General features: G+C 46.1%; 1 protein-coding gene across 2 annotated transcripts; it reads right to left on the reverse strand.

The window, feature by feature from the left end:
• Positions 1 to 1,926: 1,926 nt before the first annotated feature.
• Positions 1,927 to 55,972, reverse strand: eif2ak3 (eukaryotic translation initiation factor 2-alpha kinase 3). Of its 2 annotated transcripts, XM_045723806.1 has the most exons (17): positions 54,708 to 55,972; positions 39,049 to 39,178; positions 27,155 to 27,349; positions 23,703 to 23,833; positions 21,658 to 21,946; positions 19,476 to 19,650; positions 18,642 to 18,770; positions 18,262 to 18,384; positions 16,957 to 17,186; positions 16,642 to 16,754; positions 15,279 to 15,401; positions 15,043 to 15,189; positions 12,296 to 13,106; positions 11,752 to 11,925; positions 6,509 to 6,610; positions 6,083 to 6,145; positions 1,927 to 4,687 (listed from the first exon to the last, which is right to left on the reverse strand). In XM_045723806.1, exons 1-17 carry the CDS (start codon positions 55,025 to 55,027, stop codon positions 4,502 to 4,504), a joined length of 3,441 nt encoding a protein of 1,146 aa, XP_045579762.1. In that variant the 5' UTR covers positions 55,028 to 55,972; the 3' UTR covers positions 1,927 to 4,501. The 2 variants fall into 2 exon arrangements, with proteins under 2 accessions (XP_045579762.1, XP_045579763.1); XM_045723807.1 differs by lacking the exon at positions 27,155 to 27,349.
• Between the last annotated feature and the right edge of the window lie 10,035 nt (positions 55,973 to 66,007).

The raw sequence follows: 66,007 nt of genomic DNA on the forward strand, positions 1-66,007 counted from the left end.
TAACAAATAAAAGGTCAATGAAATTTCACCAATTTAATAAATGGCCCGTTTATTTATTTTTTACAAATAGTTACATAGCCTATATGGTTATAACACAAATGAGTCAAGAATGTTATTGGACCTCTATGATTAATTCTGATTTTGTCAGTTGTACCACCTCAACATTGCCCAGTTTAAACAGGGTTAATATGAATATTACAGTTCAGCTCGAGTCCACCGGGGGCCACTGTGTCACTGTCAGAAGACATGTTTCAGACCAGAAAAACTCTTGTCTCAGCTAGCTAGCCAGCCAGTAGCTATCGGAAGTAGCTAGCCAGCCAGCCAGCCAGAAACGAAACTAATCAAATGCACTCGCTCGAAATAAACACTTTACGACTTATATCAATATCCTTAGCTTGCACATTCACTAAATAATACTAATAAATAACTGACACCCAATAGCTTAAGGATGTTGAGTGCTAACATTAGCTTATTAGCATTAGCCAACCCTTATACTGAGGCAGAATAGCTGGTTAGCAAAGGAGCTAAATAGCTGAATGATGACGTCCACATCAAACTGTCCAATAGGGTTGGAGGGGAGGGGTCAAGGGACATGGTTGGTCCAGTGCAGTGCGTTGTGAAATCTTGACCAATCACAGCAGCTTCCGCATCCGTCCAGGGGTTTCCTGCAGTACCTTGTACTGGCTTTCCACTAGATAACACAGCCGTAAAGTCAAAATTTAAAAATGGAGAAAACATGCTTTTTGGTCTTAATTCAAGGTTAGGCATGAGGCTAGCAGTGGGGTTATGTTTAAAATCAGATTTTAAGAAGAGAAATTGTAGAAATGGGCAGAGTTTAACCATAATTATGACTGTGGTTGTGTTAACGAGTGACAACCCCACTAGCGCCTAGTGCAGTATACAGTATTGTATTTTAAATACTGCATAGCAAATTATGTTATGGAAACTCATATTAGACTGAAATAACACACATCAAAACGGTTCGGGGCCGGACCATCAAACGGTTCGGGGCCGGACCATCAAACGGTTCGGTGCTGGACCAAAAACAGCCTAATGACACCTGAACTGGACCACTTGCTTATGGCGCCACAATGTGCTGGACAACATCAGTCCATAGCTCTCTGTTGTTCATGACAGCTGGTAGGTCCTCTGTTCTGAGGCCAGGGTCTCAGCAGATGTCCACGAAGGTTACATCTGGTCTTCCAGGTCTTCGCCTATGAGAGGGTAGCAAGTACCCACAGCGTGAGACCGATGTCTGGCCGCCGGCTCAGGGTGTCTGAAACACTAACCAACACACACAGCAACAAAAACACACCAAAGCACACTAAACTTTACAAATGTAATAGAAGTGTTTATTAAATGTAAGACTTGGAAGAAGTCACCATATTTCAATGCACTTCATGGGACGAAGTGTATTCATCATATATTTATATATATGTACCACCAACCCAAAACTGATTGATTTCGGCATTAAACATAAATAAAACAAAATAAACATATTTACATCATCACCAGATCAGATGGACAGATAGATTTAACTACAGGTCAAAGGTTAGGGGTCAGAGGTGCAGAACTGGAACTGAACCAGACATCCAGGGAAAGAAGAGAGGAGAGAAGAAGAGAGGAGAGAAGAAGAGAGGAGAGAAGAAGAGAGGAGAGAAGAAGAGAGGAGAGAAGAAGAGAGGAGAGAAGAAGAGAGGAGAGAAGAGAAGAAGAGAGAAGAGAAGAAGAGAGGAGAGAAGAAGAGGAGAGAAGAGAAGAAGAGAGGAGAGAAGAAGAGGAGAGAAGAGAAGAAGAGAGGAGAGAAGAGAAGAAGAGAGGAGAGAAGAAGAGGAGAGAAGAAGAGAGGAGAGAAGAAGAGAGGAGAGAAGAAGAGGAGAGAAGAAGAGGAGAGAAGAAGAGGAGAGACGAAGAGGAGAGACGAAGAGAGGAGAGAAGAGAGGAGAGAAGAAGAGAGGAGAGAAGAAGAGGAGAGAAGAAGAGAGGAGAGAAGAAGGGAGGAGAGAAGAGAGGAGAGAAGAAGAGAGGAGAGAAGAAGAGAGGAGAGAAGAAGAAAGGAGAGGAGGGTGGAAGAGACAGAAAAACTTAATATCCGTTAGATAACTATCTTATAAACTAATTCAACTATAGTTGTCATTTATAACACTACCTCTAGAACTAAAAGCAGAGATGACAGTATTATCTAAAGGTCTTGGATACTCTCGATTGCAGACAGACAGAAATACAATTTAGGTACTTGCGCAGATGTTCTCAGAGTTTGAAGGTAAAGTCAGAGAACGGTAATTCCTTCATATAGTCCATAAAACATGAATACAAATAAAACAACCCCCTTTGCTGGGACTCGGATACAGTAGGTCAAAGGAAAAAAGGTTATAAACTGTAAGAACTTGATCTAGTCTAGAACATTCTAGAACATCTAGAACATTTAAACCAGGGGTGTATTCCTTAGTGCACACCGTAACAAAACGTTTTGCAATGGAAAACCAGAGTTTTATTGGACAAGTTCAGCTAGGTCCCTCCCTGTTGTTTCAGCCTTATTGGTTCCATTTGGTTCAACCCAGTTTGGGTTATAAAAAAAATCAAAAATAAGTGATTTTATTTTGACCAAACCTCAGCAGACTCTCTGTCATCTCTACTCAACATCTCCACTCAACAGAACCAGATCTACCTCAGCAGACTCTCTGTCATCTCTACTCAACAGAACCAGATCTACCTCAGCAGACTCTGTCATCTCTACTCAACAGAACCAGATCTACCTCAGCAGACTCTCAGTCATCTCCACTCAACAGAACCAGATCTACCTCAGCAGACTCTCTGTCATCTCTACTCAACATCTCCACACAACAGAACCAGATCTCTGCTGTTGTAAATTTATCAGCTTCTTCAGTCAAAGACAAAATTTACAGTAATCAAAAAAGCTTGCAGGATTATATATATAAAAAAAGCCTGTCAAAAAATCATTAGAAAAAGCACAATTGATAAAACAATAATTATAGTACATTACAATTATCAGTGATAAGAGTAACAAGGACTTCATAAGACTTTTCTAAAGCACTGCTCTCCTGTCCAGAGGAGAAAACATGGTGTTTATCACATAATGAAAGCTGTCAGGTCCAACATGTTGTTGGGAGGTCCTCCTTAACTTAGAATCAGTTCATTCTTGTTCAGGGCCTAAATGAAATACAGACTGCGGAGAGATCCGCATTATAGAGCAATTGACATTTAAAGGCAAGTTCTAATCAAGCCAACATGAGATGACAACATGTAAATGAGAACTTGTTCTCAACTGGCCTACCTGGTTAAATAAAGGTGAAAAAAAATATTAAAAAAATAAAATAAATAAACATACGGAGCGTTTTCCGTGAATGTGGCCTACGCAAACATGGGAATATTGCCTTTAAAACGTGCAGAGCGGACCGAATGTGATCGGATTGAATCTGGCACTAGGTGACAGTTATCTTAGAAATACAAAATGACTCTCCATTCTATTTCTTAGATAGAAAGAACAATGTCTATGACACAGTATCCTCCGGGCTTAAGAGATCAGATCACATTGAAGCTAGCAATAAAGTGCAGCTGTCATCTCTCTACCATCATCGGACATCATAGTGCTTCATTCTGTCAGTGCCATTCACAAAGCAATGGAACCGTATTACAGTCTCAGTCAGTATATACACAGGTGTGACCACACCTTCTCTTTTTAACAACATACAATCATTTGCATTTTTTTTTTTTTTACTTATTTACAAAACATTGGCAGGGAGAACATTTTGGAAAATTATTGTCCTGCTCTGGCTAGCAACTTAAACAGATTTGACTTTCTACATTTACAACAACAACAACAACAACAAAAAAGAAAAGCGTGAGGATTTGTTAGTCCCGGACAGCCCTGTGATCCCCATCGTAACCATGCTATAGAAACATGACCCAGCACCATTCATTCATTCATTCTAGTAGAGGAGTTCAGAGCAGGTCTCCTGGTCCAAGGCAGTTAACACCTCACAAACCTCCTAAGGCCTAAGCAATGCATTTAAATCACCTTTAACAGAACAAACAGGAAAAGGGTTTTTCTCCCAAATCAGGCATCTCAGTCTCCAGTTCTCAGTACTAGTTGTCAGTACTAGTTACCAGTACTAGTTACCAGTTGTTAAGGACAGTTCATGTTAGAACAAGGTGTCATCTAGATATGGTTGATATGGTTACAGGATTCAACAGGATTCAACAGGGTTCAACACGAGGGAGAGATTGAATGAACAAACAGTGTGAGAGAAGGGTTACTGTAGAAGGGTTACTGTAGAAGGGTTACCGATGGGAACGATGTGAGAGAGATGTCCTACAGGGTCTCTTTGGTGGTGTGTAAGAGGGAGAAGGTGGTTCTGTCTGGCATTAGACTGGGAATGGGGGAACAGGGGGTGACTGGCGTGTGTGTGTGTGTGTGTGTGTGTGTGTGTGTGTGTGTGTGTGTGTGTGTGTGTGTGTGTGTGTGTGTTTGCGTGTGTGTTCAGGAAGAGGCAATAGAGGTGCGCGCAGGCCATCCGGCTGACGAGGCGCTGTATGTCCGGGATCGTTGTCGGACCGCCAGGCGACACGGGACTTCCAGTTCCTGAAACAGAGGCTCCTCCGTGATGTCAGCAGCCTCAGGACGCTCCGCCGGGTTCAGGGACAACATGCTGCGGACCATGCCCAGCTAGAGTACGCAGGAGAGACACATCAGGGTACATGACACCACACACTATGATCTGATCACTACAATCTGATCACTACGATCTGATCAATATCAAAACATACACAACTCATCAGATAAAATACTCATTCATTTCTTAAGAGTAGTACATTTTATGCCATGATTGTATTTTATTCCATCTATGATATTATTGTATCAAGCCAGTGAGCCAGCACAGACAGTAGGAGGTGCCAGAGAGCCAGCACAGACAGTAGGAGTTGCCAGAGAGCCAGCACAGACAGTAGGAGGCGCCAGAGAGCCAGCACAGACAGTAGGAGGCGCCAGAGAGCCAGCAGAGGCAGTAGGAGGCGCCAGAGCGCCAGCAGAGACAGTAGGAGGCGCCAGAGCGCCAGCAGAGACAGTAGGAGGCGCCAGAGCGCCAGCAGAGACAGTAGGAGGCGTCAGAGAGTCAGCACAGACAGTAGGAGGCGCCAGAGAGACAGCAGAGACAGTAGGGGGCATCAGAGCGCCAGCAGAGACAGTAGGAGGCGCCAGAGAGACAGCAGAGACAGTAGGAGGCGTCAGAGAGTCAGCACAGACAGTAGGAGGCGCCAGAGAGACAGCACAGACAGTAGGTGGCGTCAGAGAGCCAGCAGAGACAGTAGGTGGCGTCAGAGAGCCAGCAGAGACAGTAGGAGGCGCCAGACAGACAGTAGGAGGCGCCAGAGAGAGAGCAGAGACAGTAGGAGGCGCCAGAGAGACAGCAGAGACAGTAGGAGGCGCCAGAGAGACAGTAAGAGGCGTCAGACAGACAGTAGGAGGCACCAGACAGACAGCAGAGACAGTAGGTGCCAGACAGACAGCAGAGACAGTAGGAGGCACCAGACAGACAGCAGAGACAGTAGGAGGCGTCAGACAGACAGTAGGAGGCGTCAGAGAGCCAGCAGAGACAGTAGGAGGCACCAGACAGACAGCAGAGACAGTAGGAGGCGCCAGAGAGACAGTAGGAGGCGCCAGAGAGACAGCAGAGACAGTAGGAGGCGCCAGACAGACAGCAGAGACAGTAGGAGGCGCCAGACAGACAGCAGAGACAGTAGGAGGGGTCAGACAGACAGCAGAGACAGTAGGAGGGGCCAGACAGACAGCAGAGACAGTAGGAGGCGTCAGACAGACAGCAGAGACAGTAGGAGGGGCCAGACAGACAGCAGAGACAGTAGGAGGCGTCAGACAGACAGTAGGAGGTGTCAGAGAGACAGCAGGAGGCGCCAGACAGACGAGACAGTAGGAGGCGCCAGAGAGCCAGCAGAGACAGTAGGAGGGGCCAGACAGACAGCAGAGACAGTAGGAGGCGTCAGACAGACAGTAGGAAGCATCAGACAGTAGGAGGCGTCAGACAGACAGCAGACATACACTACTTACCTCCTGGACGTTGTTCTTGGCGAAGACAGCAGGAAACTGTAGCCCTCGGACTTCAGTCAGAGTCTGGAGATAAACATGATACCATAGACAACATATAACTTCAGTCAGTCTGGATGAGATAGTACTGTAGTACTACTCACCCTGGTGAGTTTTTATATAGTACTACCCACCCGGGTGAGTTTTTATATAGTACTACCCACCCGGGTGAGTTTTTATATAGTACGATTCACCCTGGTGAGTTTTTATATAGTACTACTCACCCGGGTGTGTTTTTATATAGTACTACTCACCCTGGTGAGTTTTTATATAGTACTACTCACCCGGGTGTGTTTTTATATAGTACTACTCACCCGGGTGTGTTTTTATATAGTACTACTCACCCGGGTGAGTTTTATATAGTACTACTCAGCATTGTGTGGTACTCACTCTGACTCTCTCCATCTGTGTCCTGAAGGGACAGAGCAGTTCAAACAGGATCAGACCCAGAGAGTAGATATCCACTTTGTGAGAGTACAAGTCACCAGACAACTGGAGAGGAGAGAGAACAAGGTTATGGTTACAGTTAGATAGACATCTCTAATCTAGAAGACTACACAGTTCAGGGTAACAGAGTAGATTATCCACTCTGTGAGAGTAACGGTTAAGACACAGACATCTTGGTTACATCTCTATTAGACAGCTCTATGAGTCTAAACAGGAGGAGTTACCAGACAGACAATTTACCAGTCTAAACCAGGATGAACCAGGACAGAGTGAGCCAGACCATGATGAACCACACCAGGGTGAACCAGGACAGGGTGAACCAGGACAGGGTGAGCTAGGATGAACCAGACCAGGGTGAACCAGGACAGAGTGAGCTAGGATGAACCAGACCAGGGTGAACCAGGACAGAGTGAGCTAGGATGAACCAGACCAGGGTGAACCAGGACAGAGTGAGCTAGGATGAACCACACCAGGGTGAACCAGGACAGGGTGAGCTAGGATGAACCACACCAGGGTGAACCAGGACAGGGTGAGCTAGGATGAACCAGACCAGGGTGAACCAGGACAGAGTGAGCCAAGTTTAACCAGACCAGGGTGAACCAGGACAGGGTGAGCCAGACCATGATGAACCAGACCAGGGTGAACCAGGACAGGGTGAGCTAGGATGAACCAGACCAGGGCGAACCAGGACAGGGTGAGCTAGGATGAACCACACCAGGGTGAACCAGGACAGGATGAAACAAGAAGAACCAGGGAATCCTGGGAATGTGATTAAAGACGTACACGATACAGTGCATTTGGAAAGTATTCAGAACCCTTGACTTTTTCCACATTCTTATCTCTTACTTTTTTGGGGTATTTTCTTAAAACGGCATTGTTGGTTAAGGGCTTGTAAGTTAGCATTTCACTGTAAGGTCTATACCTTTGGATTCGGCACATGTGACAAATACATTTTGATTTCATTTGATTTGAAACATGTCCCAAACCCACTCCTGCGTTGTCTTTGCTGTGTGCTTAGGGTCATTGTCCTGCTGGAAGGTGAACCTTCGCTCCAGTCTGAGGTCCTGAGCGCTCTGGAGCAGGTTTTCATCAAGGATCTCTCTGTACTTTGCTCCATTCATCTTTCCCTCGATCCTGACTAGTCTTCCAGTCCCTGCCGCTGAAAAACATTCCCACTGCATGATGCTGCCACCACCAAGCTTCACCGTAGGGATGGTGCGTGGTTTCCTCCAGACGCGACGCTTGGTATTCAGGCCAAGAAGTTCAATCTTGGTTTCATCAGACCAGAGAATCTTGTTTCTCATGGTCTGAGAGTCTTTAGGTGCCTTTTGACAAACTCCAAGTGGGCTGTCATGTGCCTTCCACTGAGGAGTGGCTTCCGTCTGGCCACTCTACCATAATGACCTGATTGGTGGAGTTCTGCAGAGATGGGAGAACCTTCCAGAAGGACAACCATCTCCACAGAGGAACTCTAGAGCTCTGTCAGAGTGACCATTGGGTTCTTGGTCACCTCACTGACCAAAGCCCTTCTCCCCCGATTGCTCAGTTTGGCCGAGCGGCCAGCTCTAGGGAGAGTTTTGGTGGTTCCAAACTTCTTCCATTTAAGAATGATGGAGGCCACTGTGTTCTTGGGGACCGTCAATGCTGCAGACATTTTTTGGTACACTTCCCCAGATCTGTGCCTCGACACAATCCTACCTCGGAGCTCTACGGAGAATTCCTTTGACTTCATGGCTTGGTTTTTGTTCTGACAGTGGGACCATATATAAACTCAGCAAAAAAAAGAAACGTCCCGTTTTCAGGACCCTGTATTTCACAGATAAATTATAAAAATCCAAATAACTTCACAGATCTTCATTGTAAAGGGTTTAAACACTCTTTCCCATGCTTGTTCAATGAACCATAAACAATTAATGAACATGCACCTGTTGAACGGTCGTTAAGACACTAACAGCTTACAGACGGTAGGCAATTAAGGTCACAGTTATGAAAACTTAGGACACTAAAGATGCCTTTCTACTGACTCTGAAAAACACCAATAGAAAGATGCCCAGGGTCCCTGCTCATCTGCGTGAACGTGCCTTAGGCATGCTGCAAGGAGGCATGAGGACTGCAGATGTGGCCAGGGCAATAAATTGCAATGTCCGTACTGTGAGACGCCTAAGACAGCACTACAGGGAGACAGGACGGACAGCTGATCGTCCTCGCAGTGGAAGATCACGTGTAACAACACCTGCACAGGATTGGTACATCCAAACATCACACCTGTCGGACAGGTACAGGATGGCAACAACAACTGCCCGAGTTACACCAGGAACGCACAATCCCTCCATTAGTGCTCAGACTGTCCACAATAGGCTGAGAGAGGCTGGACTGAGGGCTTGTAGGCCTGTTGTAAGGCAGGTCCTCACCAGACATCACCGGCAACAACAACTCTATGGGCACAAACCCACCGTCGCCAGACCAGACAGGACTGGCAAAAAGTGCTCTTCACTGACGAGTCGCGGTTTTGTCTCACCAGGGGTGATGGTCGGATTCATGTTTATCGTCGAAGGAATGTGCGTTACACCGAGGCCTGTACTCTGGAGTGGGATCGATTTGGAGGTGGAGGGTCCGTCATGGTCTGGGGAGGTGTCACAGCATCATCGGACTGAGCTTGTTGTCATTGCAGGCAATCTCAACGCTGTGCGTTACAAGGAAGACATCCTCCTCCCTCATGTGGTACCCTTCCTGCAGGCTCATCCTGACATGACCCTCCAGCATGTCAATGCCACCAGCCATACTGCTCGTTCTGTGCGTGATTTCCTGCAAGACAGGAATGTCAGTGTTCTGCCATGGCCAGCGAAGAGCCCGGATCTCAATCCCATTGAGTACGTCTGGGACCTGTTGGATCGGAGGGTGAGGGCTAGGGCCATTCCCCCCATAAATGTCCGTGAACTTGCAGGTGCCTTGGTGGAAGAGTGGGGTAACATCTCACAGCAAGAACTGGCAAATCTGGTGCAGTCCATGAGGTGGAGATGCACTGCAGTCCTTAATGCAGCTGGTGGCCACACCAGATACTGACTGTTACTTTTGATTTTGACCCCCCCTTTTGTTCAGGGACACATTATTTAATTTCTGTTAGTCACATGTCTGTGGAACTTGTTCAGTTTATGTCTCAGTAGTTGAATCTTGTTGTGTTCATACAAATATTTACACATGTTAAGTTTGCTGAAAATAAACGCAGTTGACAGTGAGGATGTTTCTTCTTTCACTGAGTTTAGATAGGTGTGTGCCTTTCCAAATCATGTCCAATCAATTGAATTTACCACAGGTGGACTCCAGACAATTTGTTGAAACATCAAGGATGATCAATGGAAACAGGATGAGCTCAATTTCGAGTGTCATAGCAAAGGGTCTGAATACTTATGTAAATAAGGTATTTATGTAAAATAAATATATATACATTTTCAAAAAGTTCTAAAAACCTGTTTTCGCTTTGTCATTTGGGGTATTGTGTGTGGATTGATGATGATTTTTATTTTATTTCATCAATTTTAGAATAAGGCTACATCGTAACAAAATGTGGAAAAAGTCAAGGGGTCTGAATACTTTCCAAAGGCACTGGATATGCAAAAATATGTGGACACCCCTTAAAAATAGTGGATTCGGCTATTTCAGTCACATCTGTTCGTGACAGGTGTATAAAATCGAGCACACAGCCATGCAACCTCCATAGACAAATATTGGCAGTAGAATGTCCTTACTGAAGAGCTCAGTGACTTTCAACGTGGCACCGTCATAGGATGCCACCTTTCCAACAAGTCAGTTTGTCAAATTTCTGCCCTGCTAGAGCTGCCCCGGTCAACTGTAAGGGCTGTTATTGTGAAATGGAAACATCTAGGAGGAACAACGGCTCAGCCGCGAAGTGGTAGGCCACACAAGCTCACAGAACAGGACCACTCCAGAGAACGCGTTTCCACTGCTCCAGAGTCCAATGGCGGTGAGCTTTACACCACTCCAGCCGACTCTTGGCATTGCGCATGGTGATCTTAGGCTTGTGTGCGGCTGCTCGGCCACGGAAACCCATTTCATGAAGCTCCAGACGAACAGTAATTGTGCTGACATTGCTTCCAGAGTGCTGAAGCACGTAGCACGTCTGTCCTCGGCTGCAACACTCACTACCGAGTTCCTAACTGCCTCTGGAAGCAACGTCAACACAAGAACTGTTCGTCGGGAGTTTCATGAAATGGGTTTCCATGGCCGAGCAGCCGCACACAAGCCTAAGATCACCATGCGCAATGCCAAGCGTTGGCTGGAGTGGTGTAAAGCTCGCCGCCATTGGACTCTGGAGCAGTGGAAACGCGTTCTCTGGAGTGATGAATCACGCTCCACATCTGGCAGTCCGACAAATCTGGGTTTGGCGGATGCCAGGAGAACGTTACCTGCCCCAATGCATAGTGCCAATTGTAAAGTTTGGTGGAGGAGGAATAATGGTCTGGGGATGTTTTTCATGGTTCAGTCTTGGCCCCTTAGTTCCAATGAAGGGAAATCATAACGCTACAGCATACAATGACATTCTAGAATATTCTGTGCTCCTAACTTTGTGGCAACAATTTGGAGAAGGACCTTTCCTTCTTTCAGCATGACAATGCCCCTGTGCACAAAGCGAGGTCCATACAGAAATGGTTTGTCGAGATCGGTGTGGAAGAACAAGACTGGCCTTCACAGAGCTCTGACTTCAACCCCATCGAACGCCCAACCTCACTAATGCTCTTGTGGCTGAATGGAAACAAGTCCCCTCAGCAATGTACCTACATGTAGTGGAAAGCCTTCTCAGAAGAGTGGAGGCTGTTATTGCAGCAAAGAGGGGACCAACTCCATATTAATGACTTCCCAGAAGAGTGGAGGCTGTTATAGCAGCAAAGGGAGACCAACTCCATATTAATGACTTCCCAGAAGAGTGGAGGCTGTTATAGCAGCAAACGGGGGGGACCAACTCCATATGAATGCCTTCCCAGAAGAGTGGGGGCTATTATAGCAGCAAAGGGGGACCAACTCCATATTAATGACTTCCCAGAGGAGTGGAGGCTGTTATAGCATCAAAGGGGGACCAACTCCATATTAATGCCCATGATTTTGGAATGAGATGTTTGACGAGCAGGTGTCCACATACTGTTGGTCATGTAGTGTCTGTTCAGTCTTACCTGCTCTGGGCTCATGTATAGTTTGGTGCCGACTTGTCCAGTGTGACGCGCGTAGCTGGGCATGGGAGTTAGGGGTCCTGAATCATCCTCATCCTCTTCCTGGTCCATGGCTGTCACCAGACCAAAGTCTCCAACCTTCACCACATCATCCACTGTGAAGAAGATATTGGAGGGCTGGAGGAGAGAGGAGGGGGAGAAAGGAGAGAGGAGGAGAAGAGAGGAGAGGAGGGGGAGAGAGGAGGTGAGAGGTGAGAGGAGATAGGAGAGAAAGAAGGATGAAAGGGAGAGGAGAGAGGGAAGGAGGAGAAAGAGGAGCGAGGGAAGGAGGAGAGAGAAGAGTAGGAAGGAGGAGAGAGAAGAGAGGGAGAGAAGAGAGGAGAGAGAAGAGAGAAGGAGGAGAGAGGAGAGAGAAGGAGGAGAGAGAAGGAGGAGAGAGAAGGAGGAGGAGAGAGGGAATTTTTAGATACTGGTGAAGGTAGGGCTGGGGATTGTGTGTCCGTCTGTGTGTGTGCATCTTCATTCCTACGTGTGTGTACGTCCTCACCTTGAGGTCTCTGTGCATCAGGCCCTTGCTGTGGAGGAAGTGAACGGCCTCAGAGATCTGCAGAAATATGCCCAGACACTGAGAACGTTCCCTGTGTTCAGGCAGACATCTCTGAGACATCCAATCCTTTAAGGTGTCTTTACGACACAGCTGCATCTGAATGTACAGGTACACCTTAGGAGAAGGCTGGGGCCTCAGGGTTGGGGGGGTCCGGGAGGGGCTTGGGGCCAGGCAGAGGGAGGTGGGGCGTGGAGGAGAGGAGGAGGAGGGAGGGATGGAGGGGGAGGAGGGTGGGACGGGTACGGGGAAAGGGTCGGTTCTTCTGGTGTGGGAGGAGGAGGAGCTAGCCTTCTCAGTGAGTGGGGTATTGGCCAATACGGAGGCTTCTGAGGGGGTCATGACCTCAGGGTCAGGGTCGGCGTCACGGTCGCAGCCCGAGTCCTCGAACACGATGTCAAAGGAGGATGAGGTGCAGTCGCTTGGGCCGCGGGGGGGGCATAGCTCAAAGGAGTGGGGCGTGTCAGAAGTCGAGGCCTCCGGGTCTGGTTGGCTATCCAGCTCTGACATCATACTGTCCTGACCAATTGGCAGGGGGAAGGGGAGATCAGTCCCGACTCTGAAGTCCATAGCCCCGCAGCCAAATCCCATGGCCCCGCCTGCAGATCTGGAGAGCATGGATTGGTCGTGGTCAGTCATGAAGGCCCCGTCCAAGCCAGACGCAGAACTCACAGGGCTGGAGACGGAAGAGATGGGCACTTTGACAGACAGCACCTCCATGTGGTCGGGGGAGCTCAGTGGCCAGTCGGTAGTGCTGAGAGAGAGGAGAGGAAATATGATCGACATCATCCTACTTCATACATTTTAGGAATTGGAAACGGCTTCAACCATCATTAAACAAGATGGAGACAAGAATCAATGAGTTCTAGAAACATACAGTTGAAGTCGGATGTTTACATACAACTCAGCCAAATAACATTTAAACTCAGTTTTTCACAATTCCTGACATTTAATCCTAGTAAAAATTCCCTGTCTTAGGTCAGTTAGGATCACCACTTTATTTTAAGAATGTGAAATGTCAGAATAATAGTAGAGAGAATGATTTCTTTCAGCTTTTATTTATTTCATCACATTGCCAGTGGGTCAGAAGTTTACATACACTCAATTAGTATTTGGTAGCATTGCCTTTAAATTGTTTAATTTGGGTCAAACATTTCGGGTATCCTTCCACAAACTTCCCACAATAAATTGGGTGAATTTTGGCCCATTCCTCCTGACAGAACTGGTGTAACTGAGTCAGGTTTGTAGGACTCCTTGCTCGCACACGCTTTTTCAGTTCTGCCCACACATTTTCTATAGGACTGAGGTCAGGGCTTTGTGATTGCCACTCCAATACCTTGACTTTGTTGTCCTTAAGCCATTTTGCCACAACTTTGGAAGTATGCTTGGGGTCATTGTACATTTGGAAGACCCATTTGTGACCAAGCTTTAACTTCCTATCCTCATGATGCCATATATTTTGTGAAGTGCACCAGTCCCTCCTGCAGCAAAGCACCCCCACAACATGATGCTGCACCCCCCGTGCTTCACATTCGGGATGGGGTTCTTCGGCTTGCAAGCCTCCCACTTTTTCCTCCAAACATAACGATGGTCATTATGGCCAAACAGTTCCATTTCATCAGACCAGAGGACATTTCTCCAAAAAGTACGATCTTTGTCCCCATGTGCAGTTGCAAACCGTAGTCTGGCTTTTTTATGGCGGTTTTGGAGCAGTGGCTTCTTCCTTGCTGAGCGGCCTTTCAGGTTATGTCGATATTGGACTCGTTTTACTGTGGATATAGATACTTTTGTACCTGTTCCCTCCAGCATCTTCTCAAGGTCCTTTGCTGTTGTTCTGGGATTGATTCGCACTTTTCGCACCAAAGTACATTCATCTCTAGGAGACAGAACACGTATCCTTCCTGAGCGGTATGACGGCTGCGTGGTCCCATGGTGTTTATACTTGCGTACTATTGTTTGTACAGATGAACGTGGTACCTTCAGGTGTTTGGAAACTGCTCCCAAGGATGAACCAGACTTGTGGAGGTCTACAATTGTTTTTCTGAAGTCTTGGCTGATTTCTTTTGATTTCCCCATGTCAAGCAAAGAGGCACTGAGTTTGAAGGTAGGCCTTGAAATACATCCACAGGTACACCTCCAATTGACTCAAATGATGTCAATTAGCCTATCAGAAGCTTCTAAAGCCATGAAATCATTTTCTGGAATTGTCCAAGCTGTTTAAAAGGCACAGTCAACTTAGTGTATGTAAACTTCTGACCCACTGGAATTGTGATACAGTGAATTATAAGTGAAATAATCTGTCTGTAAACAATTGTTGGAAAAATTACTTGTGTCATGCACAAAGTAGATGTCCTAACCGACTTGCCAGAACTATAGTTTGTTAACAAGAAATTTGTGGAGTGGTTGAAAAACGAGTTTTAATGACTCCAACCTAAGTGTATGTAAACTTCCCACTACAACTGTATGTTTGACTCTCACTCAATTAACAGCTGTCCATTTCTGACAAAAAAAAAATCCCCCAGCCAGGCCTTAGGGGGGGGCTCTCCTGCCTGGTGTTACACTGTAATAGTTCCTACCTGGTGTAACATCATTATGGTTCCTACCTCTCCTCCAGCCAGCGCTGGTCCTGTCCCTCCTGCCAGCCCTCTGGAGGGCTCTCCTGCCTGGTGTTACACTGTAATAGTTCCTACCTCTCCTCCAGCCAGCGCTGGTCCTGTCCCTCCTGCCAGCCCTCTGGAGGGCTCTCCTGCCAGGCGTTGAAGTACCGGATGATCCCTGGATGTTCCAGCTTGGCCAGAGCCTTCACCTCTCTCATCACCTTCTCCCTGGCTAGCTCTCTGTTGGGTAAGAGCTGGTCAATACACAGGCTAGTGGGTTTAGTAAAAACACAGGTACCTCGGGTTCGTGACAACGCTGAAGCCGTTACCTGTTGGGAAGTCGTATCCTCTTGATGGCATAGTTACAGTCGTCCACCTGGTTCCGAGCCTCGAACACGACACCAAACCCTCCTCGACCCAAACACTGAACGGGCTCAAAGTCTGTCAGGTACCTGGGAGACGGACAGAAGACAGGATGACTCTAATGTCGAATGGACACAGAGATTTGACCCTTGTTCTTACGGACAAACAGAAGACAGGATGACTATATTCATACTATACAGTATGAATACTGGGGGTGGGCTATCAGCTACTATACAGTATGAATACTGGGGGTGGGCTATCAGCTACTATACAGTATGAATACTGGGGGTGGGCTATCAGCTACTATACAGTATGAATACTGGGGGGGTCTATCAGCTACTATACAGTATGAATACTGGGGGGGTCTATCAGCTACTATACAGTATGAATACTGGGGGGGTCTATCAGCTACTATACAGTATGAATACTGGGGGGGTCTATCAGCTACTATACAGTATGAATACTGGGGGGTCTATCAGCTACTATACAGTATGAATACTGGGGGGTCTATCAGCTACTATACAGTATGAATACTGGGGGGGGGTCTATCAGCTACTATACAGTATGAATACTGGGGGTGGGCTATCAACTACTATACAGTATGAATACTGTGGGTGGGCTATCAGCTACTATACAGTATGAATACTGGGGGGGGCATCAGCTACTATACAGTATGAATACTGGGGGGGCCATCAGCTACTATACAGTATGAATACTGGGGGGGTCTATCAGCTACTATACAGTATGAATACTGGGGGGGGCATCAGCTACTATACAGTATGAATACTGGGGGGCCATCAGCTACTATACAGTATGAATACTGGGGGGGCCATCAGCTACTATACAGTATGAATACTGGGGGGTCTATCAGCTACTATACAGTATGAATACTGGGGGGCCATCAGCTACTATACAGTATGAATACTGGGGGGGTCTATCAGCTACTATACAGTATGAATACTGGGGGGCCATCAGCTACTATACAGTATGAATACTGGGGGGGTCTATCAGCTACTATACAGTATGAATACTGGGGGGGGCCATCAGCTACTATACAGTATGAATACTGGGGGGGGGTCTATCAGCTACTATACAGTATGAATACTGGGGGGGGTCTATCAGCTACTATACAGTATGAATACTGGGGGTGGGCTATCAACTACTATACAGTATGAATACTGTGGGTGGCTATCAGCTACTATACAGTATGAATACTGGGGGGGGTCTATCAGCTACTATACAGTATGAATACTGGGTCGGGTTCCATTTTGGACGTAGCCTTAGTGAATCAGTCGTCAGGTCTGTTTTAATGTTAACACCGTACGATACCTGGATACGTATTCACTGGGGCGGATCTCCATGACAACAGTCTCTTTGGGTTCGGCCACCTCAAGGTCATACTTGCTGTCGGTCTGACACTGAGTCTCCGACTCCTTGCGTTGCTACGGAGATCAGGATAGAGACGGGATTATTAATAAACATTGATCCAGAAACAACAATAAACAACAACAGAAACACACTTCTGAAGCCCATTCCCCACACCTCTATGTACACAGGGTCGTATTCACTAGATACCAAACAGACGAAGAAAACCAAACTGAGACGTGTAATTTCCTGTATGTGGCTGACATGATGTGGTCGTACCCGTACGTATTCGACCGGGGCAGTGGGGTGGAAGAACTTCCTGACTATATAGGTGGTAGCAGCGATACAGAACACCATGGTCCCTAGGATCTCTTTCCACCAAGGCAGTAACAGGACCGGATCCTTCCTCCTCCTCTCTACCGCCGCACCGCCATCCTTCAGCAGAGACACCTCCGCCACGCCGCGTCGCCCACGGTAACGCTTACTGTACGGGAAGTAGTACCCGTTGTCTGGGGAACAGAGAGAGGAACCAGTCAATGAATAAATCAACAACTCAATAACTTGTACTATTATAAATCAACAAAACAACAATGCATTTCCATGTCATTTTTAACAACATGGTAAAACAAGAACAGGTGGTTAGGATTTTATACTGGTTAAATAATGACAAAAAAGCTAGTCTAACAGACAGTATAATAGGAGGTTATAACATGTTATAACAGTAGGTTCTTACCATACAGGTACTGCAGGACAGACAGTATAATAGGAGGTTATAACATGTTATAACGATAGGTTCTTACCATACGGGTACTGCAGGACAGACAGTATAATAGGAGGTTATAACAGTAGGTTCTTACCATACAGGTACTGCAGGACAGACAGTATAATAGGAGGTTATAACATGTTATAACGATAGGTTCTTACCATACGGGTACTGCAGGACAGACAGTATAATAGGAGGTTATAACAGTAGGTTCTTACCATACGGGTACTGCAGGACAGACAGTATAATAGGAGGTTATAACATGTTATAACAGTAGGTTCTAACCATACGGGTACTGCAGGACAGACAGTATAATAGGAGGTTATAACATGTTATAACAGTAGGTTCTAACCATACGGGTACTGCAGGACAGACAGTATAATAGGAGATTATAACATGTTATAACAGTAGGTTCTAACCATACGGGTTCTGCAGGACAGACATTATAATAGGAGGTTATAACATGTTATAACAGTAGGTTCTTACCATACGGGTACTGCAGGACAGACAGTATAATAGGAGGTTATAACATGTTATAACAGTAGGTTCTAACCATACGGGTACTGCAGGACAGACAGTATAATAGGAGGTTATAACATGTTATAACAGTAGGTTCTAACCATACGGGTACTGCAGGACAGACAGTATAATAGGAGGTTATAACATGTTATAACAGTAGGTTCTAACCATACGGGTACTGCAGGACAGACAGTATAATAGGAGGTTATAACATGTTATAACAGTAGGTTCTAACCATACGGGTACTGCAGGACAGACAGTATAATAGGAGGTTATAACATGTTATAACAGTAGGTTCTTACCATACGGGTACTGCAGGACTGACAGAGCGCCGTTGCTGTATTCTTCATGAGAGAACTTGTCGTTGTTCAGACACTTATCAAACTCATCAGAACCAACCAGCACAGGAGTCCGAGATGGAGAATCTGCATGAAAGAGATACTGCATTAAAACCCATTACAGACAGCAGGCTGGACATCACTCCAGACAGCAGGCTGGACATCACTCCAGACAGCAGGCTGGACATCACTCCAGACAGCAGGCTGGACATCACTCCAGACAGCAGGCTGGACATCACTCCAGATAGATAACAGTCTATTTATCTATTTAAGGGAACATGGATGGAGTGTGGATCTCTCAGTCATTAAAGTTACGGTAATGATGGACTCATAGAAGTACGTACGTATGAGGGGTTTCCATCTGATGGTTGGGATGTTGTCCGGGTCTGGTCCGGGCCCGTTTAGGGCTTTAGATGGGAACTTTTCTGAGATCTTGACGGACGACTGCAGGTACAGCTGGCCCTGATACATACCTGGGAAGGGAAAAGGTTAGCACTGACAACCAATCACAGGACTTGGGGGAGAGGCTTAGCACTGACAACCAATCACAGGACCTGGGGGAGAGGCTTAGCACTGACAACCAATCACAGGACCTGGGGGGAGAGGCTTAGCACTGAGAACCAATCACAGGACCTGGGGGGAGAGGCTTAGCACTGACAACCAATCACAGGACCTGGGGGGAGAGGCTTAGCACTGACAACCAATCACAGGACCTGGGGGGAGAGGCTTAGCACTGACAACCAATCACAGGACCTGGGGGAGAGGCTTAGCACTGACAACCAATCACAGGACCTGGGGGGAGAGGCTTAGCACTGACAACCAATCACAGGTAACAGTGAGACACAGCAATACACACCATCTTCCTTATTTAAAAACATCTCCAGCTTTGTGAGAAAGTCAATCCCCCTGAGAACCATCTGGTGAGTCTGCTAGCAGCTGATAACATGATGTCTACCTTGAGAGTGTATTCTGATCTACTGCAGGAACAGATCAATTAAAATCGCTCCCCCATCCCATAGTGACTGGCGGTACAGTGTCTGTGACAGACATCAGACTGTTACCTATCGTGTTTGGTTACCCAGGTATACGCTGGACTCCGTAGCTCCACGTGCCTCCCCGTAGTGACTGTGTAAGCCTATGGTGTCTGGTTTAGGGGTCATAGGTTAGGGTTTACATACCCAGGTATACGCTGGACTCCATAGCTCCACGTGCCGCCTCCATAATGTCCTCGTCCTCCTCCTCCTGCTGCTCCTCCGCATCAGGACGACTGCTGTAAGGCGTGTCATCAAACAGGCTGATGGCCGTTACCTTCCCTCCGCCAACCAACCAGGCAGAGGCTATGGGCGTGCAGAACTACATGGAGGAAAACGAGCGTTAACGCTAGGCTGAACACTGAAAAGAGAGCTTGGAGATAGCCTGGTCACAGATCGGTTTGTGCTGTTTTGACAACGACCATAGGAGTTCTCAAGACAGAACAAATACATCTGGGATCAGGCTAGGTTGGAAAACTAACACTAGAACCGCTATAGTCAGGCTAGGTTGGAAAACTAACACTACAACCGCTATAGTCAGGCTAGGTTGGAATAATAACACTAGAACCGCTATAGTCAGGCTAGGTTGGAAAACTAACACTACAACCGCTATAGTCAGGCTAGGTTGGAATAATAACACTAGAACCGCTATAGTCAGGCTAGGTTGGAAAACTAACACTAGAACCAGAGCTCTATTACCGTAATTTCCGGACTATTGAGCGCACCTGAATATAAGCCGCACCCACTGAATTTAAAAAACAATTATTATTTTGAACATAAATAAGCCGCACATGTCTATAAGCCGCAGGTGCCTAACCGGTACATTGAAACAAATGAACTTTACACAGGCTTTAACGAAACACGGCTTGTAACAAAAATAAATAGGCTTTAACAAAACACGGCTTGTAACAAAAAATAAATAGGCTTTAACGAAACACGGCTTGTAACAAAAAAATAATCATTAGCAGTAAACAGTAGCCTACCAAGAAAGTCATTGGTCACTATCTTCCTCCTCCTGTGCACTGAAACCACTGAAGTCATCTCCTTTCCAAAAAAATTTAAAGCGGGAAAAAAATCCATATATTAGCCGCATCATTGTTTAAGCCGCGAGCTTCAAAGCGTGGGGGAAAAAAAGTTGCGGCTTACAGTCCGGAAATTACGGTAATAATCAAATGTATTGTAGAAAAATCAAAAACATGCTGTGTGTTGCAGTAGACCTTCAGAATAATAATAAACATATCTTGGACTCTATCTAGCGAAGGCAAACGATGTCAGCCCACTGAATGACAAATGGACGATAACTGTGCAAGTTACTTCACAATGTAATGTACTGTAAAATCAGAGCTAACTGAATGACGAGGGTGAAGAAGACAATTTCATTCAGAACAACAATAGTGGGTAACGATGAATTGGTGTTATGCCCATTTCTCAGCGTTGGCGTTCATGGTAATATAATTTGACAGCGCGCCTTGTGCGTTGACACCATTCTCTTTCACGTTTTACTGTGTAACGAAGAAGCTACCTCAGGACTGTTGTATCTTCTGTAACTCTATTACTAGTCACATGTATTGTAAGGGAAAGGAAAACACGCTGTGTGTTGCAGTGGGCCTTCAGAATAATGCAAAACATATCCTGGACTCTATCCAAGTTGATGAGCGGGAAACAAACGATGCCGCTCAGCCTGCACACTGAAACTACACCTGAACTATACGGGAAACGATTATCACACATTTTAAAGAGAGAGTTAGCCTATGGACAAGACGAAATGGACAACAATCTGATGAGTGACAATATTATCAGTTGTGAAATTGTACATGAAGAGAACTGCATCTTGTAATTGATAGATGCAGAGAAAGGAGCATCACTTTATCAAATCCTCCTTCAGTCACATGCAAGTAAAACATTGTGATTTCTATATACAATCTGAAAGACCATATTCTGCCGTTTCTATGACACGTCACTTTGTCACTTTTTCCACACACACACAAAAAAAAAACGTGCTGTCCATGCATTCAGCACACATGACCAGCCGCGCAGCAGCATTGCTCTGGCTACTGAGCAAAAAATAAATAAATAAAAAGAGTAACAATAAACTTCCAATTAAAATACTCTATTCTGTGGTCAGTGGATGAATGGAAGACAGAAACCAGATAGAAACTCATACCGGAGCATGTGACTTCAATGACCTGGATGATGAGGAGAGTGAAGAGGGGTGATTTCATTTAGAACAACAGCGTAATGACGATGAAGAACAGTGGGCGGTATAGGCTGTTCCCAGACCAGCTTTCCTCCAGGACTGTTAATAGGTTCTTATAGATGTATAAATTACCTGCTGTTCCCAGACCAGCTTTCCTCCAGGCTGGGTGCTGAAGGCCATCACCTTCCAGTCAGGAACAGAGACCTTGATGACTAGGTCTGGTATCCCAGACCCGGGTGTGTCAGTGTGCGTGTGTCTGTGGTTGTCTGTGGTCTCCTCCATGATAACCTTCTGCCCACTGCTCCTCTGCTCTTCCTTCCACATGGCCTCGCCGCTCGCCATCTCTCCCTCCAGGAAGTTGCTGGTCAGCTGTTTTTCGGGAACAAACCTCAGCTCAAAGCTCCCCACGCTAAAGTTCCACCTAGAGAGAGAGAACCAGAATGTTACAGTTCCACCTAGAGAGAGAGAGAGAGAGAACCAGAATGTTACAGTTCCACCTAGAGAGAGAACCAGAATGTTACAGTTCTACCTAGAGAGAGAACCAGAATGTTACAGTTCCACCTAGAGAGAGAACCAGAATGTTACAGTTCCACCTAGAGAAAGAGAGAGAACCAGAATATTAGAGTTCCACCTAGAGAGAGAGAGAACCAGAATGTTACAGTTCCACCTAGAGAGAGAACCAGAATGTTACAGTTCCACCTAGAGAGAGAGAGAGAGAGAGAACCAGAATGTTACAGTTCCACCTAGAGAGAGAGAGAGAGAGAGAGAGAACCAGAATGTTACAGTTCCACCTAGAGAGAGAACCAGAATGTTACAGTTCCACCTAGAGAGAGAGAGAACCAGAATGTTACAGTTCCACCTAGAGAGAGAACCAGAATGTTACAGTTCCACCTAGAGAGAGTTAGAACCAGAATACTAGAATTCCACCTAGAGAGAGAGAACCAGAATATTAGAGTTCCACCTAGAGAGAGAGAACCAGAATGTTACAGTTCCACCTAGAGAGAGAGAGAGAACCAGAATGTTACAGTACCACCTAGAGAGAGAGAGAACCAGAATGTTACAGTTCCACCTAGAGAGAGAGAGAGAGAACCAGAATGTTACAGTTCCACCTAGAGAGAGAGAGAGAGAGAACCAGAATGTTACAGTTCCACCTAGAGAGAGAACCAGAATGTTACAGTTCTACCTAGAGAGAGAACCAGAATGTTACAGTTCCACCTAGAGAGAGAACCAGAATGTTACAGTTCCACCTAGAGAGAGAACCAGAATGTTACAGTTCCACCTAGAGAAAGAGAGAGAACCAGAATATTAGAGTTCCACCTAGAGAGAGAGAGAACCAGAATGTTACAGTTCCACCTAGAGAGAGAACCAGAATGTTACAGTTCCACCTAGAGAGAGAGAGAGAGAAACCAGAATGTTACAGTTCCACCTAGAGAGAGAGAGAGAGAGAGAGAACCAGAATGTTACAGTTCCACCTAGAGAGAGAACCAGAATGTTACAGTTCCACCTAGAGAGAGAGAGAACCAGAATGTTACAGTTCCACCTAGAGAGAGAACCAGAATGTTACAGTTCCACCTAGAGAGAGTTAGAACCAGAATACTAGAATTCCACCTAGAGAGAGAGAACCAGAATATTAGAGTTCCACCTAGAGAGAGAGAACCAGAATGTTACAGTTCCACCTAGAGAGAGAGAGAGAACCAGAATGTTACAGTTCCACCTAGAGAGAGAGAGAGAGAACCAGAATGTTACAGTTCCACCTAGAGAGAGAGAGAGAGAACCAGAATGTTACAGTTCCACCTAGAGAGAGAGAGAGAGAGAACCAGAATGTTACAGTTCCACCTAGAGAGAGAACCAGAATGTTACAGTTCTACCTAGAGAGAGAGAACCAGAATGTTACAGTTCCACCTAGAGAGAGAACCAGAATGTTACAGTTCCACCTAGAGAGAGAGAAAACCAGAATGTTATTACAGTTCCACCTAGAGAGAGAGAGAGCGAGAACCAGAATGTTACAGTTCCACCTAGAGAGAGAACATTAGAACACTGTTAGCTAGAACACCGCCAACTACATAACTAACTACTACTACTGATATAAGGTCAACATAGGACAGGACATACTGGGGTTGTGTTATAAAGATGGTAGGATAGTCAGGTGGATGGGATTTGTGATAGTTAAGACTCACTTCTCCAAGCCGGAGCGTGGTCGGACGGCCCTGACAGTCTTCTGGGTTCTCTGCAGCAGCAACACATCCTCAGGCTCCGTTTCCTCCTCCCCCCAGCGGCTACAGCCAACCGCTGAGCAGATATACCTCAGCTAAGACAGAGGAGAGGGGACAGGAGGGAAGGAAGGGAGGGAGAGAAAGAGAGAGAAGGACAAGAGGAGAGGGGACAGGAGAGAAGGGAGGGAGAGAGAGAAGGACAAGAGGAGAGGAGACAGGAGAGAAGGGAGGGAGAGAGAGAAAGAGAAGGACAAGAGGAGAGGGTGCAGGAGAGAGAGCGAGACAAGAGGAGAGGGGACAGGAGAGAGAGTGAGACAAGAGGAGAGGGGACAGGAGAGAGAGCGAGACAAGAGGAGAGGGGACAGGAGAGAGAAGGACAAAGATATCCTGTTTAAAGTGAAATGCTCAAATCAGCCTACAACATTGTTTTACATGCCAATGTTAGGTATCCTTGTTGAACGCGATGTTGTGAAAATGCTTTTAGAACATAATATTTGACGTTTTTCAAGCTGAGAGAGATGTGGCCGTGGGGCCTAGCACAAGCTGAGAGAGGTGTGGGAGGGAGAGAGGTGTGGGAGGGAGAGAGATGTGGGAGGGAGAGAGATGTGGGAGGGAGAGAGATGTGGGAGGGAGAGAGATGTGGCCGCGGCCATATTGAAATAACGTCATGGGAATGGTAGAGCGTCCACGCCTACGTATGGCTTTTGGATCAGGCATTGAGCTCATTCAGCTGTAGGCTACTGGTCCACAACATTAGTAAGCTAGCTAAATGACTGATGGAGATAGCATCGAATAAGACTGTATAGTAGTCTAGTGGTTAGAGTGGAGGGACGGCAGGTAGCCTAGTGGTTAGAGTGTAGGGGGAGGCAGGTAGCATAGTGGTTAGAGTGGAGGGACGGCAGGTAGCCTAGCGGTTAGAGTGGAGGGACGGCAGGTAGCCTAGCGGTTAGAGTGGAGGGGCGGCAGGTAGCCTAGTGGTTAGAGTGGAGGGGCGGCAGGTAGCCTAGTGGTTAAAGCGTTGGGCCAGTCACCGAAAGGTTGCTGGATCGAATCCCCAAGCTGACAAGGTAAAAATCTGTCGGTCTGCCCCTGAACAAGGCAGTTAACCCACTGTTCCCCGGTAGGCCGTCATTGAAAATAATAATTTGTTCTTAACTGACTTGCCTAGAAGGTCAAATAATTTTTAAAATAATAATTGTCATTTTTGCAGGCAGATCGTGCACACTATGCATGGAACGGTATTCAATATGGTTTGCAGCGAGGGACTTCAGATGTGCCAAACCTAGTAGAGGCTAGCTAGCTAGCTGGGCTAGAAACGGCTGGCTAGAAAAAGGAGTATTCAAATCTAGCTAGCTAGCTGGGCTAGAAATGGCTGGCTAGAAAAAGGAGTATTCAAATCTATCTATCTATCTATCTATCTATCTAGCTAGCTAGCTGGGCTAGAAACGGCTGGCTAGAAAAAGGAGTATTAAAACCTAGCTAGCTAGCTAGAAAAAGGAGTATTAAAATCTATCTAGCTAGCTCGTGTCTGTTCTGAAAGAGTTAGCTACAGACATGTAGGGCTGTTAACAGTCATATTATATCAATCCCAACTAGTTGTGAGATGTACCAAATGACGCTACATAGCGAAACCCGTAATCCATAGTGAAATCCTGCATGGTAGCAAGCTGTTCCGCTAAAGTCACTAGCTAGCACAATATATCCATCAATGATAGTCGAGCTTGCCGTGGTTTTGGACTAGCTGGCTGTGATAGCCCACCTTGCACAGCTTCATTTTTGAGTCAATTTATCATTCATGCCATGTTACCTGGCTAGCCTCTTAACCTGGATACACAGCCTTTAAAAAGACACTTGCATTGTACACTGAACAAAAATAGAAACGCAACATGCAACAATTTCAACAACTTTACTGAGTTACACTTCATATAAAGGAAATCAGTTAATTGAAATAAATAAATTAGGCCCAAATATATGGATTTCACATGACTGAGCCAGGCCCAGCCAATCAGAATGAGTTTTTCCCCACAAAAGGGCTTTATTACAGATAGAAATACTCCTCAACACAAGCCCACAACACGATTCCGCAGGTGAAGAAGCAGAATGTGGAGGTCCTGGGCTGGAATGGTTGGACGTTCTGCCAAAGTCTCTAAGACAACGTTGGAGGCGGCTTATGTTAGAGAAATGAACATTAAATGATCTGGCAACAGCTCTGGTGGACATTCCTGCAGTCAGCATGCCAATTGCACGCTCCCTCAAAACTTGAGACATCTGTAGCCTTGTGTTGTGTGACAAAACGGCACATTATAAAGTGGCCTTTTATTGTCCCCAGCACAAGGTGCATCTGTGTAATGATCATGCTGTTTAAATCAGCTTCTTGATATGCCACACCTGTCAGGTGGATAGATTATTTTGGCAAAATAGAAATGCTCACAAACAGGGATGAAATACAAATCTGTGCCCAGATTTCTGGAGAAATAAGATTTTTTGTGCGTATGGAACATTTCTGGGATCTTTTATTTCAGCTCATGAAACGTGTGACCAACACTATGATTTTGTTCAGTGTAGTTTGGGCTGCCTGTCAGACGAACCATTCAAGTGATGTCATTGAAGACACGTTATCAAGATGGCGGCACACAGTAGTCAGATGAAGCAATTTTCAAACGTTTTAACAAGAGTTTTTCAGAAGATTTAAGGGTAGGACACCTAGAGTTTAATATTTTAATAGCGTAATAAACAAACATATTTTAATGGATTTTTTTTAAGGTAGAAATATCCGTCTTAATCCACTGCATCCGTAAATGGTCGGCCTTCAGCATCTACGGTGGAAGGTGGCCGAGCTACAAGCGGTGTTTGTCAGACCAGGAAACATACAGAAAATCAGTCTCACGAAAACGTCTGTAGCGTCCGAACGGTTTGACCACTATGGAAAGATGTGGTCATGGTACCGCCAACCTGCCAACTTCCAGGTCCTAACCTCTCACCTTGCCGCTGTAGACTCCCAGACCGTAAGTGGTCAGGGTCTTTCCCCCCACCAGGACCTAACCTCTAACCTCTCACCTTGCCGCTGTAGACTCCTAGACCGTAAGTGGTCAGGGTCTTCCCCCCCACCAGGACCTAACCTCTCACCTCTCACCTTGCCGCTATAGGCTGCTAGACCGTAGCTCGTGAGACTCTTGCCCCCCACCAGGACCTGACCTCTCACCTTGCCGCTGTAGGCTCCCAGACCGTAGCTCGTGAGACTCTTGCCCCCCACCAGGACCTAACCTCTCACCTGTCACCTTGCCGCTATAGGCTGCTAGACCGTAGCTCGTGAGACTCTTGCCCCCCACCAGGACCTGACCTCTCACCTTGCCGCTGTAGGCTCCCAGACCGTAGCTCGTGAGACTCTTGCCCCCCACCAGGACCTGACCTCTCACCTTGCCGCTGTAGGCTCCCAGACCGTAGCTCGTGAGACTCTTGCCCCCCACCAGGACCGTGTCGTCCCCAATGCGAAAGGACGACTCCAGGAGAGACTCGACACTGAAGGGAACAGCTTCCATGCTCTCCCTGTCTCTATTCCACTGGAACAGCGCTCCGTCCAACGACGGGATGAACATCTTATTACCAAACACCTGGAGACAGGAAATATATCATTTATTCATTCATTCATCACCTGGAGACGGAAATATATCTTTTATTCATTCATTCAACACCTGGAGACAGAAAATATATCATTTATTCATTCAACACCTGGAGAAACAGGGACACCAGTTAATAACAAACACAAGCACCTGGGGGGGAGACAGAGAGATCATCAGCACCTGGGGGAGAGACAGAGAGATCATCAGCACTTGGGGGAGAGACAGAGAGATCATCAGCACTTGGGGGGAGACAGAGAGATCATCAGCACCCGGGGGAGAGACAGAGAGATCATCAGCACCCGGGGAGAGACAGAGAGATCATCAGCACCCGGGGGAGAGACAGAGAGATCATCAGCACCCGGGGGAGAGACAGAGAGATCATCAGCACCCGGGGGAGAGACAGAGAGATCATCAGCACCCGGGGGAGAGACAGAGAGATCATCAGCACTTGGGGGGAGACAGAGAGATCATCAGCACTTGGGGGGGAGACAGAGAGATCATCAGCACCTGGGGGAGAGACAGAGAGATCATCAGCACCTGGGGGAGAGACAGAGAGATCATCAGCACCTGGGGGAGAGAGAGAGATCATCAGCACCTGGGGGAGAGACAGAGAGATCATCAGCACCTGGGGGAGAGACAGAGAGATCATCAGCACCTGGGGAGAGACAGAGAGATCATCAGCACCTGGGGAGAGACAGAGAGATCATCAGCACCTGGGGGGGAGACAGAGAGATCATCAGCACCTGGGGGAGAGACAGAGAGATCATCAGCACCTGGGGGAGAGACAGAGAGATCATCAGCACCTGGGGGAGAGACAGAGAGATCATCAGCACTTGGGGGGGGGAGACAGAGAGATCATCAGCACCTGGGGGAGAGACAGAGAGATCATCAGCACTTGGGGGGAGAGACAGAGAGATCATCAGCACTTGTGGGGGAGAGACAGAGAGATCATCAGCACTTGTGGGGGAGAGACAGAGAGATCATCAGCACTTGGGGGGAGAGACAGAGAGATCATCAGCACCTGGGGGAGAGACAGAGAGATCATCAGCACCTGGGGGAGAGACAGAGAGATCATCAGCACCTGGGGGAGAAACAGAGAGAGCATCAGTACCTGGGGGGGAGACAGAGAGATCATCAGCACCTGGGGGGGGGACAGAGAGATCATCAGCACCTGGGGGGAGAGACAGAGAGATCATCAGCACTTGGGGGGAGAGAGAGAGATCATCAGCACCTGGGGGGGAGAGACAGAGAGATCATCAGCACTTGGGGGGGAGAGACAGAGAGATCATCAGCACCTGGGGGGAGACAGAGAGATCATCAGCACCTGGGGGGGAGAGACAGAGAGATCATCAGCACCTAGGGGGAGAGACAGAGAGATCATCAGCACCTAGGGGGGAGAGACAGAGAGATCATCAGCACCTGGGGGGAGAGACAGAGAGATCATCAGCACCTGGGGGGGAGAGACAGAGAGATCATCAGCACCTGGGGGGAGAGACAGAGAGATCATCAGCACCTGGGGGGGGAGAGAGAGAGATCATCAGCACCTGGGGGGAGAGACAGAGAGATCATCAGCACCTGGGGGGAGAGACAGAGAGATCATCAGCACCTGGGGGGGAGACAGAGAGATCATCAGCACCTGGGGGGGAGACAGAGAGAATATTTAAATGTATTACATATTTACAGATCAAAAACATCCATATATCAGAGTGAGTGTTACTATCTATCTTCCTGGGGACCTGAAATCCCCAAAATTCCCCCACAAGGACAGTAAAACAAGGAACATTGTCCCTCGTGAGGAAATGTCCCACATCCCCATGAGGGCAAAGGCTATTTTAAGCTTAGGGGTTAGTTTTAGGGTCACAGTTAGGTTTAGGGTAAGGGATTTTGTGGTTAGGTTTAGGGTTAGGCTTAGGTTAAGATTAGGAGTTAAGGTTAGGGTTAAAAGGTTAGAGAGAATAGGATATAGAATGGAAATACATTTTAGGTCCCCACAAGGTGCATAAACTCTGTGTTTGGGGGGGGGGGGATGACATCATCCCTGGGCTAAAGCATTACCTCATCCTAATCACACCCACCACCTCGCTCCCTCCCATGACTCACTCCACACCGGCATTCATCCCTCTTCCTCCCCCCACATCGCTCTCTTTTCAAATGACAGCTCATTTCTACAGACAATTCTCTCTCTCTCTCTCCTCAACATTCTAGTTGATCCCCTCCCAGTCTCTCTCTCCCCAACATTCTAGTTGATCCCCGTCTCTCTCTCTCTCTCTCTCTCTCTCTCTCTCTCTCTCTCTCTCTCTCTCTCTCTCTCTCTCTCTAACATTCTAGTTGATCCCCTCTCTCCCTCTCTCTCTCTCTCTCTCTCTCTCGCTCCTCAACATTCTAGTTGATCCCCTCCCCGTCTCTCTCTCTCTCCCCAACATTCTAGTTGATCCCCTCCCCGTCTCTCTCTCTCTCCTCAACATTCTAGTTGATCCCCTCCCCGTCTCTCTCTCTCTCTCCTCAACATTCTAGTTGATCCCCTCCCCGTCTCTCTCTCTCTCTCCTCAACATTCTAGTTGATCCCCTCCCCGTCTCTCTCTCTCCTCAACATTCTAGTTGATCCCCCGTCTCTCTCTCTCCTCAACATTCTAGTTGATCCCCCGTCTCTCTCTCTCCTCAACATTCTAGTTGATCCCCTCCCCGTCTCTCTCTCTCCTCAACATTCTAGTTGATCCCCCCCCCGTCTCTCTCTCTCTCCTCAACATTCTAGTTGATCCCCTCCCCGTCTCTCTCTCTCTCCTCAACATTCTAGTTGATCCCCTCCCCGTCTCTCTCTCTCTCCTCAACATTCTAGTTGATCCCCTCCCCGTCTCTCTCTCGCTCTCTCCTCAACATTCTAGTTGATCCCCTCCCCGTCTCTCTCTCGCTCTCTCCTCAACATTCTAGTTGATCCCCTCCCCGTCTCTCTCTCGCTCTCTCCTCAACATTCTAGTTGATCCCCCATCTCTCTCTCTCCTCAACATTCTAGTTGATCCCCCATCTCTCTCTCTCTCCTCAACATTCTAGTTGATCCCCCGTCTCTCTCTCTCCTCAACATTCTAGTTGATCCCCCGTCTCTCTCTCTCCTCAACATTCTAGTTGATCCCCCGTCTCTCTCTCTCCTCAACATTCTAGTTGATCCCCCGTCTCTCTCTCTCCTCAACATTCTAGTTGATCCCCCGTCTCTCTCTCCTCAACATTCTAGTTGATCCCCTCCCCGTCTCTCTCTCCTCAACATTCTAGTTGATCCCCTCCCCGTCTCTCTCTCTCTCCCCAACATTCTAGTTGATCCCCTCCCCGTCTCTCTCTCTCTCCCCAACATTCTAGTTGATCCCCTCCCCATCTCTCTCTCTCTCCCCAACATTCTAGTTGATCCCCTCCCCGTCTCTCTCTCTCTCCCCAACATTCTAGTTGATCCCCTCCCCGTCTCTCTCTCTCTCCCCAACATTCTAGTTGATCCCCTCCCCGTCTCTCTCTCTCCTCAACATTCTAGTTGATCCCCCGTCTCGCTCTCTCCTCAACATTCTAGTTGATCCCCTCCCCGTCTCTCTCTCTCCTCAACATTCTAGTTGATCCCCTCCCCGTCTCTCTCTCTCTCTCTCTCTCCCCAACATTCTAGTTGATCCCCTCCCCGTCTCTCTCACTCTCTCCTCAACATTCTAGTTGATCCCCTCCCCGTCTCTCTCTCTCCTCAACATTCTAGTTGATCCCCTCCCCGTCTCTCTCTCTCCTCAACATTCTAGTTGATCCCCTCCCCGTCTCTCTCTCTCTCCAACATTCTAGTTGATCCCCTCCCCGTCTCTCTCTCTCTCTCTCCAACATTCTAGTTGATCCCCTCCCCGTCTCTCTCTCTCTCCTCAACATTCTAGTTGATCCCCTCCCCCGTCTCTCTCTCTCCTCAACATTCTAGTTGATCCCCTCCCCGTCTCTCTCTCTCCTCAACATTCTAGTTGATCCCCTCCCCGTCTCTCTCTCTCCTCAACATTCTAGTTGATCCCCTCCCCGTCTCTCTCTCTCCCCCAACATTCTAGTTGATCCCCTCCCCGTCTCTCTCTCTCCCCAACATTCTAGTTGATCCCCTCCCCGTCTCTCTCTCTCCCCAAAATTCTAGTTGATCCCCTCCCCGTCTCTCTCTCTCCCCAAAATTCTAGTTGATCCCCTCCCCGTCTCTCTCCCCAACATTCTAGTTGATCCCCTCCCCAACATTCTAGTTGATCCCCTCCCCGTCTCTCTCTCTCTCCCCAACATTCTAGTTGATCCCCTCCCCGTCTCTCTCTCCCTCCCCAACATTCTAGTTGATCCCCTCCCCGTCTCTCTCTCTCTCCCCAACATTCTAGTTGATCCCCTCCCCGTCTCTCTCTCTCTCTCCTCAACATTCTAGTTGATCCCCTCCCCGTCTCTCTCTCTCTCTCCTCAACATTCTAGTTGATCCCCTCCCCGTCTCTCTCTCTCTCCTCAACATTCTAGTTGATCCCCTCCCCGTCTCTCTCTCTCTCCTCAACATTCTAGTTGATCCCCTCCCCGTCTCTCTCTCTCCTCAACATTCTAGTTGATCCCCTCCCCGTCTCTCTCTCTCCTCAACATTCTAGTTGATCCCCTCCCCGTCTCTCTCTCTCCTCAACATTCTAGTTGATCCCCTCCCCGTCTCTCTCTCTCCTCAACATTCTAGTTGATCCCCTCCCCGTCTCTCTCTCTCCTCAACATTCTAGTTGATCCCCCCCCGTCTCTCTCTCTCCTCAACATTCTAGTTGATCCCCCGTCTCTCTCTCTCCTCAACATTCTAGTTGATCCCCCCGTCTCTCTCTCTCCTCAACATTCTAGTTGATCCCCCGTCTCGCTCTCTCCTCAACATTCTAGTTGATCCCCTCCCCGTCTCTCTCTCTCCTCAACATTCTAGTTGATCCCCCGTCTCGCTCTCTCCTCAACATTCTAGTTGATCCCCTCCCCGTCTCTCTCTCTCCTCAACATTCTAGTTGATCCCCCGTCTCTCTCTCTCCTCAACATTCTAGTTGATCCCCCGTCTCTCTCTCTCCTCAACATTCTAGTTGATCCCCCGTCTCTCTCTCTCCTCAACATTCTAGTTGATCCCCCGTCTCCCTCTCTCCCTCTCTCCTCAACATTCTAGTTGATCTCCCCGTCTCTCTCCCTCCTCAACATTCTAGTTGATCTCCCCGTCTCTCTCCCTCCTCAACATTCTAGTTGATCTCCCCGTCTCTCTCCCTCCGCAACATTCTAGTTGATCCCCCGTCTCTCTCTCCTCAACATTCTGTGTGCTCCTATAGGTGACTGCTCCTCCCTGCACGGCCCTAACAACCAATGGTGCGGGGGCAACCCCCCTAATCACCAAGCAGACTGGTGCCTGAGGGACACCGTACTGTTGATGGACACCGTGCCGACCGCCTACAACACCGTACTGTTGAGGGACGCCGTACCGACCGCCTATCACACCGTACTGTTGAGGGACGCCGTGCCGACCGCCTATCACACCGTACTGTTGAGGGACGCCGTGCCGACCGCCTATCACACCGTACTGTTGAGGGACGCCGTGCCGACCGCCTATCACACCGTACTGTTGAGGGACGCCGTGCCGACCGCCTATCACACCGTACTGTTGAGGGACGCCGTGCCAACCGCCTATCACACCGTATTGTTGACGGACACCGTGCCGACCGCCTATCACACCGTACTGTTTAGGGACGGCGTGCCGACCGCCTATCACACCGTAGTGTTGAGGGACGCCGTGCCGATCGCCTATCACACCGTAGTGTTGAAGGATGCCGTGCCGACCGCCTATCACACCGTACTGTTGAGGGACGCCGTGCCGACCGCCTATCACACCGTACTGTTGAGGGACGCCGTACCGACCGCCTATCACACCGTACTGTTGAGGGACGCCGTACCGACCGCCTATCACACCGTACTGTTGAGGGACACCGTGCCGACCACCTATCACACCGTACTGTTGAGGGACGCCGTACTGTTGAGGGACACCGTGCCAACCACCTATCACACCGTACTGTTGAGGGACACCGTACTGTTGAGGGACACCGTGCCGACCACCTATCACACCGTACTGTTGAGGGACACCGTGCCGACCGCCTATCACACCGTACTGTTGAGGGACACCGTGCCGACCGCCTATCACACCGTACTGTTGAGGTACGCCGTGCCGACCGCCTATCACACCGTACTGTTGAGGGACGCCGTGCCGACCGCCTATCACACCGCGATGGATCCCTTGCAGTCGGCATCCCAGGGAGCTGGGGATTTGAACGGCTGAGAGGGTATGAGATGCTCTCGTGTCAACACACTAACGCTGCCAAATTCTCTACATCCCTCACCCATTTTTTTTTTTGGTACCTTTATTTTAGCAGACAGGTCCGTTAAGAACAAATTCTTATTTACAATGACTGCTTGACAAATCAGACAGACCGACATGCACAACCACACTCCTACCTCTGCAGCTAGTTTAAAGCTTGTGGACATTTAGGCTTCAGAATATAGAACATATGATATACAATGGTGTTCCTAGGGCGTCACACTGGGCCCCTCGTCACACTGGGCCCCTCGTCACACTGGGCCCCTCGTCACACAGTCCACTACTTAGAGACAGTCAAATTTTATTTTTAATTTTTTTAATTTTTTTTTAAACAGACAGCCTTACCCAGAGGGTGTGTTTTTAAACAGACAGCCTTACCCAGAGGGTGTGTTTTTAAACAGACAGCCTTACCCAGAGGGTGTGTTTTTAAACAGACAGCCCACTGGTCTAGCTGCAGGCTACTCTTCACTCTATTGCTTTTCAACTGTTTATGTGTAGGCGTAAGCCTGTGTGTGTGTGTGTCTCTGTGTGTGTGTGTGTGTGTGTGTGTGTGTGTGCCTATGCATGTCTGTGTGGCTGTGCGTGTGTGTCTGTACTGTGCGTGTGTGTTTGTGTCTCTGTGCTGTGCGTGTCTGTTCTTCTATCCCTGTGGGAACCTAACATCCCAGAAGTCCTCACAACAGATAGTATAACATGGGGGTGTGAATATCTGAACATGGAGGTGAACGGCACACGTACACATCTCTATTATCTCAAGGCTTATAAATCCACACATCTCTATTATCTCAAGGCTTCTAAATCCGTCTTTAAACCCGTCTCCTCCCCTTCATCTACACTGATTAAAGTGGATTTTACAAGTGAACATCAACAAGGGATCATATCTTTCACCTGGATACACCTGGTCAGTCTGTCCTAATGTTTTGTTACCTCTGGTTTGCTGGGGCTGGATGAGATCAGACATCCTGACCCGATGTCTTGGTGTAGGTCCCACTGTTTACATGTTATAGGTTATATTATATATATGTTATGTACAGAGCCTTCAGAAAGTATTCATACCCCTTGACTTATTATTTTGTTGTGTTACAGCCTGAATTCAAAATGGATTAAATGTGACATTTTTTTCCCCTCACCCATCTACACACAATAGCCAATATTGACTGAGTGTTTTTTTTTAAATGTATTGAAAAGGAAATACAGAAATATCTAATTTACATACATATTCACACTCCTGAGTCAATACTTTGTAGACGCACCTTTGGCAGCGATTACAGTCTCTTTTGGGTAAATCTTCAAAAGCTTTCCACACCTGGATTGTGCAACATTTGCCCAAAATTATTTTCAAAATTCTTCAAGCTCAGTCAAATTGGTTGTTGATCATTGCCAGACAACCATTTCCAGTTCGTTGCTATAGATTTCTAAGTAGATTTATATCAAAACTGTAAATCGGCCACTCAGGAACATTCACTGTCTTCTTGTTTAGCAACTCCAGTGTAGATTTGGCCTTGTGTTTTAGGTTATTGTCCTGCTTAAAGGTGAATTCATCTCCCAGTGTCTGGTGGAAAGCAGATTGAAACAGGTTTTCCTCTAGGATTTTGCCTGTGCTTAGCTCTATTCTGTTTCTTTTTATCCTAAAAAAACTCCCCAGTCCTTAACAATGACAAGCATACCCATAACATGATGCAGCCACCACTATGCTTGAAAATATGGAGAGTCGTACTCGGTAATGTGTTGTATTGGATTTGCCCCAAACATAATGCTTTGTATTCAGGACAAAAAGTTAATTTCTTTGAAACATTTTGTGCAGTAATACTTTAGTGTCTTGTTGCAAACAGGATGCATGTTTGGGAATATTTTTATTCTGTACAGGCTTCCTTTTTTTCACTCTGTCAATTAGGTTAAATGTTATGTCACAGGTCATAGGTTATACAACATAACATATAGCCTATGTCATAGGTTATATGTTATAAGTTATGTCATGTCACAGGGTATAGGTTATACGTTATGTCACAGGGTATAGGTCATGTCACAGGTCATAGGTCATGTCAAAGGTTGCATGTCATAGGTCAGGCCACAGGTCATGCCACAGGTCATGTCACAGGTCATAGGTTATATCACAGGTTATAAGTCATAGGTTATGTCACAGGTTATAAGTCATAGGTTATGTCACAGGTTATATATTGTCACAGGTTATAGGTCATGTCACAGGTTATATATTGTCACAGGTTATAGGTTAAATGTTATAGGTCATATGTTATGTCACAGGCTATATGTGATATAGGTTAAATGTTATATTTTATGTCATAGGTTATATGTTATAAGTTACAGGTTATATGTTATGTCATAGGTTATAGGCCATGGTCATGTCACAGGTCATAGGTCATGTCACAGGTTATATGTCATGTCGCAGGTGTCATGACATTGGCCTGTGGGTAAGGTTTATGACCCCCCCATAAATACCTTTCTCCCTTCCCCTCTCTTTTTGACCCTACTGAAGGACTTGAATAGCCTGTGTTAAATATAGAGAGTCTGGGAACATCAAACAAATGGGGAAAGGAACCATATTTTGGTAATAAAACCAGTTGGAAATATGCTTGGGAACGTAATGAGTATGGATGTCAGTTCGGTTGTCATCTGAGACATTATGACTGATGACAGGACGACATAAACTGTACCTGAGAAAGTATACACCCTCTAGTTATCAGAGTAACATGGAATTGTTATGCAATTGAAATGTTTGATATTGAAAATGTTTGTTAGGAGATTAAATGTAATTTTAGCTTCCAAATGAGAGAATTGGGTTTTCATAAGGAAAGTGCCCTGCTTGATCAGTGGCCCACCCCTGTGAAGAGACAGGGGTTATAAACGATGAAACACATCCTTCCCCCTCTCCACTATATAAGCCTTTGACGAAAAGATAACCACATGTTCCAGTACGTGAGGTCTGCAGCCTCTACGTTAGAAGGACACATGTCAAGTACAGAACTAAGCCAACCTCGGCGTGAGCTTTGGTGGCGAATGGTATGAACTTTGAGCTTATTCACTACAGAAGTGATACTTCCTAGCCGTTGAGTTAGCAGCGGCCGCTGTAGACGTGGGCTAGGAAAGGACGGACGACGGATCCAGTCTAACAACCAGACGAAGATACCACCACGTATCCAATGGACCACCATTGACATTCTTCCGAGGACAGGAAGATCTGTTGGCCAACCCGGCCAGCATCTACGACCAATCTACCGAAGCGCAGCTCAGAGTAAATATTTATTGCATTTTTCTTTTCCAAATGGGCGGTAATTTAGAATGCATAAGATAATGTATTTACGATAGCATAGCTGCTGTTTCTTTGTTCCTAAATCTTCCTGCTCTTTCATTCAAGCCCAACCCCCTTTCCTTTGTGTAACCAGCCATCATGTATGACATCATTTGTATTCGGTGTATTTGTAATTCTGTGTGATTAGTTTAGGTATTTTGTAAATAAATAATTAAACCCAATTTTGTATTGCTGATTCAACTTGTAGGACAGCGGAGTCAATCACCGCCTTCCGGAGACACCTGAAACTCCACCTCTTTAAGGAATACCTAGGATAGGATAAAGTAATCCTTCTAACCCCCCCCTTAAAAGATTTCGATGGTTGTTCCACTGGATATCATAAGGTGAATGCACCAATTTGTAAGTCGCTCTGGATAAGGGCGTCTGCTAAATGACTTAAATGTAAATGTAAATAGACGGCTACAAATAATACAGATGAGAACTCTCTTGGTAGATAGTGTGGTCTACAGCGTATCATAAGGTACTCTACCTGAGGTGAGCAATACCTCAAGACTTCTTTAATATTAGACATCGCGCACCAGGTGTTATTGACAAAAAGACACACACCCCCACCCCTCGTCTTACCAGAGATAGCGTCTCTGTTCTGCCGGTGCATGGAAAATCCTACTTGCCCTATATTGTCCGTATCTTTGTTCAGCCACGTCTAGGTGAAACATAAGATGTTACATTTTTTTTTAAATGTCCACGTTGGTAGGATAATCTTAAAATCGTAGGTCGTCCATTTTATTGTCCAATGATTGCACGTTAGTGAGAAGAATGGAAGGTAGTGGGAGTTTACTCGCTCGCCTCCGGATTTTCAGAGTGATGCCCGATCTGTGGCCTCTTTTCCTGCGTCTTTTCTTCACGCAAAAGGCGTGGATCTGGGCCTGTTCCAGTGAAAGCAGGATATCCTTCTCGTCGGACTCGTTATATGAAAAGGTTTCTTCCAGTCCGCGGTGAGTAATCACTTTTCTGATGTCCATAAGTTATTTTCGGTCATAAGAGACGGTAGCAGCAACATTATGTATAAAATAAGTTACACAAAACGCAAAAAATAACAAAATAGCACAATTGGTTGGTAGAATGTAAAACTTCAGCCATGTTCTTTGGCGCCATCTTTTCATAGGCTATAGGTCATATGTTATGTCACAGGTTATATGTTATATGTCATAGGTTATATGTTACGTCATAGGGTATAGGTCATATGTTATGTCACAGGTTATATGTCACAGGTTATATGTCATAGGTTACATGTTATGTCATAGGGTATAGGTCATATGTTATGTCACAGGTTATGTCACAGGTTAAAGGTGATATGTTATGTTATAGGTTATATGTTACGTCACAGGTGATATGTTATGTCCCAGGTTATAGGTTGTGTTATGTAACAGGTTATGTCATAAATTCTATGTTATGTCATAGGTTATATCATTTACATTTTAGTCATTTGTAATTAGGTTATATGTTATGTCACAGGTTATATGTTATGTCACATGTTATACGTTATGTCATAGGTTATACTGTATATGTTATGTCACAGATTATAGGTTATATGTTGTCACAGGTTATGTCACAGGTTATAGGTCATAGGTTAAGTCACAGGTGATATGTTATGTCAAAAAGTTACATGTTATGTCATAGGTTATATGTAATGTCATAGGTTATATGTTATGTCATAGGTTCAAATCAAATTTTATTGGTCACATGCAATAACATCTGCTAACCATGTGTAAGCGAATTGCTTATTATAGGTTGTGTCATAGGTTGTGTTATAGGTTGTGTCATAGGTTATATGTCATAGGCTATATGTCAAAAGCTATATGGTATGTCATAGGTTATATGTTATGTCATAGGTTACAGGTTATATGTTATGTCATAGGTTATATGTTATGTCATAGGTCACAGGTTATATGTTATGTCATAGGCTATATGTTATGTCATAGGTTAGGTCATAGGCTATAGGTTAGGTCATAGGCTATAGGTTAGGTCATAGGCTATAGGTTAGGTCATAGGTCATAGGTTATGTCATAGGTTATAGGTTACCTCTGGTTTGCTGAGGCTGGATGAGACCAGACATCCTGACCCTACGTCCAGGTCCCACTGTTTGCGTCCCTGGTTGTAGGGGTCTAGAGCTGAGATACGACCGTCCAGAGTACTGATGATCACCAGAGGGCTGGGGAAAAAGGGAAGACCCTGGGGTTAATACCTACACAGCATCAGTGGATTTATCCACCTATTAGTCAGATCAGGGGATTTATCCACCTATTAGTCAGATCAGGGGATTTATCCACCCATTAGTCAGATCAGGGGATTTATCCACCCATTAGTCAGATCAGGGGATTTATCCACCTATTAGTCAGATCAGGGGATTTATCCACCTATTAGTCAGATCTGGCGATTTATCCACCTATTAGTCAGATCTGGCGATTTATCCACCTATTAGTCAGATCAGGGGATGGCTGTTTAATAACACACCCTCTGTTTAAAAACACACCCTCTGACTAGGATGATCAACAACTAGCATGGGTTGCTAATATGACCAGGATTATCATCAACTAGCATGGGATGCTAATATGACTAGGATTATCATCAACTAGCATGGGTTGCTAATATGACTAGGATGATCAACAACTAGCATGGGTTGCTAATATGACCAGGATTATCATCAACTAGCATGGGATGCTAATATGACTAGGATTATCATCAACTAGCATGGGTTGCTAATATGACTAGGATTATCATCAACTAGCATGGGTTGCTAATATGACTAGGATTATCAACAACTAGCATGGGTTGCTAATATGACTAGGATTATCATCAACTAGCATGGGTTGCTAATATGACTAGGATTATCAACAACTATCATGGGTTGCTAATATGACCAGGATTATCATCAACTAGCATGGGATGCTAATATGAGCAGGATTATCATCAACTAGCATGGGTTGCTAACATGACTAGGAATATCAACAACTAGCATGGGTTGCTAACATGACTAGGATTATCAACACCTAGCATGGGTTGCTAATATGACTAGGATTATCATCACCTAGCATGGGTTGCTAATATGACTAGGATTATCATCACCTAGCATGGGTTGCTAATATGACTAGGATTATCAACAACTAGCATGGGTTGCTAATATGACTAGGATTATCAACAACTAGCATTGGTTGCTAATATGACTAGGATTATCAACAACTAGCATGGGTTGCTAATATGACTAGGATTATCAACACCTAGCATGGGTTGCTAATATGACTAGGATTATCAACACCTAGCATGGGTTGCTAATATGACTAGGATTATCAACACCTAGCATGGGTTGCTAATATGACTAGGATTATCATCACCTGGCATGGGGGCTAATATGACTACGATTATCAACAACTAGCATGGGGGCTAATATGACTACGATTATCATCACCTAGCATGGGTTGCTAATATGACTACGATTATCATCACCTAGCATGGGGGCTAATATGACTAGGATTATCAACAACTAGCATGGGGGCTAATATGACTAGGATTATCAACAACTAGCATGGGTTGCTAATATGACTAGGATTATCAACAACTAGCATGGGTTGCTAATATGACTAGGATTATCAACAACTAGCATGGGTTGCTAATATGACTAGGATTATCAACAACTAGCATGGGTTTCTAATATGACTAGGATTATCAACACCTAGCATGGGTTGCTAATATGACTAGGATTATCAACACCTAGCATGGGTTGCTAATATGACTAGGATTATCAACACCTAGCATGGGTTGCTAATATGACTATGATTATCATCAACTAGCATGGGGGGCTAATATGACTACGATTATCATCACCTAGCATGGGGGGCTAATATGACTAGGATTATCAACAACTAGCATGGGGGCTAATATGACTAGGATTATCAACAACTAGCATGGGTTGCTAATATGACTAGGATTATCAACAACTAGCATGGGTTGCTAATATGACTAGGATTATCAACACCTAGCATGGGTTGCTAATATGACTAGGATTATCATCAACTAGCATGGGTTGCTAATATGACTAGGATTATCATCAACTAGCATGGGTAGCTAATATGACTAGGATTATCATCAACTAGCATGGGTTTCTAATATGACTAGGATTATCATCAACTAGCATGGGTTGCTAATATGACTAGGATTATCATCAACTAGCATGGGTTGCTAATATGACTAGGATTATCATCAACTAGCATGGGGGGCTAATATGACTAGGATTATCATCAACTAACATGGGTTGCTAATATGACTAGGATTGTGCCATTGGCTGCCGGACAATGAAAGTAAGTTGATTTGAAATCCAATAGAAAATGAGAAAAATATATTTCAATGGCATATGGAAGTCTTTATAAAATAACTGCCACCACGTTTCTATGGTCAGATTTTGGCTTTGCTTCTTTGAAGCAAGTTAAGACATGCCTCATAATATGAAGTAAAATGTTAAGGTTTCAACCAATTAAGCATACGTTTTCAAAATGCATACTGCCTCCAGCTCATTGCAAAGTGGTGCTTGACGTGTTGATAGCCTGCCTACCGTTGCTTCAATAACCAGTAGAGAAATAAAAATATTAGCTATTTTTAAATCGCTGCCATCAAAACTGTTTTAAATACGAGATTGCATTTAGAATTGTTGCGCAATGATTGGAGGAGCCGTAGCAGCAGGAGGAAGAGACGTAGCAGCAGCAGCAGCAGGAGGCGTAGCAGCAGGAGGCTTAGCAGCAGGAGGCGTAGCAGCAGGAGGCGTAGCAGCAGGAGGAGCCGTAGCAGCAGGAGGCGTAGCAGCAGGAGGAGCCGTAGCAGCAGGAGGAGCGCTCAGCAGTCTGACAGTTTGACCACCAGGCTGTATATCCTGTGACGTGTGATCAATAAGAATCATAATGACTAAGGAAACTACACGCGCCAATTTAATTCCACTAAATTATGCAAATGACCAACAGACCAATAAGCATGACCGGTCAAATGTATTTCCATCCACTGGTATGTTATTAATTAATAGCCTAAAAAGATTTATTTCATAATGGGATTTTTTTTCTTCTCCCGGCCAGTACCCGTTTTATATATATATTTTATACAAAAGCCTGCTCTACAGACAGCTAGGAGAGGAAACATTTAACTGAAGTAGGAAACAGCCATATCCACTCAGCACACTGTTTACATTGTCAACAGCATACAGTGTTTCCCTATAACTTGTACATCGGACCAGTGTGGTGCTGATAAGACAACTTTATTATCCACAAAGCTGACACAGGACTGCTTTACATAATTAGGCTAACACATGTTTTCTTTTTAAATCAACTCTCACAATCTGTTTTCATTTATACCACCACGCTGTCTACAGCAACAGCCAATCGTAACGCTCCAGCACCAAACAAGCTTGCTTTCACGTGCACACGATTGGCTGCACATCTCTGCCAAAAAATATTAGGATGATTGGTTGTTGCTAAGCAGTAGGCATTCTGAGACACAGGAAGCTGGACGGGGGTGACTGTGAAGGCCACGCCCCCCTTAGACACTGAATATAGAACAGAGGAGAAGAACGTGTCCCAAATGGAACCCTAATCCCTATACAGTGACCTACTGTTGATATTTACATGGAAGTCATTTAGCAGACGCTCCTGTACAGGAGAAATCAGGGTAAAGAGTCTTGCTCAAAAGGCACATCAATAGGTTTTATATCCTAGTCGGCTCTGGGATTTGAACCAGCGACCTTGCATTACTTTTTTTATTTCGGATTTATTTTATTTAACTAGGCAAGTCAGTTAAGAACAAATTCTTATTTACAATGACGGCCTACCCCAGTCAAACCCTAACCCAATTGTGCGCCGCCACTACGGGACTTCCATTCACGGCCGGTTGTGATACAGCCTGGAATCAAACCAGGGTCTGTAGTGACGCATCTAGCACTAATATGCATTGCCTTAGACCGCTGCGCCACTACTGGCCCAACGCTCTTAACAGCTAGCCTACCTACTGCCACTTTGATTAGGGCCCGCGGGGGGGCCACAACGTCAGGGTAACTAATAATAATGGGTCCTAGAGCAACAACGTCAGGGTAACTAATAATAATGGGTCCTAGAGCAACAACGTCAGGTCCTAGAGCCACAACGTCAGGACAACTAATAATAATGGGTCCTAGAGCAACAACGTCAGGGTAACTAATAATAATGGGTCCAAGAGCCACAACGTCAGGGTAACTAATAATAATGGGTCCTAGAGCCACAACGTCAGGATAACTAATAATAATTGGTCCTAGAGCAACAACGTCAGGGTAACTAATAATAATGGGTCCTAGAGCCACAACGTCAGGGTAACTAATAATAATTGGTCCTAGAGCAACAACGTCAGGGTAACTAATAATAAATGGGTCCTAGAGCCACAACGTCAGGGTAACTAATAATAATGGGTCCTAGAGCCACAACGTCAGGATAACTAATAATAATGGGTCATAGAGCCACAACGTCAGGGTAACTAATAATAATGGGTCCTAGAGCCACAACGTCAGGATAACTAATAATAATGGGTCCTAGAGTCACAACATCAGGATAACTAATAATAATGGGTCCTAGAGTCACAACATCAGGATAACTAATAATAATGGGTCCTAGAGCCACAACGTCAGGGTAACTAATAATAATGGGTCTAAGAGTCACAACGTCAGGGTAACTAATAATAATGGGTCCTAGAGCCACAACGTCAGGTCCTAGAGCCAGAACGTCAGGATAACTAATAATAATGGTCCTAGAGCCACAACGTCAGGGTAACTAATAATAATGGGTCCTAGAGCCACAACGTCAGGATAACTAATAATAATGGGTCCTAGAGCCACAACGTCAGGTCCTAGAGCCACAACGTCAGGATAACTAATAATAATGGGTCCTAGAGTCACAACGTCAGGATAACTAATAATAATGGGTCCTAGAGCCACAACGTCAGGGTAACTAATAATAATGGGTCCTAGAGCCACAACGTCAGGATAACTAATAATAATGGGTCCTAGAGCCACAACATCAGGTCCTAGAGCCACAACGTCAGGTCCTAGAGCCACAACGTCAGGGTAACTAATAATAATGGGTCCCAGAGCCACAACGTCAGGGTAACTAATAATAATGGGTCCTAGAGCCACAACGTCAGGGTAACTAATAATAATGGGTCCTAGAGCCACAACGTCAGGGTAAGTAATAATAATGGGTCCTAGAGCCACAACGTCAGGGTAACTAATAATAATGGGTCCTAGAGCCACAACGTCAGGGTAACTAATAATAATGGGTCCTAGAGCCACAACGTCAGGGTAACTAATAATAATAATGGGTCCTAGAGCCACAACGTCAGGGTAACTAATAATAATAATGGGTCCTAGAGCCACAACGTCAGGATAACTAATAATAATGGGTCCTAGAGCCACAACGTCAGGTCCTAGAGCCACAACGTCAGGGTAACTAATAATAATGGGTCCTAGAGCCACAATGTCAGGTCCTAGAGCAACAACGTCAGGACAACTAATAATAATGGGTCCTAGAGCCACAACGTCAGGATAACTAATAATAATGGGTCCTAGAGCCACAACGTCAGGGTAACTAATAATAATGGGTCCTAGAGCCACAACGTCAGGATAACTAATAATAATGGGTCCTAGAGCCACAACGTCAGGGTAACTATGGTCACTCCATACAGTATTGAATGAGAAATGTGCCACGCTGTACTATTTTCCAAGTTTCACAATAGTGCTGTCTGAGCCAACACAGAGCGCCAATTAGCCACGCTCCTCTCCACAGAAACACAGAACAGAGGTCCTCAGAGAGACGTCAAGTCAAGTGTCCACACAGACAGACCAGAGCTGGTAAACAGAGACACACACAGAGAGAGCAGTTCACAAGAGTTAGGGCTCGCTGTTTAACAGAGACACACACAGAGAGAGCAGTTCACGAGAGTTAGGGCTCGCTGTTTAACAGAGACACACAGAGAGCAGTTCACGAGAGATAGGGCTCGCTGTTTAACAGAGACACACACAGAGAGAGCAGTTCATGAGAGTTAGGGCTCGCTGTTTAACAGAGACACACACAGAGAGAGCAGTTCACGAGAGTTAGGGCTGAACAGTCTTCAGCTCCATTGAAGAATAGTACCCAGGATGTTTACACCGGCACAGTCTCCAAGGAGCCCCTATCATTCATCTAGACCAATCACAGCAGCCTGCCTCCAGCCACAACCAATCACACCACAACTCCGCTCCTCACTTAGCCAATCAAGGAGCACCTCTTCAGGTTCTGAGCCAATGAGAGAGAGTGTCTGGTTGTAACCATGCAACAGCAAGCAGCCCTGGTTACATGCTGGTGTGTTGCTGTTCTGCTCCATTCCCTCCTCTGCCCTCCCCGACCAGGCAGCAGAAGAGGAGAGCCGCGCCCTGCACAATGAAAATATAGCAACATGGGGAGCACCTGGAGAAAGTTATGGCTGCAGAGAGACAGAGAGACAGAGAGAGAATGCAGAAAATAATAGCTCCACTAAAACTACACTGAACAACAATATAAAACAACATATAAAGTGTTGTTTCCATGTTTCATGAGCTGAAATAAAAGATCCCAGAAATGTTCCATACGAACAAAAAGCTTATTTCTCTATAATGTTTTGCACAAATGTGTTTATATTATATCCCTGTTAGTGAGCATTTCACCTTCGAAAGATAATCCATCCACCTGACAGGTGTGGCTTATCAAGAAGCTGATCTATTTTACACCTTTATTTAACAAGGAAAGTCAGTTAAGAACAAATTCTTATTTACAATGACGGCCTACCGGGGAACAGTGGGTTAACTGCCTTGTTCAGGGGCAGAACGATAGATTTTTACCTTGTCAGCTCGGGGATTCAATCTAGCAACCTTTCGGTTACTGGTCCAACGCTCTAACCACTAGACTACCTGCCGATTAAACAACATGATCATTACACAGGTGCACCTTGTGCTGGGGGACAATAAAAGGCCACTCTAAAATGTGCAGTTTTGTCACGCAACACAAGGCCACAGATGTCTCAGAGGGAGTGTGCAATTGGCATGCTGACTGCAGGAATGTCCACCAGATCTGTTGCCAGAGAATTTAATGTTCATTTCTCTAACATAAGCCGCCTCCAAAGTTGTTTTAGAGAATTTGGTAGTACGTCCAACCGGCCTCACAACCACAGACCACGTGTTACCACGCCAGCCCAGAACCTCCACATACGGCTTCTTCTCTTGCGGGATCGAGAGAGGACAGGAGAGAACTCTCCTCTCCTCCCTCCCTCACTCACTCTCCTCTCCTCTCTCCATCACCCGCCTCCCCTGTCCTCTCTCCATCACCCGCCTCCCCTGTCCTCTCTCCATCACCCGCCTCCCCTGTCCTCTCTCCATCACCCGCCTCCCCTGTCCTCTCTCCATCACCCGCCTCCCCTGTCCTCTCTCCATCACCCGCCTCCCCTGTCCTCTCTCCATCACCCTCCTCCCCTGTCCTCTCTCCATCACCCTCCTCCCCTGTCCTCTCTCCATCACCCTCCTCCCCTGTCCTCTCTCCATCACCCGCCTCCCCTGTCCTCTCTCCATCACCCGCCTCTCCTGTCCTCTCTCCATCACTCGCCTCTCCTGTCCTCTCTCCATCACTCGCCTCTCCTGTCCTCTCTCCATCTCACTACTCTCCTCACGTGGTGAAATCAAAACTCTGTAGCACCATGCTCCAGCCCACTGATTTGTCAGTACCCGGTCTTGATCTGTGGTGCTGATTGGTTGTTGCTAAGCAGTGAGGAGCTATGTACAGAACAACATGGCATCATGGTCCTAACGACTGTCTACCTCCCTCCCTCCGCCCCTCCCTCCGTTTCCCTCCCTCCTGCTGTCTACCTACCTCTCTCCATCCATCGCCTACCCCACCTTTTCCCTCCTACCACACCCAATACTGCAGTAATGCAGAATGGGTCCTCAGCGACTAACATATTAATGAAATAATGTACTCTGAAAGCAGAGTTTAATAACACCATCATTGATCATGAATTATTCATCAGTCCAACCTGTTATAAGGATGGCACTGGTGTGATGGTTCTACTAGTTCTACCGGAACAGTCTGGTTCTACCGGAACAGTCCGTTTTAGGGTGTGAGGGTTCTACCGGAACAGCCCGTTTTAGGGTGTGAGGGTTCTACCGGAACAGCCCGTTTTAGGGTGTGACGGTTCTACCGGAACAGTCTGTTTTAGGGTGTGACGGTTCTACTGGAGTAGTCTGTTTTAGGGTGTGATCGTTCTACCGGAACAGTCTGTTTTAGGGTGTGATCGTTCTACTGGAGTAGTCTGTTTTAGGGTGTGCTTTAGAACCATGTCAAGGACTGCTACTTCATGTGTTACAGTATAAACTTGACAACTAAACTATTGAAAACAACTTTTCAATGACTATAGATGACAATTTAGTTACAACTTAAAACAATAATTTCTCCTCAGCTGAGTATGTGACTGTTTCTTAAGAGAAGCCTCCTCGTGGAGGAGTTGGGAGAGAGAAGACAGCGAGCCTCCTCGTGGAGGAGTTGGGAGAGAGAAGACAGCGAGCCTCCTCGTGGACGTGTTGGGAGAGAGAAGACAGCGAGCCTCCTCGTGGAGGAGTTGGGAGAGAGAAGACAGCGAGCCTCCTCGTGGACGTGTTGGGAGAGAGAAGACAGCGAGCCTCCTCGTGGACGAGTTGGGAGAGAGAAGACAGCGAGCCTCCTCGTGGACGAGTTGGGAGAGAGAAGACAGCGAGCCACGCATTTACTCAATGACAGGACCTTCATTTTGGTCAGAAGTTGTATTTATACACCAACAACCGTCCCGGTTACAGAACAATTTCCCCAGTTACAGAACAATTTCCCCAGTTACAGAACAATTTCCCCAGTTACAGAACAATTTCCCCAGTTACAGAACAATCTAGTGAGACAAAGAAAACAAGGACATGAAATCTCCCCTCCTCAACTCCTTACCCCCTCTTCCCTCCTCCCCCTTTCCTCCCCCCTCCTCTCAAACCTCCACCCCTCTCCCCTCCTCCCCCTTTCCTCCCCCTCTGCTCCCAAACCTCCTCTCCCCTCTCCTCCTCCCCCTCTGCTCCCAAACCTCCTCTCCCCTCCCTCTCCTCCCAAACCTCCTTCCCATCTTCTCTTAAACCAACTCTCCCTCTCCTCCTCCCCCTCTGCTCCCAAACCTCCTCTCCCCTCTCCTCCTCCCCCTTTCCTCCCCCTCTGCTCCCAAACCTCCTCTCCCCTCCTCCCCCTTTCCTCCCCCTCTGCTCCCAAACCTCCTTCCCACTCTCCTCCTCCCCATCTTCTCTTAAACCAACTCTCCTCTCTCCTCCTCCCCATTTCCTCCCCCTCTGCTCCCAAACCTCCTTCCCACTCTTCTCCTCCCCATCTTCTCTTAAACCAACTCTCCTCCTCCCCCTCTCCTCTCAAACCTCCACATCTTCTCTTAAACCAACTCTCCTCTCTCCTCCTGCCCCTTTCCTCCCCCTCTCCTCCCAAACCTCCACCCCTCTCTCCTCCTCCCCCTCCCCCTCTCCTCTCAAACCTCCACCCCTCTCTCCTCCTCCCCGTTTCCTCCCCCTCTCTCCTCAACCCCCTTCACTTGCCTACTGTTCTTCCTCAACTCAAGCACTATCCCCGTCCTCCGACGTAATTGGCCAACAAGTTTCCCCAACTCAGACCGGCTGATTGGCTGTTGCTAAGCAGTAAGCTGTGGGAGCCGGCCAGATAGTGGCAGCGGCTCAGAGTTCCACTGAAACACCTCCTGAGAGCTCTATAGAGCAGGGTCATCCTACCCACCACAACTCTAATACAACACCTCCTGAGAGCCCTATAGAGCAAGGTCATCCTACCCACCACAGCTCTAATACAACACCTCCTGAGAGCCCTATAGAGCAGGGTCATCCTACCCACCACAGCTCTAATACAACACCTCCTGAGAGCCCTATAGAGCAGGGTCATCCTACCCACCACAGCTCTAATACAACACCTCCTGAGAGCCCAATAGGAGCAGGGTCATCCTACCCACCACAGCTCTAATACAGCACCTCCTGAGAGCCCTATAGGAGCAGGGTCATCCTACCCACCACAGCTCTAATACAACACCTCCTGAGAGCCCTATAGAGCAGGGTCATCCCACCCACCACAGCTCTAATACAGATCAATGTTCAGATGTAAACAGAAAACTTTCAAAGTGGTTTGAACTGAACCCCCTTAACTACACAGCCCAGTCTAATAAAGCCCCTTAACTACACAGCCCAGTCTAATAAACCCCCTTAACTACACAGCCCAGTCTAATAAACCCCCTTAACTACTGTCCGTTCAGCGTCTACAGTAGGTTCAGTCCCCTCAGCGTCTACAGTAGGTTCAGCGTCTACAGTAGGTTCAGTCCGTTCAGCGTCTACAGTAGGTTCAGCCCGTTCAGCGTCTACAGTAGGTTCAGTCCCCTCAGCGTCTACAGTAGGTTCAGCGTCTACAGTAGGTTCAGTCCGTTCAGCGTCTACAGTAGGCTCAGCGTCTACAGTAGGCTCAGCGTCTACAGTAGGTTCAGTCCCCTCAGCGTCTACAGTAGGGTCAGCGTCTACAGTAGGTTCAGCGTCTACAGTAGGCTCAGCGTCTACAGTAGGCTCAGTCCCCTCAGCGTCTACAGTAGGTTCAGCGTCTACAGTAGGTTCAGTCCCCTCAGCGTCTACAGTAGGTTCAGCGTCTACAGTAGGTTCAGTCCCCTCAGCGTCTACAGTAGGTTCAGTCCCCTCAGCGTCTACAGTAGGTTCAGTCCCCTCAGCGTCTACAGTAGGCTCAGCGTCTACAGTAGGTTCAGTCCCCTCAGCGTCTACAGTAGGCTCAGCGTCTACAGTAGGTTCAGTAGGCTCAGCGTCTACAGTAGGTTCAGTCCCCTCGGCGTCTACAGTAGGCTCAGCGTCTACAGTAGGTTCAGCGTCTACAGTAGGGTGTGTAGCTTGTTGTTTACTCAACAGAGGGACTATATATATATATATATATTTATTAAGAGGGAGATGGGTAAAGTGTTTCAAGGGAACTCAGATTTTAGATCCAGTCGTTTATGGAACATCAAGACTTGTTCATTTTGAAAGTGATTATGTGCATCACAGAAAGCTGCCCCAGGGGAAACAGCTTACCCCACAAAGTGGTTCCTACTATTTGGAAACCATTAAAACGGTTTAGCCCTGTGGGATAAACAAGGACTGAAGCAATGATGTCACATAGACAGTATGTAGGCCTTGGTAGGCTACGGATAGACCTTAAGGTGAGCAGACGAGCAGACAAACAGACCTGACGGTGAGCACTCTCTGACTGAGTCCCATATCTGTCCCACTAAACAAACACTAGTGGCGGCTGAAACAGAAAGGCTGGCTGGCGGAGAGCCCAGAGACATTGCCGTTGATCACACTGGTTGCATCCCAAATGGCACCCTTCTCTATTTAGGGTGCTACTTTTCACTAGTATTTATATAAGTCCCCAACTTTAACTATGTACATAAACCCAGACAGACCAGTGTCCTTTACAGCAAGCCTTTCCCTGACCTACAGAGAGAGAGAGAGAGAGAGAGAGACCAGTGTCCTTTACAACAAGCCTTTCCCTGACCTACAGAGAGAGAGACCAGTGTCCTTTACAACAAGCCTTTCCCTGACCTACAGAGAGAGAGCAGTGTCCTTTACAGCAAGCCTTTCCCTGACCTACAGAGAGAGAGACCAGTGTCCTTTACAGCAAGACTTTCCCTGACCTACAGAGAGAGAGAGACCAGTGTCCTTTACAACAAGCCTTTCCCTGACCTACAGAGAGAGACCAGTGTCCTTTACAACAAGCCTTTCCCTGACCTACAGAGAGACCAGTGTCCTTTACAACAAGCCTTTCCCTGACCTACAGAGAGAGAGAGAGACCAGTGTCCTTTACAACAAGCCTTTCCCTTCCCTGATACCCAATCACAACTATGTTGGCTTAAAACATGCTCAGAAAATCCAGTCAGTGGCGCAGACTAGGGCATCACGCAGTGCGTGTGTGCGTGTCTACCTGCACCATGATATGAGCCGAGTCGTCGTTGACTCAAGTTCCACACAAAGTGCTTTTAAATTCTCTTCGGGTTGATCACATTCTCCTCTCATCAGTCTGTGTGTTTTCAGTCAAACTCTAACTACCGTCCAACATCTATAGGGTTAGGACACGCGGGGTTAGGACACGCGGGGTTAGGACACGCGGAGTTAGGACATGCGGGGTTAGGACATGCGGGGTTAGGACACGCGGGGTTAGGACATGAGGACACGCGGGGTTAGGACATGAGGACACGCGGGGTTAGGACACACGGGGTTAGGACACGCGGGGTTAGGACATGAGGACACGCGGGGTTAGGACATGAGGACACGCGGGGTTAGGACATGAGGACACGTGGGGTTAGGACACGCGGGGTTATTTAGGACACGCGGGGTATCATCTATAGGACGTATAGCTTATCAACTGTGTTCTGTAGGACGTATAGCTTATCAACTGTGTTCTGTAGGACGTATAGCTTATCAACTGTGTTCTGTAGGACGTATAGCTTATCAACTGTGTTCTGTAGGACGTATAGCTTATCAACTGTGTTCTGTAGGACGTATAGCTTATCAACTGTGTTCTGTAGGACGTATAGCTTATCAACTGTGTTCTGTAGGACGTATAGCTTATCAACTGTGTTCTGTAGGACGTATAGCTTATCAACTGTGTTCTGTAGGACGTATAGCTTATCAACTGTGTTCTATAGGACGTATAGCTTATCAACTGTGTTCTGTAGGACGTATAGCTTATCAACTGTGTTCTGTAGGACGTATAGCTTATCAACTGTGTTCTGTAGGACGTATAGCTTATCAACTGTGTTCTATAGGACGTATAGCTTATCAACTGTGTTCTATAGGACGTATAGCTTATCAACTGTGTTCTGTAGGATGCACACAGATTTTTAGATGTTATCACAGGTGCAGTGAAATGCTTGTGTTTCTATCTCCAACAGCGATAATAATAATAATACCTAGAAAACAATAGGCACATAATCCCAAAATAAAAATTAACATAATGCCAGAGTCCAGACTAGACACTGAGTGTACAAAACCTTAGGAACACCTTACTAATATCGAGTTTAAACCCCCCTTTTCCCCTCAGAACAGACACAATTCATCAGGACATGGACTCTACAAGGTGTTGAAAGCGTTCCACAGGGATGCTGGTCCATGTTGATTCCAATGCTTCCTACAGTTGTGTCAAGTCGGCTGGATGTCCTTTGGGTAGTGGACCATTCTTGATACACACAGGAAACTGTTGAGCGTGAAAAACCCAGCAGTGTTGCAGTTCTTCACACACTCAAACCACTGCGGTTAGCACCTACTACCATACCCTGTTCAAAAGGCACTTAAATATTCTGTCTTGCCCGTTCACCCTCTGAATGGTACATATACACAATCCATGTCTCAAGGCTTCAAAATCCGTCTTTAAACCCGTCTCCTCCCCTTCATCTACACTGATTGAAGTGGATTTAACAAGTGACCTCAATAAGGGATCATAGACTGACCAGGTGTAAGCTATGTCATGGAAAGAGCAGGTGTTCCTAATGTTTTGTACACTCAGTGTATGAAAGAAAGAAATTCCACAATTTAACTTTTAACAAGGCACACCTGTTAATTAATTGAAATGCATTCCAGGTGACTACCTCATGATGCTGGTTGAGAGAATGCCAAGAGTGTGCAAAAGCTGTAATCAAGGCAAAGGATGGCTACTTTGAAGAATCTCAAATATATTTTGATTTGTTTTAACACTTCTTTAAGTTACTACATGATTCCATATGTGTTATTTCATAGTTTTGATGTCTTTACTATTATACAACAATGTAGAAAACAGGACAAATAAAGAAAAACCCTGGAATGAGTAGGTGTCGGTACTGACCGGTACTGTACTTCCCAAACAAGTCTAAATAAAAATGTACAAGGAATTTACAATTATCTATGTATTGTTTTTGACCAAATCCACGTGCCACGTCCACTAGGTCAATAACAAGATAGAAATCCACGTGCCACGTCCACTAGGTCAATAACAAGATATAAATCCACTTGTCACGTCCACTAGGTCAATAAATAAATAAATAAATATCCTAGTGGATATGCGCAGGTGGATTTGGTCAAAAACAATACATAGATAATTGTAAAATCCTTGGACATTTTTATTTAGACTTTTTAGGGAAGTAAATGCTGGGCATAAGGGCAGTGAATTATCATAGTTGCCCAGCGAAACTCCATATTTGGTGAATAACAAAGGTATTTTGACAAACATTTGACAGCTCTGCAAGTGTTATTTAATTTAACTAGGCAAGTCAGTTAAGAACAAATTCTTATTTCACAATGACGACCTACCGCGGACAAACCCTCCCCTAATATGTACGAGGCTGGGCCAATTGTGCGCCGCCCTAATGGGACAATGTAATGTAGCTAACTGTGTATAGATGAGATCCTCTCCTCTGCCCAGATACTGGTTCGAGCTATACATTAACCAAAGAACAGTCCATTCTGTATAGTGACTGTCGCTTCCCACTGGGAAGATGTCAATTCAATGTCTAGTTCAGATTTATATTTGGGTTGTATTGTCAACTAACGTGCATTCAACAAAACATTTCATTAGGTCATCGGATTTAGGTTAAAAGTTGGGTGAAAACTCCCGAGTGGCGCAGTGGTCTAAGGCACTGCATTGCAGTGCTTGAGGTGTCACTACAGACCCGGGTTCGATCCCAGGCTGTGTCACATGACTGGGAGACACAAGAGGCGGCGCACAATTGTCCCAGCGTCATTTCAGGTTAAGGGAGGGTTTGGCAGGCCAGGATTTCCTTGTCCCATCACGCTCTAGCAAGCTGACTTTGGTCACCAGCTGGAAGGTGTTTCCTCTCATTGGTGCGGCTGGCTTCCGGGTTAAGTGTGCAGTGGGTCGTGTTTTTGGAGGACGCATGGCTCTCGACCTTCGCCTCTCCCAAGTCCGTAGGGGAGTTGCAGCAATGTGACAAGACTGTAACTACCAATTGGAAACCACAACATTGGGGAGAACAAGTGGTAAACAATGTTTTGGGGTGAAAACAATACGAAATGCCCTTTTTGTAAATCCAATTGATTCAAAGTCCTAGATTTGGAGGGGGTTGAAATTACGTGGAAACAACATGATTTAACCCGTTTTTTGCCCAGTGGGTTGTCAGGTTTGTCCGGGAGCCAGAGATGCGCTTTATGATGGAAGAGGAGCGGAGAACCCGGAACCCCGCGTGTGACACTTCGGGTTTGATGACAGCTCTTGCTGCACTCAGCAAAAATCACCAGATGCAAAGCAACAACAAAAAAAATCACTTAACTTTCAAATACATTTGCCACATAAACGTTATGAGTGATCATAATTAGGAGAGCAATGTAACGAACGTTTACTGAGAACGAGTTCGTAGGTATTAAACCCAACAGAGAAAAAAAACTTGGTGTTTAGTTACATTGTTTGCGCACCAATTGTCTCCCCGTTCTCTGAAACTGGGAGCAGCGACCATTGTAACTGTGAGCTGATGAACCACCGTGTTGGGAAATCATTATGGTTAACAGTTTGCCAGTTACACTGATCTCACCACAACCCCCACTAATAAGTTGTTTAAGTACTAAACATGATTCTCACCGTTTCGGTCTGATGTTTTCATCACTTTCTCCGTACGACTCCTCACCGTTCCCGGTCGCCCCGTTCTCATCGTCATGATCCTCCACGGTCACGTCCCCGATAACACCCGGAAGAGGACCACGGATACTTTCCAAGCCCCGTTCCACCAACACCCCTTGGTTTCCATCCTCCCCGGCTGTGTGTGACCCCAGAGCGGCTGCGGTTTGAGGCTCTCTCCCGGTGGTAAAACTCAGAGTTGGAGACGTCCCAGTCAGAGCCCTTAAAAACAACATGAGCACTAGGGATATGCTCACGTTCCCAAAGTGAAAATCCCTTTCCATTTGTAACAATGGCACATCAGTACATAAACTATTTACATGCCAAGCTCAAAGTAAAAAATAGCAGAGTTGGTTTTGTACAAGTGAATATAGATAAGGGCTGTTGTTTGTTCCAAGTCATTTCCTTCGCCAGGTAAACAAACCACCGTTAAGGCACCATACTGTTATTCCCTTATACCGGACACAAGACTGGCCTTAGTAACGCTAACTCCCTCCCCGTCTCCGCACAGCTATAGGATAAAACCCGCTAGCATCTTAAACACAGAATAATAACAAGCACCGCGGCGCCATCAATCTGTCCAACCGGTGTACGAAGCAGAAACCGATTGAACGAAACATTTGTCGATCAAAACAAACGGGGAAAAAAAAGTAAAAAAATCCGCGATCCGGCCCCTCCCCTTCCTCCCCCCCAAACACTAAATCTGATTGGACAAGCGCCTATCCATCAAAATAGAGGTAGATTTTACGCATGCGCGGTCACGCGCACCGCAAAGGGAGGGAACAAAAAAAAAAAAAAACACCGGGTGACGTCAGAACGTTTCTAAGTGACGTGTCCTCTGGTTTTACAAACAACGTAATTGGTTTAAAATACTAAACCGCTGGACCAATATAAATGCTCCGTGAAATCAGGAGAAAGATATTGGTTGGTTTACACGACCGCGAAAGATAGTGACGTCCCCCTAAGTGGATATGTCCGGCTGTCAATCACCGCGGTTGCTACGGTGGCGTTTAAATAGGCGGATTAGAAGGCGGTGAAACCGAGCAGTGAAAAACACCCCCGAGGGGACGAGATGGAAAGATCAACGTGGCCAAGACGGTAAAACGCTCGGTTTTCCTCTTCCGGTTATATCACGAGTTACTGCAGCCACCGCAGTCTTCTGAACTCTTACAAGATGAGAGGAAGAGGCGATAATAAAACCCACTAAATTAGGATTTGTTGTTGTTGTGTGGAGGTCATTAGACAGGTTTCCATTGATCCATATTTATTCAACATAAAACAATGTCGCTAAATAAATATTGCGACGTGTCATGGAAATGGCAGATATCAGACATTTGCTAAAAATCGACATAAATGTGTATCCATTTGACAGGAGTGGATTTTAATTTTGTCAAAGCTTTTGAGACAAATGACAAACGGTGTTTTTGGAATAAATGATGATTGCCGAAACTCCACATTTAATTTTAAATGCCTAACGCAAAATCATTTTTTTCAACTATAAAAATATTATTTATTTGATGGACAAGGATTGTCTTGACTTTAAAGAATGCCTGAATTGCTTCACCTTGCTTTTCTAGTTGTCTGGCAAGTTTCACCATCCAATTATATCAGATCTGGAGTGTAAATTCCAGCACGACAGGGACCGTGGCGATGCGTTGGCACATGAAAATGATTAGAGTATGGTAAATATTAGTAACTATTGTATTCTATCCATGCTGTCGTTCACCGGTCACCTGAGACATTAAACCGGTAGGCTGGCGCGCATTTATTATTACGCAATTTGCCTAAATCGGTAACGGAAACACTTCAACCACTAACGTTACATTCTTCACACTGTAGGTTTACCGTTTTAGGTGTATGTCATTACGTCCAGCTATTTTTTATTGATTCAAGATTGTTAAATGGAAACGCACCCTAGCGGGCAATTGTCAGCGTCTATTTTCTATGCAAACTTTATAAATGTTTGTCACATGCGTCGAATACAACAGGTGTAGTAGACCTTACCGTGAAATGCTTAATAACAAGCCCTTAACCAACAATGCATTAAAATAAATAGTTAAGAAAATATTTACTAAATAAACTAAATAAAAAAATGCAATTACAATAACGAGGCTATATACAGGGGTACAGGTTAGTCGAGGTAATTTGTACATGTAGGTAGGGTTAAAGTGACACTGCATAGATAATAAACAGAGAGTAGCAGCAGTGTAACAACAAAGGGAGGCAGGGTCATTTGATTAATTGTTCAGCAGTCTCATGGCTTGGGGGTAGAAGCTGTTAACTTCTGGATTGGCGCAGTGGTCTAAAACACTGCAGTAACTGGTTCAAATCCAGGCTGCATCACATCCAGCTGTGATTGGGTGGCGCACAATTGGCCCAGTGTTGTCTGGGTTTGGCCTGGGTAGGCCATCATTGTAAATAAGAATTTGTTCTTAATTGACTTGCCTAGTTTAATAAAAGTAAAACTTATTTTTTTATTATTAAGGAGCCTTTTGGACCTACAGTTGGTGCTCTGGTACTGCTTGCGGTGCGGTAGCAGAGAGAACAGTCTATGACTTGGGTGACTGGAGTCTTTGACAATTTTTTGGGGCCTTCCTCTGACACCACCTGGTATATAGGTCCTGGATGGCAGGAAGCTCCCTGTCAGGCGTCCCTCCCCCCTATCTGAGATATCTACTGCAGCCCTCATCCTCCACATACAACACCCGTTCTGCCAGTCACATTCTGTTAAAGGTCCCCAAAGCACACACATCTCTGGGTCGTTCCTCTTTTCAGTTCGCTGCAGCTAGCGACTGGAACGAGCTGCAACAAACACTCAAACTGGACAGTTTTATCTCAATCTCTTCATTCAAAGACTCAATCATGGACACTCTTACTGACAGTTGTGTCTGCTTCACGTGATGTATTGTTGTCTCTATCTTCTTGCCCTTTGTGCTCTTGTCTGTGCCCAATAATGTTTGTACCATGTTTTGTGCTGCTTCCATGCTGTGTTGCTACCATGCTGTATTGTCATGTGTTTCTACCATGTTGTGTTGCTACCATGTTGTGCTGCTGCCATGCTGTGTTGCTACCATGCTGCATTTCTAACATGCTGTATTGTCATGTGTTTCTACCATGCTGTGTTGCTGTCTTAGGTCTCTCTTGTTGTGATGTGTGTTTAAATGTTGAATTTTAAATCCCAGCCCCCGTCCCCGCAGGAGACCTTTTGCTAGGCCGTCATTGTAAATAAGAATTTGTTCTTAACTGACTTGCCAAGGTAAATAAAAGTTCAATTTGAAAATGAAAAATTAAAAAGCTTGACCCTGGTGATGCAGCCAGTCAAGATGCTCTCTCTGGTGCAGCTGTATAACTTTTTGAAGATATGATGGCCCATGACAAATCTTTTCAGCCTCCTGAGGGGGAAGAGGTTTTGTCGTGCCCTCTTCATGTCTTGGTGTGCTTGGACCATGTTAGTTTGTTGGTGATGTGGACACCAAGGAACCTGAAACTCTCGACCCGCTCCACTACATCCCCATCGATGTGAATGGGGGGCCTGTTCGGCCCTCCTTTTCCTTGTAGTCCATGATCAGCTCCTTTGTCTTGCTCACGTTGGGGGAGAGGTTGTTTTCCTGGCACCACACTGTCAGGTCAATGACCTCCTCCCTATAGGTTGCTGGGGATCAGGTCTACCACCTTTTTGTCGTCAGCAAACTTAATGATGGTGTTGGAGTACAGGAGGGGACTGAGCACGCACCCCTGAGGGCCCCCCTTGTTGAGGGTCAGCGTTGCAGATGTGTTGTTGCCTACACTTACCACCTGGGGGCGGCCCATCAGGAAGTCCAGGATACAGTTTATTATTTTAATTTTTTTACCAGGTAAGTTGACTGAGAACACATTCTCATTTAAAGCAACAATCTGGGCAATAGTTACAGGGGAGAGGAGATGAATGAGCCAATTGGAAGCTGGGGATGATTAGGTGGCCATGATGGTTTGAAGGCCAGATTGGGAATTTAGCCAGGACACCAGGGTTAACACCCTACTCTTACAATAAGTGCCATGGGATCTTTAGTGACCACAGAGAGTCAGGACACCCGTTTAACGTCCCATCCGAAAGACTGCACCCTACACAGGGAAACATTCCCAATCACTGCCCTGAAAGAATTGGGTTATATTTTTTTTAGACCAGAGGAAAGAGTGCCTCCTACTGGCCCTCCAACACCACTTCCATCAGCATCTAGTCTCCCATCCAGAGACCAGACCAGGACCAACCCTGCTTAGCTTCCAAAACAAGCCAGCAGTGGGGTGCAGGGTGGTATGCTGCTGGCAGTTGTAGAGGAAGGTGTTCTGTCCCAGGGTCCTTAGCTTAGTGATGAGCTTTGTGGGCACTATGGTGTTGAACGCTGAGCTGTAGTCAATGAATAGCATTCTCACATAGGTGTTCCTTTTGTCCAGGTGGGAGACGGCAGTGTGGAGTACAACAGACATTGAGTCATCTGTGGATCTATTGGGGCGGTATATGAATTGGAGTGAGTCTAGGGTTTCTGTGGTAATGGTGTTGATGAGAGCCATGACCAGCTTTTCAAAGCACTTCATGGCTGCAGATGTGAGTGGCAGTCATTTAGACAGGTTACCTTGGTTTGGCACAGGGTCAGGTTAAAATGCCTGCATTTGTGTGTTTCCATTACATGTCTATCTTGTCAACATAATCTTTGAGGTGATCCAATGTATCCAGGAAAGACAACCGCATACAGATGTTTAATATAGTGGCAATCTAACAAACAAATGTCTCAAAATGCAAATGCCCTGGGTCATAAACGTCATGCACAAATGTTCTATAAATGTTAAATGACTAAATAAATCCTATGCATTGTTGTTACAAACTGTGAAAGTTCCACATTTCTAACAGACTTGTCGCCCCCTTGTGGGGAAAATACACAACTCTGTTTTCAGACAAACAACAGATTTATTAACTCCCAATGTCTCATTTAATACTGGAGGAAAATATTCACAATATTTCAGTCAATTACATGAAGATACCTGGTAGAGATGAACTATCTCAAATAAAATGTTATTTATTTGTCACATGCGCCGAATACAACAGGTGAAACGCTTACTTACTACAAGCCCTTAATAAACAACAATGCAGTTAAAAAGTAAGAACAATTTTGCTAAAAATAAAAAAGGAAATAGTACAATAAGGAGATGATATAATGAGTAGCGGTACGAGGTAGTCAATATGCAGGGGTACGGGGTAGTCGATATGCAGGGGTACGAGGGAGTCGATATGCAGGGGTACGAGGGAGTCGATATGCAGGGGTACGAGGGAGTCGATATGCAGGGGTACGAGGGAGTCGATATGCAGGGGTACGAGGTAGTCGATATGCAGGGGTACGAGGGAGTCGATATGCAGCGGTACGAGGGAGTCGATATGCAGGGGTACGAGGGAGTCGATATGCAGGGGTACGAGGGAGTCGATATGCAGGGGTACGGGGTAGTCGATATGCAGCGGTACGAGGTAGTCAATATGCAAGGGTACGAGGTAGTCAATATGCAAGGGTACGAGGTAGTCGATATACAGAGGTACGGGGTAGTCGATATGCAGGGGTACGAGGTAGTCGATATACAGAGGTACGGGGTAGTCGATATGCAGGGGTACGAGGTAGTCGATATACAGAGGTACGGGGTAGTCGATATGCAGGGGTACGAGGTAGTCGATATGCAGGGGTACGAGGTAGTCGATATGCAGGGGTACGAGGGAGTCGATATGCAGCGGTACGAGGGAGTCGATATGCAGCGGTACGAGGGAGTCGATATGCAGCGGTACGAGGGAGTCGATATGCAGCGGTACGAGGGAGTCGATATGCAGCGGTACGAGGGAGTCGATATGCAGCGGTACGAGGGAGTCGATATGCAGCGGTACGAGGGAGTCGATATGCAGGGGTACGAGGGAGTCGATATGCAGGGGTACGAGGGAGTCGATATGCAGCGGTACGAGGTAGTCGATATGCAGCGGTACGAGGTAGTCGATATGCAGCGGTACGAGGTAGTCGATATGCAGCGGTACGAGGTAGTCGATATGCAGCGGTACGAGGTAGTCGATATGCAGCGGTACGAGGTAGTCGATATGCAGCGGTACGAGGTAGTCGATATGCAAGGGTACGAGGTAGTCGATATGCAGCGGTACGAGGTAGTCGATATGCAGCGGTACGAGGTAGTCAATATGCAAGGGTACGAGGTAGTCGATATGCAGCGGTACGAGGTAGTCGATATGCAGGGGTACGAGGTAGTCGAGGTAATATGTACATGTAGGTAGGAGTAGAGAGACTAAGCAATCAATCTGTCTTATGTGAAAGACTGAAAATGTGTATCGTGAGTGTGTGGCATCAAAATGCATGTGTGTGTTTTGTGAGCGTATGTAGTGCGTGTGGTTATGTAGTGTGTGTACAGTGCCTTCAGAAAGTATTCATAGCCCTTGACTTATTCCACATTTTGTTGTATTACATCCTGAGAGAAAAAAGAAGAACCCACACGCTGCTCTTGCTGGTACCGCTGCTCTTGCTGGTACTGCTGGCTGCTCTTGCTGGTACCGCTGGCTGCTCTTGCTGGTACCGCTGGCTGCTCTTGCTGGTACCGCTGGCTGCTCTTGCTGGTACCGCTGCTCTTGCTAGTTTCGCTGCTCTTTTTAAGCTTTACGTATCGGCCTCAAGGCCTTCGTCAGAGCTTTAAGTCTTCACAACCTGCACCCTATGTAGACACTGCTCCACCCATATCCGCTCAATGCATCCAATAGGGTTGGATTCGAGGGAAAATAACCAAGTGTTACGAAATATAACAATGTGCATTTCATAAGTATTCTAATTAAGTGTGTACATAAAACTTATTAAAAAAAAGACTGTAAAAACACAATGAGGACATCAACCTATCAAGTACGTTTTGGTAAATCACTGGGTACAGTGAAGGAAAAACCACCAGAGTTGGCTGAAGTGGCAGCATTAGTTCACATTTACAATATAACATGCTTGGGCATCTCATCAAGACCTTTAGGCAATAATGTCTGGAGGGTGAAAATCCCAAAACATTCTTTTGCTCAGAGTGTGATTTACAGTGCATTCGAGAAAGTATTCAGACCCCTTAAATAAAAAATAAAAACCGAGTCAATCAACCCACAATACCCCATAATGACAAAGTCAAAACTGTTTTTTTTAGAAATTTTAAAAACAAAAATACCTTATTTACATAAGTATTCAGACCCTTTGCTATGAGACTCGAAATTGAGCTCAGGTGCATCCTGTTTCCATTGATCATCCTTGAGATGTTTCTACAACTTGATTGGAGTCCACCTGTGGTAAATTCAATTGATTGGACATGATTTGGAAAGGCACACACCTGTCTATATAAAGGTCCCACAGTTGACAGTGCATGTCAGAACAAAAACCAAGCCATGAAGTCAAAGGAATTCTCCGTAGAGCTCCGAGAACGGATTGTGTCGAGGCACAGATCTGGGGAAGGGTACCAAAACATTTCACCAGCTTTGAATTTCCCCAAGAAGACAGTGGCCTCGATCATTCTTAAATGGAAGAAGTTTGGAAGCTGGCCGCCTGGCCAAACTGAAAAATCGAGGGAGAAGGGCCTTGGTCAGGGAAGTGACTAGGAACCCGATGGTCACTCTGACAGAGCTCCAGAATTTCTCTGTGGAGATGGGTGAACCTTCTAGAAGGACAACCTTCCGTCGCAATGTCCCTCTAAGGCCCTTCTGTTAGCCTGCTAGCCCCGGCCCGCTAGCTGTCTGAATCGCCGTGTCTCCAGCTCGCCGAGCTTCCTACTGGTCCCTATGATCACTCGGCTACGCATGCCTCTCCCTAACGTCAATATGTCTTGCTGTTTTGGTGAGTGATTATTATCTTATTTCACTGTAGAGCCTCCAGCCCTGCTCAATATGCCCTTTTGTTTCACCTCCCACACATCTCATCGTCACTCAATGCCTAGGTTTACCTCCAATGTATTCACATCCTACCATACCCTTGTCTGTACATTATGCCTTGAATCCATTTCTTCCGCGCCCAGAAACCTGCTCCTTTCACTCGCTGTTCCGAACGCACTAGACGACCAGTTCTTATAGCCTTTAGCCGTACATTTAACCAACTCCTCCTCTGTTCCTCTGGTGATGTTGAGGTTAATCCAGGCCGAGCAGTGCCTAGCTCCACTCCCATTCCCCAGGCGCTCTCTTTTGATGACTTCTGTAACCGTAAAAGCCTTGGTTTCATGCATGTTAAGAAGGCATCAACTCAAGGTCAGAATCTGTAGACACAGCTCCATCACACCTTCATTTATTTATTTGATCTCCACCCCCAATGAATAGCAGGTTTTATTTTACCTTTATTTAACTAGGCAAGTCAGTTAAGAACAAATTCTTATTTTCAATGACGAACAGTGGGTTAACTGCCTTGTTCAGGGGCAGAACAACAGATTTGTACCTTGTCAGCTCAGGGATTTGAGTCCAATGCTCTAACCACTAGGCTACCTGCTGGTTACTAGTCCAACGCTCTAACCACTAGGCTACCTGCTGGTTACTGTCCCAACACTCTTAACATTTACATTTTTACATTTAAGTCATTTAGCAGACGCTCTTATCCAGAGCGACTTACAAATTGGTGCATTCACCTTATGATATCCAGTGGAACAACCACTTTACAATAGTACATCTATATATATTTTTTTTGTGGGGGGGGGGGGTTAGAAGGATTACTTAATCCTATCCCAGGTATTCCTTAAAGAGGTGGGGTTTCAGGTGTCTCCGGAAGGTGGTGATTGACTCCGCTGTCCTGGCGTCGTGAGGGAGCTTGTTCCACCATAGGTGTGCCAGAGCAGCGAACAGTTTTGACTGGGCTGAGCGGGAACTGTGCTTCCTCAGAGGTAGGGGGGGCAGCAGGCCAGAGGTGGGTGAACGCAGTGCCCTTGTTTGGGTGTAGGGCCTGATCAGAGCCTGTGTGTGCCTTTCCAAATCATGTCCAACCACTAGGCTACCTGCTGGTTACTGTCCCAACACTCTAACCACTAGGCTACCTGCTACCCATCGCCCCGGGAATATCAATCCATTATCATGCTTCAGTTCAAGGTTAGAATACGCAGAGAGAAAAGTGCATAAAAAGGGAATTACGTTCCATTTACACACTTAACTCTGGTCGGATTTCACCCCTATAATCCCTGGTCTAATTTAGTGCACTATATAGGGAATAGGGACACAGTCCAATTGTTGACCTAAATATGACTGCACGTCACATAATTAAAAAAGTTCATACATTTCTTACGTAGTTGTTACACATTGATTACACTATCACTCGTGTTTCATATGTCACGATTCATCGATAGGTGTGCTATGATGCTGGTATAGTTGTCTCGCTTTCCTGCCCTTCCCCAAACTCTGGACAGTGCTGGTCATAAAAAAGATTGCATCAACTAACTATGTTCTTCCCAAAAACATAGCTAAAGACAATCTGTTTCAGTAGCTCTAGTTAGCTAGCTAGCTAGGTGTCATCTAAAATAACCCCTAATTTATAAGACAGGTCTTATGTGATTAATGGAGGTCAGAACCATCTATGTGAAGCTAGACACAATAAGGATTAGCCACAAAAGTGGAACGTTATGCCTACAAAATAAAAGTAGGCCATTGACAGTGATGCAAATGAATACAAATAGTGGAATTATGCCATAATTAAATATGTCATGCTAAACGAGTTTGGAACGTTATATAAACAAAATACAATAATTTGTTAATTTGACAAATCTACTGAAATCACACTGGCTGTATTAGACTTTAGAATTGCATTGGGGGCCATCCTTATTTCACTGTACAGCCTTACCTATGGGTTGTGGATCAATGACATGGGGTATCAGTCTACTCAGTGACACCCAGAGAACATTAGCATCATAGCTCTTATTGTGGGACTCCGAAACCACTGAACTGCACCACATTTATTGTACCGGTCAACCTACTGTGTATTGTAGATGATTGTGGACTACAGGAAAAGGAGGATGCCCCCATTCTCATCGACGGGGCTGTAGTGGAGCAGGTTGAGAGCTTCAAGTTCCTTGGTGTCCACATCACCAACCAACTAGAATGGTCCAAACACACCAAGACAGTTGTGAAGAGGGCACAACAAGGCCTATTCCACTCAGGAGGTTGAAAAAGTGTGGCATGGGTCCTGAGATCCTCAAAAGGTTCTACAGCTACACCATCGAGAGCATCCTGACCGGTTGCATCACTGCCTGCTATGGCAACTGCTCAGCCTCTGACCGCAAGCACTACAGAGGGTAGTGCGTACAGCCCAGTACATCACTGAGGACAAACTTCCTGCCATCCAGAACCTCTTTACCAGGCGATGTCAGAGGAAGGCTCTAAAAATGGTCATAGATTGTTCTCTCTGCTACCGCACGGTAAGCGGTACAGGAGCACCAAGTCTAGGTCCAAAAGACTTCTAAACAACTTCTACCCCCAAGCCATAAGACTCCTGAACATCTAATCAAATGGCTACCCAGACTATTTGGATTGGCCCCCCTACGCTGCTGCTACTCTCTGTTATTATCTGTGCATAGTCACTTTAATAACTGTACCTACATGTACATATTACCTCAACTGGTACCCCCTGTATTGCCTCACTATTGTTATTTTACTGCTGCTCTTGAATTATTTGTTACTTTCATTTCTTATTATTTTGGAAAACATTTATTACGGTATTTTTATACTGAATTGTTGGTTAAGGGCTTGAAAGTAAGCATTTCACTGCGAGGTCTACTACACCTGTTGCATTCAGCATTTCACTGCGAGGTCTACTACACCTGTTGCATTCAGCATTTCACTGCGAGGTCTACTACACCTGTTGCATTCAGCATTTCACTGCGAGGTCTACTACACCTGTTGCATTCAGCATTTCACTGCGAGGTCTACTACACCTGTTGCATTCAGCATTTCACTGCGAGGTCTACTACACCTGTTGCATTCAGCATTTCACTGCGAGGTCTACTACACCTGTTGCATTCAGCATTTCACTGCGAGGTCTACTACACCTGTTGCATTCAGCATTTCACTGCGAGGTCTACTACACCTGTTGCATTCAGCATTTCACTGCGAGGTCTACTACACCTGTTGTATTCGGCTCATGTGACATATAACATTTGGTTTGTATTGAACACTATTCCAAAGGAAAAACAATGGTCCACTTTCACTTTTTGAGGATCTGAGGACCCATGCCAAACCTTTTCAACGTGGATGTTGGAGTTTGATAACT

The sequence above is a fragment of the Salmo salar genome, chromosome ssa09 (assembly GCF_905237065.1).
Source record: "Salmo salar chromosome ssa09, Ssal_v3.1, whole genome shotgun sequence".
NCBI classification, from domain to species: Eukaryota; Metazoa; Chordata; class Actinopteri; order Salmoniformes; family Salmonidae; genus Salmo; species Salmo salar.

Coding starts and splice junctions, on each gene's coding strand:
- eif2ak3 (XM_045723806.1), bottom strand. CDS start 55,027: ATGGAAAGGGATTTTCACTTTGGGAACGTGAGCATATCCCTAGTGCTC. Junction 15,190..15,278: donor AGGATACGACTTCCCAACAG/GTAACGGCTTCA, acceptor CTTACCCAACAG/AGAGCTAGCCAGGGAGAAGG. Junction 11,926..12,295: donor TGATGCACAGAGACCTCAAG/GTGAGGACGTAC, acceptor TCTCTCCTCCAG/CCCTCCAATATCTTCTTCAC.